This window comes from Anolis sagrei, chromosome 2 (assembly GCF_037176765.1).
Source record: "Anolis sagrei isolate rAnoSag1 chromosome 2, rAnoSag1.mat, whole genome shotgun sequence".
NCBI classification, from domain to species: Eukaryota; Metazoa; Chordata; class Lepidosauria; order Squamata; family Dactyloidae; genus Anolis; species Anolis sagrei.
In genome coordinates, this window is record NC_090022.1 from 281,002,436 (window position 1) to 281,064,172 (window position 61,737).

Sequence of the window (61,737 nt, forward strand, 5' to 3'; positions counted from 1 at the left end):
AGATATAACATTTTTGTAATGCTAACAGTATGATTCCATTTTGCCTGAAGAAGCAGATCACTCTAAACGCACACTGTTCCTTAAATAAGTCAAACAATTATCTGAACAACTGGTTAATTGCCTGCCAGTCTCTAATTATCTCATTCTTGGAAATGGTAAAATATATAGAGACAGCCTAGCTCCAAGGATTTCTGGAAATGATCACGTTACTTAAATTCATTTAAATTCATTTTCTTGTGCCTTCTGGCCTAGTCATGGGAAACACTGCTTGCTCCGCTTTGCATCTGAACTTCACTAGCACTTGCTGAAGACACTATTCTGGGCCTTATATTAGCTTGCTATTTGGCATTGCCTGGGTTTGCATTTTCTTTGTGACTCTTTCATCCTCCCTTTTCCTCATACACCTCCTCTCTTTTCTTTGTTTCTTTGCTTCTTCCGTTGTTTTCCCTCGTACAGTTTCCCCTTCTTTCTTTCTACCTTTCCCTTCTTTCTCTTTTTCCTGCCTTCTTTTCTCTTCCTTCGCTTTGTTTTCTTTCTTTCTTCCCCCTCTCTTTCCCTCATACACCTTCTTCCTGCTTTTCTCTTTCTTTTCTTTTTGTTGTTTTTGTTTCTTCCCTTCTTTTCACTCATCGTTTCCCCTTCCTCCATGTCTTCTTTCCTTTCTCTTCTCTTTCTTTCTCTTATTCCTTCCTTCCTCTGATACTTTTCCTCTTTCCTTTCTCTTCCTTCTTCTTTTTCTTTTCTTTCTTCTTCCTCCTTTCCTCTCCCTCATACAATATGTCTGTTTTCCTTTTTCTTCTTCCCCACTTTCCTTCATACACCTTCTTCCTTCTTTTTTTCTTTCTCTTCCCTTCTTTTTTTGTTTATCTCCTTCTTCCATTGTTTTCCCACATACAGATTCCCCTTCTTTCTCCCTTTTCCTTTTCTCTTTTTCTCTTTCTTTCTTCGCCCTCCCTTCCCCTCATACAATATATCCGTCTTCCCTTCCCCCCCCCCCCTTGCTTTCCCTTCACCCTTCCTTCTTTCCCTTCTCTTCCCTTCTTTTTCTTCCTTCCTTCACCTATTTAGTCCTTTTTTTCTTTTACTGGCAATATTTTTATTTATTTATTTCCATCTTGCTTTATCTCTCCATACAGAGACTCAAAGCGGCTCACAATTAAAAACATTACAGAACAACATAAAATATTCAAATATACAACAATAAAACAGTATGATCATTATATATTATATATTATCAGTAGTACTGTATTATAATTAATATATTAGTACTATGATATTACAATATTATTTTATATTATTATATTGTATTATTATTAGTATTATAAAGTTAAAGGTTTCCCCTGACTTCGCCGTTACCTTTCCACCTGAGCGGTACCTATTAATCTACTCACATTTGCATGCTTTCGAACTCCTAGGTTGGTAGAAGCTGGGGCTAACAGCGCGAGCTCACTCCGCTCCCCAGATTTGAATTGACAATCTTTTGGTCAGCAAGTTCAGCAGTTTAGTGGTTTAAACCACTGCGCCACCAGGGGGCCCATATCAATATTATATGTATATGCAATATATTATATTAGCATATTTATTTATTTAAAGCATTTATACTCAGGGTGGAGCACAACATATAAATGGCAAACATTCAATGCCGAAACATACTACAACATTAAAATCACTTATCTTGATGTTAAAATCCTCTAGTTAAAACTGTCTCAACAACCATATTGAGTTTGGTTGGCATACTAAGGGTTCCTATCGCCCCCTCATTACACAGTCCCAAAGGCTTGGTCCAACAGCCACGATTTTATAATCCTTCTGAAGAACAAGAGGGAGGGAGCTCACCTGATCTCATTAGGAAGGGTGTTCCATAGCTGAGGGGCAATCACTGAGAAGGCACTGTCGCTCATCCCCACCAAACTGTGATGGTGGCGGGACTGAAAGCAGGGCCACCCCAGAAGATCGTAATCTCCGCAGTGGTTTATACGGGGAGATGCGTTCAGGCAGGTAAATTGGGCCAGGGCCGTTAGTATTATGTATTATTATATTGTACTACATTATACTGCACTATTATTAGTAAAATATAATATATAATTATTCTATTATATATTATTATATTGTACTATATTATTATACCACAACACATATTTATTTATTTATTTATTTATCGTGTCAGGGGCAACCAGACAATTGTATTACATTTCTAACAGAACAAAACAAACAAACAAACGAAACACAAAATTTGCAAGCTTGGTAGTTGATTAAATGTCCTTTGACCAGTATCTGGCCACTTGGAGTGCCTCTGGTGTTGCTGCAAGAAGGTCCTCCATTGTGCATGTAGCAAGGCTCAGGTTGCATTGCAGCAGGTGGTCTGTGGTTTGCTCTCCTTCTCACTCGCATGTCTTGGATTCCACTCTGTGGCCCCATTTCTTGAGGTTGGCTCTGGATCTCATGGTACCAGAGTGCAGTTTGGTCAGCACCTTTCAAGTCGCCCAGTTTTCTGTGTGCCCAGGGGGGAGTCTCTCATTTGGTATCAGCCATTAATTGAGGTTCTGGGTTTGAGCCTGCCACTTTTGGACTCTCGCTTGCTGAAGTGTTCCAGCGAGTGTCTCTGTAGATCTTAGAAAACTATTTCTTGATTTAAGTCATTGATGTGCTAGCTGATACCCAAACAAGGGATGAGCTGGAGATGTCACTGCCTTGGTCCTTTCACTATTGGCTGCTACTATACCAGTATATTATACTATTAGTATTGTATAATATATTGTATTATATCATAAGTTGTAGACATAAATTAGCACTTTAGTGGAAATGGGTTGGAAAGGCGATTTACATGAGGATACGATTCTATTTGGTAACAAATGTTTTTATATTGTTTAATTAATGGCTTATTTATTTTATGTATTTCAATGGTTTGATGGTTTGTTTAATGGTTATTGTATTAATTGTTCATGTAATGGCATGTAAGCTGTTGGAGGGAAGGGTATTAGAGACAAAGTTGAAGTAGGGTTGTTGTAGGTTTTTTCGGGCTATTTGGTCTGCTACAATATGACCATGGTCTACAGGCATTATCTCCTGACGTTTCGGCTACATCTATGGCAAGCATCCTCAGAGGTAGTTGAAGTACTTTGGCCACATCATGAGGAGATAGGAAAGCTTAGAGAAGACAATTATGCTGGGGAAAGTGGAAGGAAAAAGGAAGAGGAGCCGACCAAGGGAAAAATGGATGGATGGGATCCTTGAAGTGACTTGAAGGAGCTGGGGGTGGTGATAGCCGACAGGGAGCTCTGGCGTGGACTGGTCCATGAGGTCACGAAGAGTCGGAAACGACTGAACAAATGAACAGCAACAACAAATTGTATAATATATTGTATTATATCGTAAGTTGTAGTATATACAATATATTATTATATTAAAACGTTATTAATGTTATATGTAACTAGCTGTCCCCTGCCACGCGTTGCTGTGGCCCAGTCTGTTGATCTGGAAAATAAAGGGAATGAGAAAGTTTTGGTTTCTAATATATGTAATATCTTTATGCTTGTGGGTAAACAGTATTTCTTGCTGTTTCTTTGCCAGTGTTGATGTGGAGATTGTCTGGTTTGCCTACTCTGGAACATGCAACATATAATTGTCCTTCTTTTGGGTCCCTTTCAAATCTATGATACTATATCTGTGAGTGTGTGAATCATATCTATCTATCTATCTATCTATCTATGGCTGGATGGCTCTTTGTCAGGAGGACTTTGTTTACGTTTTCTTGCCCTGATGAAGGCAGTTGGATTGGATAGCCTTAATTATTTTTTGTTGGTCATGAGGGTTCTGTGTGGGAAGTTTGCCCCGATTCTGTCATTCGTGGGGTTCAGAATGCCCTTTGATTGTATGTGAACTGTGAATCCCAGTGACTACAACTCCCAAATGTCAAGGTCTATTTCCCCCAAACTCCACCTGTGTTCATATTTGGGCGTATTGAGTGCTTGTGCCAAGTTTGGTCCAGATCCATCATTGTTTGAGTCCATAGTGCTCTCTGGATATAGGTGAACTATAACTCCCAAACTCAAGGTCAATGCCCTCCAAACCTTTCCAGTATTTTCTGTTGGTCATTGGAGTTCTGTGTGCCAAGTTTGGTTCAATTCCATCGTTGGTGGAGTTCAGAATGCTCTTTGATTGTAGGTGAGCTATAAATCCCAGGAACTACAACTCCCAAATGACAAAATAATAAATTTTTTGAGTGATGGTCACTCCTTGAGATGTTTTGTTGCCACATTTGGTGTGATTTCGTTCATTGGTTCTTTTGTTTTTAAGGAACTCATTATGCACAGAGCATTTATATATATATATAGATTAGATTGCAATTATAATATTTCATATTACAACATTATTCATCTTATATATAATATATAGATATTATTGTATTACAATATAATCGTCCAAACCCCAGAAAAGGTTCATAACAGAATCTTTCCAAGGAAGAAAAAAAAAAGAAGACAAAACAGAAGTGAGGTCTGAAAAAAAGACAAAAATACATTGCCCTGCGCATGCGCACAAGTTTGCAACGGAGGACTGCATTTCCCACCCACCCTTGCTTCGGAGGCTCAAAGCTCCTCCCCGTGGAGAGCTGCGCCTGCGCAGAAGCGAGGCCCAGGCTTCTGACTGTGGAGGCTTGTCAGTGGGTCGGCGGGTGGCGGACGGTGTGCGGGAGGGCCCAAAAAAGAGAGAAGGAGGCAGAGGCGACGGCGCGCGAGCAAGCAACGGCCGCGACTGAAGAGAAGGGAGGACGAGGGAGAAAGAGAACCAAGGAAGGAGTCTTTCAACGGCCGCCATTTCTGACCACCCGGACCCATGATTCCTATATGCCCGGTAGTCTCCTTCACCTATGGTGAGTGAGTGAGGGAAGGAGGGAAGGAGAAGGGAAGGGAAAAAGGGGGAGTCGGCTCTGACTGACTCGCAGGGCCGCCTCAGGCTGCAGGGCCGCCTCTGACTGACTAGGCCTCTCTTGCCTTGCCTTCCTGCAGTGCCCAGCCGGCTGGGGGAAGATGCCAAAATGGCCACCGGCAACTACTTCGGATTCACCCACACCGGGGCTGCAGCCGCCCAGTATAGGTAAGGCCCTCTCCCTGGAGGAGTAAACAGAGGAATCTGGGAGTCTGCGCAGAGAACAAGCAGGCCCTCCCTCCCTCCAGGTGTTTTGGTAGACAGTTAGGAATTGTGGGAGTTCTGGAGGTCATAACCTTTTGGAAAACCAGAAATCTCCTTAGGCTTTTGGAAGCCCTTTTGGAGATGGATTGGCATTCACACTATTTGGAATAATCACCACCTTTTTGTAAAGCATGATCTTCCTGAGAAAGAGTTAAATATCGTTTGAGTGATTCATCTCCTTCGTGGAAATATCCACTAGTATTCTCATGTATGTATATAACACACTAGAAAGGTTTGGTGGGCATTGTCCTTGAGTTTTGGAGTTGTAGTTCACCTACATCTAGAGCAGTGGTTTATTTTTGGCTTACAACTCCAAGAAATCCCATCCAGTTTACCAACTGTTAGGATTTCTGGGAGTTGAAGGCCAAAAACATCTGGGGACCCCAGGTTGAGAACCACTGATCTAGAGAGAACTGTGGGCTCAAACTATAATGGATCTGGACCAAACTTGGCACGAATACTCCATATGCCCAAGTATAAACATAGATGGAGTTTGGGGGAAATAGACCTTGACATTTGGGAGTTGTGGTTACTGTGATTTATAGTTCACCTATAATAAAAGAGCATTCTGAACCCCACCAGTGATGGAATTGGGCAAACATCCCATACAGAACCCCCATGACCAACAGAAAATACTGTGTTTTCTGGTGGTCTTGGGTGACCCTTCTGACATCCCCCTGGTGACCCCCCCCCCGGGTCTAGACTTACCAGGTTGAGAAATGCTGCCTTAAGGCCATCCAGTCCAGCTACCTTCACCAGGACAAGAAAACATAATCAAAACCCTCCTGACATAGGGCCATCCAGACATTCACACACACACACATATGTATATGACAGATGTAGTATCAAAGATTTGAAAGGGACCCCTAAAGAAGGACAATGATATCTTGCATGTTCCAGGGTGGACAAACCAGACTCTTCACATCAACACTGACAAATTAGAAATGTAATATATTTGACTGGCTGCCCTGACTCGAGAAATAAAACACTGACAAAGAAATAGCAAGAAATACCATTTACCCTCAAGCATAAAGAAATTATATATATTAGAAACCAACACTTTCTCATTATTTTATTTTCCAGATCAACAGACTGGGCCACAGCAATGCGTGGCAGGGGACAGCTAGTTTATCTATCTATCTATCTATCTATCTATCTATAAATGCTCTGTGCGTAATGAGTACCTTAAAAACAAAAGAACCAATGAACGAAATCACACCAAATTTGGCAACAAAACGTCTAACAACACAAGGAGTGACCATCACTCAAAAAATTATGATTTTGTCATTTGGGAGTTGTAGTTGCTGGGATTTATAGTTCACCTACAATCAAAGAGCATTCTGGACTCCATCAACGATGGAATTAAACCAAACTTGGCACACAGGACTCCCCTGATCAACATAAAACACTAGAAGGGTTTGGTAGGCATTGACCTTGGGTTTTGGGGTTGTAGTTCACCTACATCTAGAGAGCACTGTGGACTCAAACAATGATGGATCTGGACCATATTTCACTTCACTTTATTTCTTTATTAGTCGCTCTCCACCAAGGTGCTCCGAGTGACTTACAATTTAAAATAGCATTTACACTGTATAAAAACATTCAACATAAAAATATTCAACAGTGACTATTTGGCACGACAATTATATGTTGCATGTTCCAGTGTAGGCAAGCCAGACAATCTCTACATCAACACTGACAAACAACAAGAAATACTTTTAACCCACAAGCATTACATATATTAGAAACCAACACTTTCTCATTACTTTATTTTCCAGCTCGCGAGACTGGGGATAGCTAATTTACTATATTTATAAACCGCCCTACTCAGGGAGGTTAACAAAGGCAACAATTTAACGCCAACAGTAGCATAAAACATTCAAAAACATTAACATATAATGTTATAATATTCATGCAAGGCAATTTAGGCTTCTCAGCTATTAGACTGATATACCTGGTTATCTCTGAACTATTGGAACAAAGATATGCCAGTGCACAAAATATATAGCAGATGGGTTGTTGTAGTTTTTTTGGGCTGCATGGCTATGTTCTAGAAGCATTCTCTCCTGATCTCACAACCTGTGAGGATACCTGCCGTAAAAACATGAAACGTCAAGAGAGAATGCTTCTAGAATATGGCCATACAATCCGAAAACCCTACAACAGCCCAGTGGTTCCAGCCATGAAAGCCTTCGACAATATATAGCAGATCTTCAAAAAGCCTTATTTCAGTTGCTCAAAAAACATCCACCCTTCCATAAAATATATTGCTTTTAAATCATGCTTTCAAGAGACCAAAAATAGGTAGCCTTCATTAAAAGTAGCATAGATTATTTATGTATTCACCATACAGGTACATTTCTTATTGACTGTGAAGTTAAACAGTAAGTTCTCTAAAGCATTCTGTATGAGTCTCTTCTCTGTTTCACATAGACTAACACTCTCCAGTCTAATACACTGGTTCTCAACTTCTATAACAGTTGTTCTCAATCTGTGGGTCCCCAGGTGTTTTGGTCTACAACTCCCAGAAATCCCAGCCAGTTTACCATCTGTTAGGCTTTCTGGAAGTTAAAGGCCAAAACATCTGGGGACCCACAGGTTGAGAACCACTGGTCTAATACAGTACCGGACATTGACTCAATAAAGACTGACTACACCCTGTAGCATACTGACACTACTTCTAAACTGTAGTGCTTCTGATGCAAACTCCTGACATCTAAAATGGAGGCTCAGTCTGAATAGTCCCAGATCTAGTTACATGATCTGTAGTCCCTACCACAACCTCAAACAATATAGGGAAAACTGCATATCAAAATCATATACATACATAGAATCATAGAACTGGAAGAGACCTCATGGGCCATCTAGTCCAATCCCATTCTGCCAGGAAGCAGGAAAATCACATTCAAAGCACCCCTGACAGATGGCCATCCAGCCTCTGTTTAAAAGCCTCCAAAGAAGGAGCCTCCACCACACTCTGGGGTAGAGAGTTCCACTGCTGAACAGCTCTCACAGTTAGGAAGTTCTTCCTCTTGTTCAAGTGGATTCTCTTTTCCTGTAGTTTGAAGCCATTGTTTTGCATTCTAGTCTCCAGGGCAGCAGAAAACAATACAGCATAGTAAGCAATCTGAATTGCTTACTTAGTAAGTAATCTGATTTATATACATCACAACTAGTATAGGAGGCTTGTAGAAGGTTGCTATTTCCAACAGGGAGTTAAACACCTGGACGGCCCAAGTTGGCCCAGGCCTCCGTTACTTCCACATTTCACATACTGACTATATAATTACACCAATTTGTCAGAGCACACACTTCTCCCTCGTCCCCACCAGCCTTGCTTTCTATAGTGGAGGGATTGAGAGGAGGACCTCTCCTGCCGACCTGAATAGGTTCATGGGGGGTGGGGGTTGTGTAAATTGGGAGGACCTGAACTGTGCAGAGGTAATGACCTGCACTTTGAATTGGGTCTGGAAGCAAATAGGCAACCGGTAAGCTGCTTCAGGGGGTTGTGTGTGTTCTGTATAACTTGCCCCAGTCAGCGGCCTGGTTACCAGTCTTTGTTCTAATTGAAGGTTCTGAGCCATCTTCAGAGGCAGCCCCATGTAGAGTGCATTGCAGTAATCTATACGAGATGTAACTAAGGCATGGACCACCATGTCCAGAACTAGATTTAACATTTTATTAATTTCTTTTTCAATCACTCTCCAATATGCCTCCGCAAACAAATACCTTTCATCAGTCCCATGAAATAGGTAACTAGGGGATATTAAATGCTTTTGGATAACTTTCATCAGTGTAGATTTCATGAAATTTTTAATTTTGTCTAGGCAAATTTTTAGTGTGCGAATCTTCCACTTATATCACCTGTCCACTTATGGTGATTCCATTAACTTTATATGGTTTTTCTTAGTCAAGAGATATTCAGAGGTGTTTTTGCAAGCACCTGATACTCATTGGAGGTCTGCCATACTAGCCAGAGCTGATCCTGGTGTGTTAAAGACATGACAAATGCCAATGAGTGGTTTCTCTCTGTATTAGCATCTCTGTTCTTCATCCTTTTGGGAATAAGAGTGCAATGTCATGTCTTGTTATCAGTCATTATCTTTCATTGCTTATTATGTTTCATGAACGTGAGAGAAATATTTTTATATTATTGCATCATATTCTGCAGTTGATGTAACTCTACTGTGTGAAAAGTTTGGATATCAAAATATTTTAATCGTGAAAGGGTGGTGGGAAATTGTTTCTTATTAATAAAGCTTAGGTGTGAATGCTGTGTGTATGTCACTGTACCCCCTTCTGATATTATGCAGTACAGAATATTGTATGATTTTTTTGTAGGCATCATGATTAGGTGTTGTAAATATTATATTGCATGTATGTAAATCAGGCATGGAGAAATGTTAGCCCTCTGGATGTTTTGGACCTAATAGCCCCAACCATTTCCGTCCGGTAGTAATGGATTATAGAGGTCTAGAGGGGGGAAATCTACTATGAATAATTCATGATCCCAAATAGAAGTGGATATATGTATGTTGTGCATTGTTTTCTCTTACTATTCTGTGTACATCCATTGCGGTAATTCTTTAACACTCATTTCTGGTAAAGGGAAATGTGTATTTAATTGCAAATGTAGGTACGCTAAATTTACATCTGGTACATCTCTAGATTATTTATATTTTTTAAAATGTAACCTTTAATCTCCATTTTTTGGATATTCATCAGATAGTTGATGTTGCATTTACTTTGCATATAGTTCTTCAAACAGTCTTCATTTATATTTTCCACTTATGGCTATGGAAGACTTTCTGTGTTGGAATTTCACAGAAAGGTGCATCTTTTTTAAAAGAGAAAAATTAAAAACATGTTATTCATTCAGTCCCTGATTCAAAAGCTGCCTCAAGGGGAAGGAAAAGTAGGCAACTCCATTACACAAAATAAGAGTTAAGCATCAAAAAGGCACTTAAATATATCAGTGGAAACGGTAACCTAATAAGGCAACTCAGTAGAAATATTTGCCACAGGCACTGAAAGAATAACAAAATTTAAGAAACAATAATGCAGAATGCATGTAGTACACGTAGTCACTAATTAGAATCAGACTGTATTTAAAGAAAGTTATGTAATATAAAATTACTTATTCTAAACATTAGACCAAGAAATAAGCATGTTTTCAAAAGAGTAACTGTTGGTATGTCAGAGCAGAAACATCAAAGAAATACTTTCAAAAGTATATCTGTTACTCTTTAATATGCCTGTAAGGAATCAATATGCATATTGTAAAGTGCTATTATATACATGCTGTTTATTTCTTTGTTTTATATTTCCCTCATGGGAGATATAGCTAAGCATGTTCTTTTTTATTGTGTCATCAAGCAGTTCAAGTGAAATTTTTGACCTGTGCAACCTTTAAAAGTATGAGTAACTACTAAACTTATAAAGAGGACTTTAAAAAAATAGATTGTCTGGATTACATTAGGTTATCAACAAAGAAAGGAAAGTATAATAGTGAACATGCTGGCTGTACAGAAATCTCTTATTAAGTCAGGTTCTTGGCTGGCAACAATTATTCAGAGAAAGATATTTTGTATTCTTTCTTGGTCACAATATTAAAGTATTCTCATTATAGGGACAAATGGTCAACATGGCAAATTGAAGTTGCTTTGTTTTCTTATTTATTAAATGCCTTGACATTTTGTAAAACAAGCATTTTTCATATTAGAACCATGATCTTGAGAATTTGAGTAGGTTGTAATCAGCCATTCCAAATTAATGTGGAAAGACAATGCTGTTACTGTTTGTCTTGCAAATGTTTGGTCACATGCAAAATGAAATTGTTGCATTTGTAGGGCTTTAACAACTGGAACAGTATTTCACTTGAAGAATGTTCTTATTTATAGTAAACATTTGCATATTTTATGGCACAGAGACATTTTAACGCTCATAGTTCCTAGTGATGGAAGCATTGTAAACAATGTAATTCTTCTAGTGCCGATGCTTTTTTTAAAAAGGACGTTGTTAATTGCAGAGAGAAAAACTACTTATGACCAGCATTGGTATTTTATTAATTTATTTATTATTGGTATTTGAGTATGAATTTTAATCTGTGCTTCATGATTATGATTAAATGATAGTGCCTGACCAGTCTTTTATAGTTTTAAGCAAATAGGGATTCTTGAGTACATTAATAAGAAACCAGTATTTTACCATCCAAGTAGCAAAATCTGTGGGATGCTTGCTTCCTGCGTTCTATTCTGAGTGAGGCATATCAATCATGGTGCTTATTTTTTTCATCAGAATCTTCAACCTCCAGTTTTTCATGAGGAATGTCATCCTGAAGATTTTCATTAGTTTAATGTTTTCTACAGAATTTTCATTTTGAATTATGCATTTTCTCCTTGTTGTTTCTGTTACTGCAGCCTTGGCCAGCACAAAACTACAAAACACAAAGCAGACCAGCTGTTCATCTATAGTCACAGACACATTTTCAACCTGTTTTGCATTTGGAAGCAATGGGATAAAGGGAGGCTTTAGGGAGCTGTAGCCTACAGTGTTGGAATTGTTTCAACCTACCAACTTCGCACCCCCATTGAACTGCTAGTAGGGTAATGCCATAACATCCCAGATCTGATAGAAAACTCTGAAAATGTGTTGCCTTGCAGCTGTGGGCGTAAAGGAAACTGATACACATAGTTGAATTTTGCTTGTAAAGTTTGACTAGATAGAATTTTTAGTACATCAAGGTAATTTTTCCATCAGAGAATGTGTTTTTTGCTATAGTCACATCATCTCAACAGAATTTAATTATTAAACCCATAGACACACTTCTGAAAATAAAAATTCCCACCAACCAAACAAATTGAATGCTTTATTTTCCCCTTCCAAATGATGCTAAGTTGAATCCTAGTCTGCTATGGCACGGTGAAAGAACATGATGAGGTATTGTGCCTGCGGTAGATAGGCAAATGTGGCTCTCCTGGGAGAAAGGCAAGTTATAAATCCAATAAATAAATACAGTAGGATCAGCAAGATAGAATCCCATTGTTTCACAGCTCCAACTTTGTTGCATTTTTTTCTCTAACATGCCTTCAATATCCTCTCGATTCAAATGCTGCTAAATACTTTGAGTTAGACGTAGGGAAGGAGGAATGTAGGAGCTGAGTGGATGTTAAAGGTTTCGCTTATTTTCAAAAGAGTTGATTTTTCAGAGAATTTCCTCAGCTGAGGTATAGTATAATGGTTCAAAAGCAATGTGAAATATTCCTCATACTTATTTTGGAAAATGTGTTATTAAAATGAGAAACAACTAGTAACAATATATGCAAATTCCTATGTGTAACCAGAATAGAAAAGAATTTTTAAAATGTTGATTAAGGAATGAATGTTGGTTTGTGTACAGATTAGAGGAAGATGGGATTCAATAAAGATCAGTGTATGAAGGCACAGAAAAATCAGTCATCCTGAAAAAATGTTCATATCAAAGAGCTAGGAAGAACAAAGTACCAAATGAGAGTTGTCTTCAGTGGTTTCTTACTTGATATTTTACTAGTACTCTCCTTTGGTTCATCAAGTTTTTGGAATTTTATTGAAAACGACTACTTCTTGCCATTTCACTGAAGAGTTTTGCTTTCAGTACTGTGCAGAGAATTTCAGGTCCTACAGTGTGTGACATCTTGCAAACTCGATCACTGGCTCTGCATGCTGTGGCAGAAGCAAGGGGAACAGGTTTGCAAAAGTAATAAATATGGTAACAGAACCATAGCAGCCTTAGGACGGACAATACTAAGGCTGTTTCATCTGTGCCATGACAAAAACACATTTTTCTGAATTTTCAAAAATAACAAATACTATTCTGTGGATTTGCTGCTTAACATTCTAACAATGCATGTTTCTTGTACATCATTGTATAAGAAAAAGTAAGATACAGGTTCATTAAAACAGATCAATTAATGTAAATGTTTGAAGTTAGGAACTATGTATAATTTTTATTACCTGTTTTTCCTTCTCCCTTAACTTTTTGTGGGATGCAAAATAGATGGCATTCTCCAAAGAACACCCTTGTTTGGATTTTCTTTGAAAAATGTTCTTGAAATTTCTATTTGACTAAGGTATGTTCATATTGATGTGTGTCTGAAGTGAAATCTTCCACAAGTCACAATTACAGTGCTTTTGATATCACTTTAACTGTTGTGGCTTCATCCTGTGATATATATAGTTTCTTGAACTAGAGCCATTGTTATTAAAGTGGTATTATAGTGCTATAATTACATAATGTAAAAGAGACAAGGGAGCCTGATGGAGATATAATTGAATCACCCATTCTTCCAACTACAATGATAAATAGTAGAAAAGTATCAGACTCACTCCATCATAGTTCCGAGGCCACAAAACTTGTATACCTGAAACGGGCACGCATATTGAAAGGACCATTTTGGTGTGCATCATGGAGGGATAGCCTTTAAAACATATTTCTTGTAATTCTTGCAAACATCTCTGCTAGAAGTCACCAAGCTCCTTGGAAGTAAGAAGGACACCTGGCCATGTGAGGTTTTGAGCATACATACAGTGTTAAAATGAAAATTTCTACTGCCCTCCATATTAATGACTTCCAGCTTATTCAGTTAATTAGTAAACGTTCTACAGGGATTGACATTGCATTCTGGGGTACTACAGGTTTAAAATTAATCTCTGCCAAAACACCCCCCTTCCCCCATATTTTGAGATTAAAGAGGTCATATTTACACCTGTAGGGCCTCAAATGTAAATTTGTGTTGCCATGCTAAATGTTTTAAAAGCTATCCCTCTATTATTAAAGAGTTAAAATGATAGCCTCATCTTAGAATGTTGGAGCAGCCAAAATTAGTGTCCAATAACAATGGTTAAGACTGCTTTCTGTCTTTGCATTTAGATTTGATTTTACCTGCTTTGAAAGCTAGCAGACTGGGGTTAAAGTGCATGTGAAGTAATTAGAGTGGATTGACGCCTCTTTTCAGAATCACTGTCTTTTCAGAATCACTCCAGAATTCACTCATGCTGGAGTATGCTACATTGAACATGCACAGGATTACATTGTTGACTTTTTTTAAAAAAATACAATAACTAAGTTAAAGAATGGGAAGTTTTTTGCACATAATCCCAGGTAATAGAACCTCAACTCCATTCCTGGAAACAGAAAGCAGTTCTTTTCTCATTTATTTTTCTCATATTTTTTTCAACTCTTTCTTGGTTTATCTGCTTGAATATTTACTTTGTGTATGAAGCACACAAATGCTCTCTGAGTCTGGAAATTTTCCCTGCTCTTATCGGCTTGTCATTGTTCAGTTATTTGAATGGTCTCTGTGTGCCTTGATCCTGCTGCCGCTCACTTAAAAAAATAGTATTACATGTTTGCACATTCTGTATGTGCTTTGTAATGCAGTAGTTTGAGTGTTCAGCTATGACTGGAGTCCAGGCTTTGAGTGTCTGCTTGGGCACGGAAATCCACTGGGTGACCTTCAGCAAGTTTCATTCTCTTAGCCTCAGAGGAATGCAGAATTAGACCCCCCCCCTCCCTTTGAACATACCTGGCCAGGAAAACCCTATGATGGGATTACTGTAAGCTAGAAATGACTTCAAGTCAAGTAACAAACAAAAGATATGTAAAGGCCCTGGGAGAACACTAGAAAAATCATGGAAAATATGTTTTTTTCAAAAATATTGAAAACAGAATATTTTCATGTAGGATAATCATAAAAATAATTAAGGTAAGATGTTTGAAACCATTTCTAAAAACTACATAATAGAAAAACTTGTATATAATACTTTGTACAATAGCCAGTTTCCATGAGTTCTGGCCTTAATTTACTTTTTCAGCTTTAACGGAAGGATTGTCCCACTTCAGACATTTTTGAATGCATGGGGGTGGCAGCAACTGGGAGTGGCTCGCTCTGTGAGGCGGAATTGCTGTTTTCCCATCTCAGTGGAATGAGCTTCGGCTCACAGATTCATCCAAGGGGTTATGCACGAGGAGGACTTCCACATGAATATATATGGCAGCCACTTGATACCAATATATGGGTCTGTTTGAAGCATCCTATGAATTTCTCTGGGAGAAAGCCTCGTGAAACTTGCATCTGAGTAGACATGTGTGGGAGTGTGCATTAATTGTTCTAATATGAGTGAAATTGATATGCAGGGGATTTGACTCTAAGCTAGAGATCTCTTTCATGTGATCTGTGTGAACAACTAAGCCTTTTCAAGTCTAAGGAAATTCATTCTACTGGAAGTCTTTACTAAAATTCCAAAGGTTATATCCAGCATCTGTTCATACAACTTAATTTCCCTGTGCTGTTCTATCCTCTGACACTATCTAATTATTCTCGAGTATCTTTAATTCTCTGTAGCAGATTGGGGAAAGACCACAGGATACTGTTGACAGACTATGAATCTGCTATGCCAGTGAATGGCATTCTGTCAGTAAGATGTCTTCTTAAACCGACTTTATATATTGCAGGTCATTACTTCTCAAGTTTAGCTGGTATTGAAGTATAGCAATTATTTAGTTTGGTTGTGCTTCTAGTTTAGTTTAATCTTTGTTGAATCATTTGTATTCATTACTTCATAAGAATGTTCTGTCTCTTTTTCCTATTACAGCCAGCAGCCAGCTTCAGGTGTAGCTTACTCTCACCCAACTACAGTTGCCAGCTACACTGTCCATCAGGCTCCTGTAGCAGCACACACAGTTACGGCTGCCTATGCCCCTGCAGCAGCAACAGTTGCAGTAGCCAGGCCTGCTCCAGTTGCTGTTGCAGCTGCTGCAACCGCTGCAGCATATGGAGGTTACCCCACGGCACATACAGCAACAGACTATGGGTACACACAGCGACAGCAAGAAGCTCCACCCCCGCCCCCTCCGGTCACTACACAAAATTATCAGGTAAGTGCATCTTATTGGGAAACCGTCACTCATTGCAATGCTTTGTCATTATGCAGTTAAATGTTTTTTTTCTTGTAAAGAGGGGCAGGCAATAGGATATGGCTCTATATTCTTTTGAACTTACTTTGTGCATTATTTGTTCAGGTGCTTACAACTACATAAGATGTCATCTAGGGTCATCACATATTCAAATCTGTTTTAAGACCAGGATAGTTAAAAATATGATAATAATTTATAAAACTGAAACTATAGGATACGTGAGCCATGAAGAGAAGTGGCTAATACACAAAATGGTTGTTGTTTTGATGATGATGATGATGATGATGATGATGATGATGATGATGATGATAGAGCATCTTGAGAGCAGTATATTACGGATTATATGTTGGTTTTTTTTACCCATTTTACATTAGTGCCCAGCCTTATATCCTTTCTTGAATTCCTACGGGAAACATTAAGTAGGAATACCTCTGGGTATACGGTATATCTTTCCCAAATGGTTGAAAAACTAAGAAGTCTTGTTGATTTAGTAACACTGACCTAAGTTCTCAAGTTAACTAGTTTCTGCACAAAAGTATTGAGTTGTCTGTGTTTAAATGACCATGTCTAAGTTAAGTTATTTTATGTGGCAGAAAACTATTCTGTAGCCTACCACTGTTATGTGAGCAGTTCATTTTCCTATCTTACATTTTTTTGTACAAAACCACAAATCATACTTCACTTCTTTTCTGTCATCAGGTTCTTTAAAACATTCCATCAAACATCACTTTTGCATCTTTTGATACAATGTCTGTAAAGAATAGAAAGGTTGCTTTAAAAAAAATGCTATTTTTCAATTCAAAATATTAACCCCTGTATTTCTTATTTCGAGTATAAAATATTGATTGTTTGGAGAGTACATATCCCCATGTGTTGCAAATGTTGAAAGTTGTATTTTATTGTCTGTTTCGGACTGAATGGTTGTAGAGCGCCTCTTTTGTAAGAGAAATACTACTTGGAGTATATGGATGTCTGTCTCTTTAATGCTGGCTTAGATATTGCTGAATTCTATCAATTACTAATTTCAGTTCATATATGCCTGCTTTGGTCTTTCAAAAGTAGTGCATTGATTATTTTAAATGTTCTACATGTTTTAAATATTGAATGATTAGCATAGTCAAAATAATCGAGTAGCAGTCCATGACTCAGATCCTAAGACAGGTGTAAATATTACAGGCACAGCCCTCCCCCTCACTAAAAAAACCCCCTCTTTTTTGAAGTACATGCCCGATTCAGCTATGAAGATTTAAATCTGCAGGGGCAATTGGGAAGGGAAATAGCCCAAATGCAACTTCATAGCCAAATACAAATGATATATCATCCAGCGTTGTTTAGAAAAGACATTTCTGGGAAATCTACAGGAGGTGGAAGAGGGAAACAATCTGATTTTTTAAAACATAGTTTTATTGTGTTTCTTCTCAGGACTCCTATTCATATGTCAGATCCACTGCCCCAGCAGTTGCTTATGATAGCAAGCAATATTATCAACAGCCAACAGCAACCGCAGCTGCAGTGGCAGCAGCTGCTCAGCCACAGCCTTCTGTAGCTGAATCATATTATCAGACAGGTAAGTTGCATGAAAAGCTTTGTTTTTATTTCAGAGAGTTTTAGAAGTTGCATAGCAGCCTATATAGTTGGCAAACAGCCCTTGCTTGATGCAGATGTAAGAGAATGTGAAGTCTGCACAATTGTGAATTGCTTTTGTTTATGAAAGTGGCAATGAATCAATATATAGCTAGAGGGTACCATTTAAAATATGGCCCTTATTAGTATGTCTGTGGCCTGGTGCTAAGGTTAAACCTTCAAATACTAGATCTTATATTTCTACATGCTAGGATTTTCTGTGACTATTCCTCAAATCTAAATTGTGATAACGTTCCACACTAATGCTTACTATATTCTTATTATTCTTATATTACATGTGTATTGGCACTGATTTATTTCTAGTCAATCCAGAGAGGGACAAAATTCATTACTTTGTATTAAAGGCATAGACATGCAGTCCTGAAACTTTTTTATAAACCTTAAATTTGTCCCTTTTTAAACACATAGCATGCGTTATTTTTATAAACTCTTCTAACTCCATCAGGGTGTCATTTGTAACAAATATTAATATTGGTGATGGTGAAAAGCAATAGGGAGTGCAGAGTTTTTATGTGGTCTCTCTGTTTTTTAGCTCCAAAAGCTGGCTACAGCCAAGGAGCCACTCAGTATACCCAAGCCCAGCAAACCCGACAGGTGACTGCCATAAAACCAGCCACTCCAAGTCCAGCTACAACTACGTTTTCCATATATCCCGTTTCTTCCACTGTGCAACCAGTTGCAGCTGCTGCTACTGTAGTTCCATCTTATACCCAAAGTGCTACATATAGTACAACTGCAGTCACTTATTCTGGTGAGTAATCCATATAGAGAAGTTTTCGGAGTTTAGTATTGATAACAGGGGGTTACTGAGATTGAAAGTCAAAGTTATCTTACCAAATATGTATGGGTTTATTTATTGGATAAAAGAGATCCTGTACTCCATATAAATTTCATGCTTGATAATTTTTGGTTTGCTTGTCATGTCCCTTGATTCTGTTTGTGTTCACTAGGAAATCACTCAGTGTTCAGTGGAATTTACTGCAAGCTTTAGAGCAATGGTTCCCAACCTTTTTTTTTTTTTTACCAGGGACCACTTTCCAACATTAGTACCAAAAGGGTTCCGAATAAATTTTTGGTCAACTTTTTAGATTCTGTTTGGTTATTTGGGGTGCTGATTCAGAAAATTGCATTGGATAGACCACATCAGCTATAGTTTCTGATTCAGAACATATGCCATCCAGTAGTTGCCATCTGCTCGCCCACAGAAAACCATATTTAACGATTTAGAGCTGATGTGGTAGTAGCAATCTTTCATGGGTAGTCAGCCTCTCCCCTCCTGACATCCCCGTTGCCTCGGCACTATAAGAGGGTTTTGCAAGACCAGTTGCTCCCGTTGCCACATGGTTTCGAAACAGCAATGTAGTAATGGTGAGGTCACGGACCATATTTTCATTCTTGCTGACAGCAAGTTGGGAACCACTGCTTCAGAGTCTTTGCAGTTTTAAAGCCAATGGGACAGAATGCTAAATTTAGACAGGGTGTGTGAGAGCAAATTACTTTTATAACATAAAAGTTCTGCTGAAGTGGCTTACATGTTGACACTTTAGTAAACATGTTAATGTTTAATTGCTTGTCTGCAGGGTAAATTCTAGGCTATCTCCTTCATAAGCATCAAGCACTTAATTACAGTATTTGAACTTTCAAACCTTAATAGACATACTTAAACTCTTTTTCCCCCAAAGGTACATCTTACTCTGGCTATGAGGCTGCAGTATATTCAGCTGCTTCATCTTATTACCAACAGCAGCAACAGCAGCAACAAAAACAGGCGGCAGCTGCTGCTGCTGCCGCTGCCGCAACAGCTGCCTGGACAGGGACCACCTTCACAAAAAAGGCACCATTCCAAAACAAACAGTTGAAACCGAAACAGCCTCCCAAACCACCCCAGATCCACTACTGTGATGTTTGTAAGATCAGCTGTGCTGGACCACAGGTACCATTGTTTTATTAAATGATACAATTCATAAGCTGCCACTGTTCAAGAAAAATTCTGGGTACTTTTAGCTTCAGGAGCATTTTAGTTAAAAACAACACATTGCAAATAATGCTTACATTTAAAGCATTACCCTGGATCTTAATTACCACTAGTTGTCCTTTTGTGCTTATCCAAAAGTGTTTGATTCTTTAAAATGGGACATTATTGAACATTACCAAATTCTTCTTGGGATTCCTCTTAGTTTCAGAAGCCTTTTCTCATGCAGGGATAGTGCAGTGGCAGAAGCTGGCCACAGAGTTGCACTGCAGAATATAGAGATTTCTAGAGAGACTATTTTACTCAAAACAGCCAATGATCAAATCCACAAAAGTCAAGCCTGCAAATGTGGAGGGCTGGCTGTATAATAAATTATTTACTCTAGCATAATCAAGCTGTTGATAGTGATTATGTCTTCTAAATACATGATTTTTTCCACAGCATAAATAACATAAGTAATATGCTAATGTATATATGTATTTGTGGCAACGTAAATAGACTTACAAAGAACATTTGGAGGGACAGAAACATAAAAAGAAAGAAGCGGCATTGAAAGTAGCACAGAATACCACCAGCAACAGTTCATCAACTCGAGGGACTCAGAACCAGCTGCGCTGTGAGCTCTGCGACGTTTCTTGTACTGGAGCTGATGCCTACGCTGCTCATATTCGTGGAGCAAAGCATCAAAAAGTAAGCCTTTTGTTATTATGTTTACTAGATCAGGTTAGCTAGGTTTACAAAGGACCTTAGGGCTAGACGCCTTAAGAAAAAAGGAGCGAAGTGATAATTACCTCTTACATGGTTTGTCTGTTGAAAATGTTAACACATTTATGTCAAATGCAAAGATACAGAATGGGGGATTCCTGGCTCGAGAGCAGTATGTGTGAAAAAGATCTTGGGAGTCCTCATGGACATCAAGTTAAACATGAGACAAAAATGTGATGCAGCAGCTAAAGAAGCCAATGGGATTTTGGCCTGCATAAATAGGAATCTAGTGTCTAGATCCAGGAAAGTCATGCTACCCCTTTATTTTGCCTTGGTCAGACCACACCTGGAATACTGTGTCCAATTCTGGGCACGACAATTGAAGGGAGATGCTGACAAGCTGGAATGTGTCCAGAGGTGGGAGACTAAAATGATCAAGGGTCTGGAGAACAAGCCCTATGAGAAGCAACTTAAAAAGCTGGGCATGTTTAGCCTGAAGAAGAGAAGGCTGAAAGAAGACATGTATAAATATGTGAGATGAAGCCACAGGGAGGAGGGAGTAAGCGTTTTCCACTGCCCTGGAAATTAGGACACGGAACAATGGCTTCAAACTACATTAAAGGAGAATCCACCTGAACATTAGGAATAGCTTCCTAACTCTGAGAGCTGTTCAGCAGTGGAACTCTCTGCCCCAGAGTGTGGTGGAGGCTCCTTCTTTGGAAGCTTTTAAACAGAGGCTGGGTGGCCATCTGTCAGGGGTGCCTTGAATGCGATTTTCCTGCTTCTTGACAGTGGGTTGGACTGGATGGCCCATGAGGTCTCTTCCAACTCTTATGATTCTATGAAATATAACTACTGTGGATGGCCCCGTAAATCTCTTTTTATGGTATACATGATTGTAGTATTTACATGAGAAAACATTGGCGCCCTCCTATTAATATTCACTGTCAATTATTCTAAAGATTCTTTAAATGGGATTTTTATAGACCTGCTTAAGATTTTTGTTTTTCTAACTGTTCTTATTTTGGCTCCAGGTGGTTAAGCTGCATACAAAACTTGGCAAACCTATTCCTTCAACTGAACCGAATGTCGTCAGCCAGGCTTCATCTTCCGCAACAGCTTCCAAACCAGCGGCTGCCTCTTCAAATATTGCCGCTAGCAGTAACACTGTGAATTCTTCTGTTTCATCTTTGGCGGTGAAGATTCTCACTCCTTCAGCGAATGTGCTGCTTACTACAACATCCAACAACAAATCTACAGTAATTCCAACTAACATCGCTGTGAAGAAGATATCTACACCCAAAATTAACTTTGTTGGCAAGTACTGAAGTCTTTAATGGTGCAGTTGAGCCATGATGTACCTCTTAAACTATTCATATACAATCCTATAATTATACTTTAATGCTTCTGCTATGCTTTTGACAGCCCATGAAATTTTTTGAGTTTTTTTCTACTTGGTTGCTTTGTTTTAATTTGAAATCATTTAACAGGAACCATTTAATTTGTAGTTTTAACAGTGGGTTGAATGTAATAGTTTTACTACATTAGACCTTTTGAAGTAATTTAGAGCTATTAGTGTTTTCAAGTTCCATTGATTTCAGTGGATGATAAATGCTAGATTTAGTAGTGTCTCTCTCATGCCCCAGTGTTACTTGTTCAACCCAAAAGTATCTCACAGATGATACACAAAAATAATTATAAGCATCTGTTCGATTCCATCATTGCCTTCTAACAGAACACGGAAATGTTTGAACAGCCTGTTTTCAATAGTTTACATACATACAATGTTGATTAGACCTTATTTAATTGATGTGTAATATCGTTCAGCCTTGCTTGCAGTTGCATGAGGATAAAATACATAGTGTTATCTATGGCTTTATAATACTGGAAATGTTTGATTATTGATCTGTTTCCTGCAAGATATCTATGTAAGTACCTTTCACCTTCAAATTATATTTGATTTCTTTTTCATTAGGTGGCAATAAGCTGCAGACAACAGGAACTAAAGTGGATGAATTGAAAGCCGTAGAAAATATCAAGACCACTCCAATTGCTGCAGTGCAAACACAGGAAGTTAAGCCAGATTCCACCAATGACCCAGTAACTCCTACAGCTCTTGCCGCTTTGCAAAGTGATGTCCAGCCAGTGGGTCACGATTATGTTGAAGAGGTATTAATCTCAAAGCTATATTAACCAAATACAGATTTTTTTGGCATCTACTAAAGAAATCATAGTAGAGAACCAATAACAGTGTTCCTCATGGCACAGTTTTTGTATTGAGAAAACTTCAACAGACAAATATCTTTTTTTGTTGCTTTAGCTCTGACCAAACAGGCAGAAGAGTAGGGCATGTGAAATGGAATGGGCTATGCCAGGGGTGCTCAAACTAAGGCCCGAGGGCCAGATGTGGCCCTCCAAGGTCATTTACCCGGCCCTCGCTCAAGGTCAACCTAAGTCTGAAATGACTTGAAAGCACACCACAACAACAACAATCCTATCAGCCAAAAGGAGGCCCACACTTTCCATTGAAATACTAATAAGTTTATATTTGTTAAAATCGTTCTTCATTTTAAGTATTGTATTGTTTTAAAGTTGGGGTTTTTTTGCACTACAAATAAGATATGTGCAGTGTGCATAGGAATTCATTCGTGGTTTTTTTCCAAATTACAATCCGGCCCTCCAACAGTTTGAGGAACTGTGGCCTGGCCCTTTGTTTAAAAAGTTTGAGGACCCCTGCACTATGCTATATAACATTTTAGGGTGATGTGGTGACAGGCAGACTTTTTGAAGTTATGTAAATCATAGTCCCATCCTATTTAAATCCCTCACTATTGGTCCTTGAAAAGGACTGTGGTCGGTAGGGAGTGCAAGTGTAATATGAACAAAATGGCCACCGCAGCTAATGCACATATAGCCTGTTTTGATCTAGCTGTAGTTTTCAGATTGTTCTAAAAAGAAATCCCACGTACAATAAATGGTAATATTAATTTAATGCTTGAGATGAGAAGCGTTTTGTATCTTGGATTTGCTTTTCTTTTTCTTGGTGGGCCTTTATTGCAAAGTGTTGGTTAATCTGACCCACTAGTATAATTGAATTGTGTTCAGAGATAATTTTATACTGTATGATCCTTTTTCAAAGGTACGGAATGATGAGGGGAAAGTGATTCGTTTCCATTGTAAACTCTGTGAATGCAGCTTCAATGATCCTAATGCCAAGGAAATGCATCTCAAAGGAAGGCGGCATAGATTACAGTATAAGGTGAGTAATTTCATGATAGATGAGTAATTTCTGTGGGCAGTTTTTTTGGAACTGAATTCTAGCCAAGGGGCTGTATTTCATTTAGCAAGACTTGAAAATATAAATCCATGCATTTTAATAAATTGTAAACTACTGAGAGATGCTCTTCCAAGTCATCCAAGAACGAATCTTCATGGTTAGTTTCAGCCCCTCATTCTAAAGTATTGAAATAATTTGACCAATATCTAATTATGAGTTCGTAGGGAATCATCCCATATAAAAAAGCTTTTCTAGTTATTTGAGGACAGAATGATGTGGAAATCATTCTCTGTCCCCACTTGGCCCAAAGTAATATTACATCTTTTGTCAGACTCTAAATAATGTTCAGAAAATGGAGAATAACTCTTAAAAGAAGAATAAAATAAATAAAACAAAATCCTTAATCTCTGAAACAGAAAAAAGTAAACCCAGACTTGCAAGTAGAAGTGAAGCCTAGCATCCGGGCAAGGAAGATACAAGAAGAAAAGATGAGAAAGCAAATGCAGAAAGAAGAATATTGGAGAAGGCGCGAAGAAGAGGAACGATGGAGAATGGAAATGAGGTAATAGATTAACTTTTCCAGTGTTTGAAATAACTATTTAAAAAGAAAAGAGCAATGGCGAACCACAAATACTCAATGTATTGCTCAACAACAGTGGGGCAATTATTATGCAGTATTAAGTCTGGTGTTTAAGTGTTTATGGAATCCCATTGAAGAAATTTCACTCCATTACTGCAGGTCTGATTTCCCAAAAGTATTTTCTCTGCTTTTTAGAATGAACCTTACCCTCTCTGAATATATTATTATGATTATGTTATTATTGTGTTTGTTTATACCTCACTCTTTCACTCCACAAGGAGACTCAAAGGAAACTTTGTTATATAAAAGATTAAACTTTATCCACATTGCTTGAGGATGCCATCAAAGTGTACCCTTGAATTTCTTGGATTGCTTACGCAATTTCTTTACTGGGATGTGGGGGAACTTTTAGGTTATTGGGGAATGTTAAACCTTTCCCATTACAATTACATTCCTGTGAATTGACATCAGGAACATTGGTCATCTTGCTTTTTGGCACTGCTAACTTTTTACATCTAATAATTATTTTTTGAGGTGCTCCTAGTGAATTCAATAGGAAAAGGCCTTTAGTGGCTAAAGATTTGTGGAAACACTCACTCAACCCTTCCAGCATTTTGATACAGCTTTAAACAATTTATCATTCCTAAAATAATTGCTGGCAACAACATGGTGCAGATCAAAATATTTATATATAAACCGGAAATTCTAAAATGTAATTTTGTTCATGTGGGCAGACGTTATGAGGAGGACATGTACTGGAGGAGGATGGAAGAGGAACAGCATCATTGGGATGATCGCCGTCGAATACCCGATGGAGGATATCCCCATGGACCTCCAGGCCCCCTTGGGCTTCTTGGTGTCAGACCAGGAATGCCTCCACAGCCACAAGGGCCAGCAGTGAGTATTATTGAAATCCTTCTCGCTGGCCAAAATAAAACCAATGGATAATAGCTGTTGCTTGCAGTGGAGCTCCCCCCCCCCCCCAAATCTCTTTCAAACCTACTGCTGTCCCAAATCTGATCCCAGAAGGGTTTTTGGGGGGTTTTTTTGTCTCTCAGTGTGTTATTTTGCAGTGGGTAGAGGGGAACTGTCGTGGCCTGGTTCCTGCCATTCTGCCAATGTAAGGTAAAATGTATTGAAGAATCAACTGAAATACTTCAGTTATAATCTAATAGTCATTTCTTTCCTTATGTGTGGAGTGCTTTCAAGAAACAGCCGTTGCTTCTGTAGCACCTGAAGGTCCAGGTTTCTATTGTTTTGTGATTGATAAGTAGTATTGGTTTGCAGCATAGGTTTCACCTGTACACTGAGTATTTGTTTAATGAAGGGTTGTCTTCAGCTGGAAAAAATGAAACTTTTAGCTATTCATTAGAAATAAAAAATATGTGGAAATGTTTAAAATTCAGTCTGAACCGGAACTCTTTGAAGTCAAAAGAAGGAAACATACAAACTCTGCTTGCTACATTCTTACTCTCCTTTTTATATGTGGTTCATAGTAGAATTGGGCCCAAATCACTGTTAACGAAAAGATTTGTAATTTTCGAAGGACCATTTTCATGTAAAAGTTCCTCCCCTTTGATTTCATTAACCATCATCGACATCAGCCACGTTGCCACCTGGATTGACTTCTTGAATAATACCTTGATACAAGCAGTTTTAAATTACTTACTTGGTACTTCTATTGCAAGCAGCACCCATATTGTCCTTTTGGCCCCAGTTATGTACAAGATGGGATAAAGTTTGTTCTCCCCACATCCTCATCTACCTCTGTCACTTAGGTGATTTTCAGGACATGCGGTTTCTTCTGTTTCGGCTAACTATATCCAGAAAGGCAAGGCTGGGGATTGATAGAGAGGGACCCATCTTGTGAATAACATTCCCACTCTCCCTCATGAGATTACTTTGCCTGTCATCTTCTCAATAGTTCTGGCTGTGTTGGTGTATGTGGATTGGACATTTTCTGTTTTGAGAAAAGGCATCAGACATCTGAGTTGCTCCAGGGCCATTATAATAATCTTAATGAACTGAGAAGAAATTCACTGAAGGTTCATGGATTCATGCAATGGGGCTGAGCTCTAGAATCTTTCCAAACAAGATTCTATAGGTTTCTAAAAATTTAGATCAGCATTTCCCAAACTGGGAGTCACGAACCCTGGGTGGACACGAGGGGTTGTCAGAGAGATTGCCAAAGACCATCAGAAAACTCAGTATTTTCTGTTGGCCATGAAGGTTCTGTGTGGGAAATTTGGCCCAATTCTATTGTTAGTAGAGTTCAGAATGCTCTTTGATTGTAGGTATACTATAAACCCCAGCAACTACAACTCCCAAGTGTCAAGGTCTATTTCCCCCAAACTCCCCCAGCATTCACATTTGGGCATATTGAGTATTCGTGCCAAGTTTAGTCCAGATCCATCATTGTTTAAGTCCACAGTGCTCTCTGAATGTAGGTGAACTACATCCAAAACTCAATACTCACCCAACCCTTCCAGCATTTTCTGTTGGTCATGGAAGTTCTGTGTGCCAAGTTTGGTTCAATTCCATAGTTGCTGGAGTTCAGGATGTCCTTTGATTGTAGCTTAACAATAAATCCCAGAAACTATAACTCCCAAATGACAAAATCAACACACACACCCCAACCTCACCAGTATTCAAATTTGGACATATTGGGTATTTGTGTCAAATTTGGTCCAGTGAATGAAAATACACCCTGCATATCAGATATTTACAATACGATTCCTAACTGTAGCAAAATGACAGTTATGAAGTAGCAACAAAAATAATTTTATGGTTGGGGGTCACCACAACATGAGGAACTGTATTAGGAGGTTGCGGCATTAGAAAGGTTGAGAACCACTGATTCAGACTATCATTTAAGCAGCCAGTTAGTTACAAAGTAAGCAGTCTGTTCTGTTGAACTTCAATTGAACCATGAAAGCTTCCTAAAAGCTAGTCTATAGTATTCATCCACTAGAGCAATACCTAACTTTTTAAATTTTAGGAGCTCTGATACTGTGTCTGAATGTAAATGTAGCAAGCAAGAAAAAGTAGTGAAATACAAAATCTACTTAGGAATATAGCTGAATTTTTAAAATGTTAATGTTTTTGTAGCCTCTGCGTCGACCAGATTCATCAGATGACCGTTATGTAATGACCAAGCATGCCGCTATCTATCCAACTGAAGAGGAACTACAGGCAGTCCAAAAGATAGTTTCTATCACTGAGCGTGCACTGAAACTTGTGTCTGATAGTATGACTGACAATGAAAAAAACAAGAAGGAAGGAGATGATAAAAAAGAAGGCAATAAAGACAGGTATATTTTGTTGTCATTGTGTTGTATCATTCACCAACACGCTTTTTCCTAAAAACTGTGCTTTCAGAATGAAAGCTGTATTTGGTAAAAAAAAAAATCAGGACTGAAAAAGTGCATTATTACATTTTTCACAATTCAAGTAATTGAACCAAGAGTCATCCAGTTAATTTGGATTCATGAGATTCATGATTATAAAAAGAGCTGTTCAGCAGTTGAATAGGCTGACTCGAAGCATGTTGGTGGTTTTTAAACAGGTTCTGGAGGTTTTTAAGCAGGCTGGATGGCCATCTGTCAGAGAAGCTTTGATTGTGTGTTGCTACATGGCAGAATGGGGTTGGACTGGATGGCCCTTGTGAACTGTTGCTTATGTTTTATTGTTTAATATGGTTTTATAGTTTCGTTCATAGTTATATGTTATTGTTGTTTTTATATTCTGGTTTTTCACATGTATGTTTGGCATTAAATTTTGCCATGACTATGTTAGAAACCGCTTTGTGTTCCCGCAGGGGTGAGAAAAGCATTGTTGAGATTAACTTCACAATTCAGCAGCAGATCAATTGCACAACTTCAGCGCTTTCCAGTAGCTTCTTCCTGCACAGTACATTTTCAGTCAACTGCTTCCACAGCCTGCAGTCACTCTGGAACCTTTTACAGACACTTGAGCACATGCCCGACCATTGTCAGTTTTACCATTGTCTTTCCCCCAGTCTAGATGATATTACAAACTTACCACAGCATACAGTTATATCTTGTCTTAGCAGACAGGTTCTTTAATTACATATAGTTTTTGACGAACAACATCACAGCACAAGGAGAAATATACACTGTACATGACTTCCTTATATACAATTCACTTACACTTAGCAATCTCTGATTGGTTCCCAACTCATTAACTTAACTCAGACCCAGGATTGCATCATTCACAATCACCTGGACCAGGCCAGAACACATTCCCCAAATGATTCCCTATATACAGTTAATGCATGACTCAGCATTTCCAATAGAAGCCTATTAGCAGCGCATGACTCAGCTATATTACATTACAATACATTGTAAATCCTGACAAGCATCATATAAATACAGCAAATAAATAAATAAACTCTTCCAATGTTATCATCATTTTATGGTTCTAAAAAAAGTAATTTCAATCATGCTTTATTAAACTATGGAATATGCTACCTTAAAATGTAGTGATGGCCATTAATGTGAACATCTTTCAAAGGAAAATTAAGATGACAATATACTCCATGCATCTCGGAGGTAGTTTGTCAGTTATTGGGAAACAAAAGCTAGGTAATATGGCGATCCTTATCCCTGGCTTTTGGGCCGCCCTTCAGCTTCTGTTTTTTTTTTCCACTATGAATTGGAATGAGAATGAGATGGACCCTTGGTTTGATCCAGTAGGCCTCTTATATTCATAACGGTGCCAGACTAAGTACTGAAGTCTATGGAGAGATATTTTTCTTAGAATAACGATTGTTTGAATTGCCTGTTCCTTACATAGATGCATTTCCTTCCACAGAGCTTTAAAAGGTGTCTTACGAGTTGGAGTGTTGGCTAAGGGATTGCTTCTCCGAGGTGACCGAAATGTCAACCTTGTCTTGCTATGTGCTGAGAAGCCTACTAAGACATTACTGAGTCGCATTGCTGAAAGTCTTCCCAAGCAACTTTCTGTATGTATGACCTTGAACTTTGGTCTTTATTTTGTAAAGATTAAATTGGGTTCTGCCAAACTTTGAGTATCCTAATTTAATTTCAAAGTATAAGGATTACAGGGGAACTACTTTGTAAATACAAGCAGTAATTTGTAATTACTTTAGGATCTCTGAACTGGAGTGCTGTTGTTCAGAACTTCAAGCAGCATGGGAATGGAGAGATGCACTGCTTGTTGTGGCAGCATGAAGAATTGAGGACACTTTTTCTGTTCGGATTTTCTGAAATTTCCTTCCATAGCACTGCATGATGCTGAAGCTGTATTTTATTCAAAATCTAAATATTTTTCCGTTGTGTAACATGCTGGGGGGAGTGCCAGGTTCTGGAGCTTAAGGACCTGTTTTCCTTAATCCACTTCTGAGCACCTGCTCTGCATCACATGGGAAGGAGAAGGTTTTGACCTCATAATGCTTATTTGCTTAATCTTTCCTTCTCTCATAATGATATATATCAGTGTAGTACCTATCATCCGCGGGGGTGGAGGGTGCTCTGTCATTTGATTTCCTCTAAGACCTTAAGATTTGGAAACATTGAGCATCAGAGGCTACTCATTGGCCATAAGCTAGGCCGCTGTCACTATGCTGTCTAGCTCCTTTCTCTCTATTATTTTTATTAAATAGTTTTTATTGTATTAAACCTTGGGAAAAAAGGGAACTAGTTTTCATTTCTCTCTATTATTAACATCTCTGTTTTCTTGAGTTGGATCCAATTATACAAGAGACAAGGAGTAAAAGAATAAGTTCAGGGTTTTTTGAGGAAGTAGGCTAATAGATTCTTGTGACAAAAAAAGAATAGCCGAGAATACATCATACAAGTACCCGTGAGAAGAGGGGCAGAAGAGGAAGGTTGCAACGTGTTTGAAATAGGGCTAAAAACAACTGCCATCTTTTCTATCTGCTGAAGGGGGAAAGGAAAGGAGCTGAGGTTGTTAGGAATTGTGGGAGTTGAAGTCCAAAACACCTGGAGAGTCAAAGTTTGCTCATGCCTGGTCTATATATATTCAAGAATTAGGAATGTGTCCCATTCTGCTTAAATAAAGAGTTCATAAGATACTACTGAATTTCCAGCTACTAGTGTTAATTCTACTTATAGTTAACCATTTTTCTCTTCTGTTTGCGAAACATCCAATGGCTGCTTATATTTTCTCCTGTTTAGGTAATAAGTCCTGAAAAATATGACATAAAGTGTGCTATACAAGAAGCATCCATCATCTTGAATTCATGTGTGGAACCAAAAATGCAAGTGACTATCACGTTGACGTCACCAGTGATTCGAGAAGAGAACATGAGGGATGGAGGTTTGAAATCTGTTAAATAATGTTCTGTTTCACTTGACCTGAGCGTTCCTTCTGTTCAAAGATGGCATAAAGTCCTGGAAGGCAACATGCTGGCATATCATATAGGTTTAATGGAAATTCAGTCATCAACCAGTATTACAAGAGTGTATTGTCCCACAACATTTTGTTCTTATTTTAGATTCCTATTACTACAACCAACAACCTCAGATTTCTGGAAAAGATTTAAGTTTTAAAAATCCTAGTAAATGAAATGTAGATGTGTATTGGCAAGTGCCTATGTGGTGATCATATTTTGCATCAGGAAATCATATTGTATGTCTGAAACTGAATCCGGTTTTTGTTTTCTGTTTGGCTTCAATTGATATAATCTATAGTTATGCGCCCGATTTTCAGATTCCAAGTGATTTTGTCTGCTTGGAACAAAATGCACATTTCTCCCAGTTTTTTGAGGTTGAATTCTGGTATGGTGCACAACATGCACAGCTCCTAGTACTGATCGAAGTGTCATTGAGCAGTACGCAGGCAGTGTGTGTTATTGCAAAGAGGTAGCTGAGGGCAGTTGAAGTAGATGTTGGAGCTTTAAAACCAACATGTAGTTCTGACCTGTGCAATCCTACTGATGCCAGCAGTGTTGCTTTAGGATCTCTTTTGAAATACTTTGGAAAGCTGCACACCTTTTAAGCCAGCAAGCATGATACTTTAATGTTTGCAATATGTTGGCTCCACTTATGGGTCAGATAAAATGAACTTTGTTTTCTTTCATGTGTTTGCAAGATGTTTATTTTTACATACATGCTCTGGTGTTGCTGGGCTCACATTCTCAGGGCATGAAATGAGACTTTTGTTGAAGTTGTTGATAATGAGAAGAAGAAGAGAAAGTATTACGTGTGTGTCTGTACATGTACATACAGCCACATAATGGAATTCTCTGAATTATGCCTTTGGTAGCTGAGCAATTGCTTGAATTTTGTTTACCATTAGTGTAATTAACTTTCTAAAAAGTTTATGTTTAAAGAAAACAAAGCTTTTTGGTGAGGTTAAATAAATAAGATATTATCTGGGATTTATTTCTCTGTGTGCACTAAATGTTTGGTTTTGCAATAGGCTTAACATCTGATATGAAATACTTACTTTTCCTTTCGTTGCAAATAATTTAATGTCTTAATGTAGCTTCACTGAAGAGAAGACTTGCATTTGGTTATGCACATATTTTAAAAGATTTGGTAGACAAAAAGAATAAAAATGGCACATTAGTTATGTTAGAAATCAGGCTTGGTGTTGTTTTCATTATGGCAAAACAAATTAATTTTGTCATCAGTGGAGTATTTGAATTATGAAAAAAATTGGTCCTCTATCTTCAAAAGAAAACAAAGCTCTGTTTTTGTCTGACCCAGACTTGATTAGAGTTACTGCTCTAAGTTGATTCACTTGCTGTTACATTGAGGGAAGCAAAGCTTTTATTTCAAATAATTTCTCAAAGACACTGAGCAGATTAAAGTAATATGCCAAAATGTTTGCCTATGAAATGTGTGGTGTTGGAACTGCAAATTTGCAGTTAACTATGCTGTCTAATTATTTATTGCCAAAATGGTGAAATGGGTCTTAATTTTAAAAATCAACATCAGTGGCTCTTATTACAACTCTCTGTGCTCGGTGTCTTAATTTGGTTGATGGAATCTTAGCTGGCTTTTGGGAACTCAGGTGGCAAGGAAGGCTTTGCTGGATAAACTCAATTATAAGTAAACGTATGTTCATTTGTCAGTAGAGTTAAATGACACTATAGTCTCCATAATCCTGTTCACTTACCTGCTGTGTAACAGTGTTTGCAAACTGAAGGGATGGGGAAACAAGAAGGTAAACACAAAACTGTCAACAGTGTTGAACGTCTGCCTTGCAGTTTTGTGTGCTGAGCAATAATTTTTCTGAATTTGCTCTGGCAATAATAGTAAAGATGTTCTAACTGGTGCTGTGGAATGTATTTCTTCAGCAAAGTGTGTCTGTCTATGTTTTTTTATCCTTAGCTTATAAGTCCCGGTCCAAAGCCTTCTAACAGAAACAATTGAATCCTGTCAGGGATTGCTGCCAAGACCTCGGAAGGATTTTTGACCAAGGTTTTCTAAAGCTCAGTGTCACACCTGCCATATTTGAACAAAGAGGGGGTTTGGTTGCATAGTCCTAGCATTTACTGTTACTTTTGTGTTTTGTCTTTTATCTTCTTGTCTTTGTCTCTCTCCTTCTCTGGAATTAAGCAGTGTTCACACTAGCTTTGAAATAGTTGACTGGTAAAACGGAATTTGCACCTGAAATTTAAAGAGCATGGCATAGTCATGAAATAGTGTGGACACAGCATGTCTCATTGAAGATTAACCCCTTATTTTTAAAGTGAAGGGAAATAATCTGTTGCTTTAAAAAAGCCCTTATGGTACAGCTAACAAGCCACTGGGATGTGATTTCTTTATTTAGGATTAGTTTTAAGGGGTTAATCAATTTGGAGTCTTAAAAATAGATGCAAAAATCCACATATACTTGAGCTCTAATGAATATCCAGCCCAGATGTCTTTCCAGTTTCTATAGCTGCTTTGGCATGATGGCTTTAGGTTTCAAGGTTGATAATAGATATGATTTATCTACTGAGGTCAATGGCAACCCATCCATTAATTTTAATGAAGTTGACTCACATATGTAATTTTGTGAATTATATATGGGTCACTCTTGATCATTGCTTCTAGAGAAAAGTAACATTTATTTTAAAAATAAAACTAAGTGATAGAGAATCCGGAGTCATTTAAACTATTGGTTTGCATGTATTTTATGGGAGTATTAAATAGTTGGTGTGAAATAGAGTACTTGCCTCCTATAAGATATATTCAATAAACTAAAACCTCCCTATTTTATTACTGCTATTAATTTTACATGAATCAATTATCAAATCATATTGCTGACTTTGGCCTCGGTTGAACCCCTTTCCCCTTAAACTTTATTCACTTTTCACTTGATATAGCTATAATCTGATTGTCTTCTTCCGTTTGCTTTTAAAACTCTTACCAGTGTGACTCATTCTTCATTTTGCTGTATCGGTATGAGCGCATGGAAGTCACCATGTGAAAAATTACATAAATCCCATTGGCAAAACATTTTTATGAGATTCACAAACCCCAGTGATGAAATATCCATAAACATGAATTTCCTATGATAAGTGAACAAGATAGACATAGCAGTTCAAGTGTGCATTCGTTTTTCTTAACCTGTTTCTCCTCATTGGTAGATAACCTTCCAGCCTGATTTGATGATTCTTTGGCTTATATTCTTTTCTGAATTGGTGTGTTTCATGAGTCTTTGACTGGCTTTTCCTAGTATGTTTCTTTACATTAGAATACATTTTCATGCTCACTCCCATCTATTGATTAAGCCAGACCAAATTTGCTTACTTCATTCCTCATGGAATTTAGTTATTGTAACAGCAAATTAACTTGAGCAGAAAATAAAAACGAACTAAAAGTATATTCATAGTTATACAATAAAAGCTAGTTACATTCAACTGCAAATGTAATATTTGGATGCAGTCACAAAATATTTGTCAGAAAATATGAATTTACCAGATACAGTAGATTTTCTTTCTTTCACACTGCTATTCATTCTGTTGTCTGTGGATCTAGATTTTCCTTATTTCTTTTCTTACTGAGACCAATTTCTCTAGTTTTTCCTTCTATCCTTCTGACTGAAATTGGGATGGATATACATATGGCATGCACATAGATGATGTAATAGTAGTCTAGGGAATAATATGAAAATATACAGACATCCCTCACTTGAAATTTATATATTGCTTCACATTCCTTAGGAATTTATGAAAACAAAGAATCTGGTTTGTTTTTATAAATATATATTTAATATTTATCTTACATTATTGTGAGGTACACCAGTTCTGAATGCCCAGGAAGAATTTCGACCCATTAGTTAGGATTCTGATCTAAGGTCGCATGTGGCCATTTTCAGTTGTTCCAACAAACACAGGGCACAATCCACTGGGAAATTCTCCTGCACAAGTTTCATTAAAATGAATGGGAGTGGAATTTTAAAAAACCTATTTATTTTAGTGGGGCTTGCAGAGGAGAACTTCACAATAGTTTTTGCTCATAGTTTGTTGTAACTTTTGCTTCATTCAAGTGGATTTTTGTGTTCCTTCTGTCTTGTGTTTTCTGTGCTGGTGCACTGTGCCCAACCATTCTTCCTTAAACTTCTTAATTTTAGGGGAAGTTCATTTTTCCAGAGCATGTTTTTGATAAAGAGTTAAGCATAAAAATAAGATTAAGAGCTAATTGTACTATGCTCTTGATTATCTTTCATATTGAATTCAGAGACTTTACACGTATTAAGGGATATTGTTCCATATTAATTCTTGGGAGACAGGGACTGCAATATAAATGGCATGTGTGACATGGAAGCTATTTTAAGGAAGTGTCTTGCTCACCTGGTCAAACACCCATTCCTCACTGCATTTTGCCAATTCAATCCATTTTAGATGTAACCTCGGGTATGGTGAAAGACCCACCGGACGTCTTGGACAGGCAAAAATGCCTTGACGCTCTGGCTGCTCTACGCCACGCTAAGTGGTTCCAGGTTCGGAACATCATTTTACTTTCTTCTTGTAGCCTTATGAGAGAGAGTAGTTTCAGTTGTTCAGTTGGATGTTGAACTACATGGCGGGTGGGATCAAGGTTGCCCATCGTAATATATATATGTGCACATATATAAATTAAATAACTAGGGGAAACTCAATTCATCTTGGAAGACCTCTACAGAAGAACTGCTTTATGCAATTCTTGCCAATTTGACATCTTTTTTTCTGTCCATTGAGATAGCAAAATTAACATTCTTTGGGGGAATCTTATGTTTTTGTATTTGTAATATGTTCCATAAGGCTGCAGGGTAACTTTGCTTTAAATAACAGAATGCGTGTTTAAAGCTTTGTGTTCTAGTCGTAAGACTTTTACCCTTTATTTCTTTAAGCTCATTAAGTGTAGGGAATGAAAGGTGAGAAACTGTTTGGTTTAGTGACTTTGCATTTCAGCAAAGGCACAAGAAAGCAACCAAACAGATTCCCATAACCTTTCAGTCTCTCTACTTGTTAGCTCTTTACTTTTGTATTTCTATTATAGGAAGATCATTGTATTTGTTGTTACAAGTAAACTGTATGTCAAAGTGTGCAGGACTTCAAGGAATATTAGTCTTGTATAACCTGTGCACCTTGACTTAAGTTACTAACCTTGGCATAAAATGCTTCTGTAAATGGCAGCTCCTGGAATGTTATCAAGTGGTTTGTTTCTTTTCTTTGACTGAGCTTCCATTGAACAGTGGTGTTTTAGCTTTTCTCAGAGGCCTCTTCTTTGATTGTGCCAGGATTGATTAACTTGATTTTGTATTGCTCTCAAGGCTAGAGCTAATGGTCTGCAGTCCTGTGTCATTATCATACGTATTCTTCGTGATCTCTGTCAGCGAGTTCCCACTTGGTCTGACTTTCCAAGCTGGGTAAGTATAGCCTTTGAAACTATGAGCTGATTGTTAAAAGTGAAACGTCAAATGCGTCCCACCTGAACTCATTTTCTGAATCTGTTCATTTGTCTTTGGAAGTGACATCACCCATAACATCAAGGCAAAGGAAAACATGTTTCATGTGTGCATGTGTGTGAGAGAAAAAGACAGCTTCCAAAAATTATGTATTAAATATCTCAAAATGCCACTGCACCCTTTGGAAATGCATGACTTCACATAAATATTTGTCAGGTTGCTGTTCTGTGGTACTTTATACTGCCAAACAAATTGGAATTGGGGGTGTTAAAGAAAGGACAGCACATTTTTCCACAACTTTTTTCCAAAAATTATCTGTGACACACATTTTTCTCTTACCAGTATTCCCACATTTGTCATAAAAGAAGAGTCTAGACTTCAGACACTAGAACTCTCTTCACGTCTGTAATTATATGCATCAGGATATAGTGCAAAAAAGGTACCTCGCGTGAGCCTGAACATAGGTAGCCATAGTGTTCAGACACCCTTTCATACAGCAGCCTTCTTCTCCCCTTCAAGCTGATCCCAAAAGAGTATTGCTTTATTTTTTAAAATAAAACAAAACAAAACAAAAACACAATGGGCAAGCTCCACAGAATTGCCACCATCTGCATTTTATCTTTACTATAAAATGCATATACAGTTGCAGCTGGAACACATGCTATCTCTGTACCTATCCCCTGCCCCCTCTAGTGATTTTTACAAAAGTGCAGGTAGACTGCAAGCCGTTCCTTTGTTTTTAAGGATGTTGCAACCCACAGTGGGTTTAGACTAGACCAGGGTAATTTACCCAGCCCACATCCTAAACTGTAGGCTTAGGCTCACCCTAAGTCTGAAAAGACTTGAAGGGACACAACAAGAACAATCCTAATTAACTTGACTATCTCATCAGTCAAAAGCAGGCCCACACTTTCCATTGAAATGCTGGTAAGTTTATGTTGTTATTCTTTTTAAATATTGTATTGTTCTTCCATGTTTTTTTTTTTTTAATTCTAGTCCGCCCCCCCCCCCCCCCCCCCAGCAACAGTCTGAGGGAACATAAACTGGCCCTGAGGGAACATAAACTGTTTGACCTTTAGTTTCCTAAAACTTGCTCACTCATGATTTATAGGTTTAATACCTGATGTGGCATGAAATACTACAAGACCCTTTCATGATGTGCACTATAGAAAATATGGTGGTATGAATGTATACAGGAATTTGAATACTACTGATGGGATAGGACTTGAAAAAGTTGAATGTATTCATTATTTATTTCCAGAAGCATTGAGGTTATTAGACAACCACATTGTTTGATATTACTTTGTTACCTATCAGCTCTTGATGAATTTCTACACCTCACATCTTAAATGTGTAAACAGAGATATATCTTAATTGTGTATTGTTTTGTTTAGGCAATGGAATTACTGGTAGAGAAGGCAATTAGCAGTGCTACTGGACCACAAAGCCCAGGCGATGCCTTAAGAAGAGTATTTGAGTGTATATCTTCAGGAATTATCCTTAAAGGCAAGTTGAAGTATTGAACTTCATGTGAAAATAATACTTTTTTAGTTGTAGTGTTAATAGACTTCATTTATTATTTTGTTGTATTATAAAATATTAAAATTACAATCTGCACATTAAATTAGTAAAAATAATTGTTACAGGAGGTCCTGGACTTCTGGATCCTTGTGAAAAAGATCCTTTTGATACACTTGCATTAATGACAGATCAGCAACGAGAAGATATTACTTCAAGTGCACAGGTGACTAAAAGTTCTTCTTAAAAAGCTAAATATCATGTATTACTTATACAGAAATAGTTAAGATACTCAAGATTCAAGGGTGAAAACCGAACTGAAAAGTGAGTGTTGTATAGGAATATTTAATGCTCTTTTCCGGAGTATAACGAATGCAATTTGGCCAATTCTCAGTTTCTTTTTCTGAGATTCCCCAACTTTTTTCCCCTCACCTCTTTCCTTTTTGCATCTTTTTGCATTTTGAGGTTGTTGTTGTTTTATTGCTCTGGATAGGGGTAACTGGAAGACCAAGGTGATACTGAAAGCACCCTCAAGACCTAAGCGTGTCCCTTTAGAAAGGAAATAATAAGAATCATCATAATCATAGAATAGCAGCAGTTTTAATAAAGCCAGATGCTAAATCTATAGAAATACCACTGCCAGAATTAGTAGAGCTGGAATGAGAAACTCCTTTAATTACAGAAAGATTGCTAAGATGTTCTCAAGTTATATTCACTTAATAAAATTGAGTTCATCTTACAGGGCCACTGGTGGATGAGCAAATTTTGGCACTTGTTTTGAGAAACATAATTGCTAAGGAGGGAGACATTCTTCTCATGGAAGTGGATAAAAAGAAAGGCAGAAAGATTGCTTTAAAACTCACATGAAGTTTCTGCCATAATGATTAGAAGCTCAGTATTTGCTAGGGAGATTGTACTTTGGGTATAGGATATTTTAGATTCTCAATTAATTTAAACAGAGCATTATATAAGATCCAAGGAGCACTATAGTATATTGCTGCTGACAAAATATTGCAGAGGCATTTGTAGCAAGAAGTATTATGGCTGTGCATTGGGTATAGATCAGAACTTTGAAAATAATCTGTGATACCTGCCGTTCAGAAAAAAGTGGCTCTTTGGGGAGTGGGAAGCTTTAGAAAATGTCTTAATAGAAATAAAGGATAAGAAGCAGGTGCTTCCCATAAAGAGGTTTGATCAAAGCCCTTTCACAATAGCAACTCTTCCTTTCAAGGATGAAGAAATTTCAAAATGATTTCTAGTTACAGTGGAACAGAGAAAGAAACCAGGGTAAGAGACAGGATTTTCAGCAATGAAGATGAGGGTCGGACTGCTGGAGATAGCAGACAACAATAGTGACATAAATGAATCTTTGATTGGGGGAAGATTGCTGTGTTTAAGGGGGATTTGGGAGGAGGTTATCACAGACCATTGGGTAATTTAAGTAGTTATCCAGGATTGCAAGATTGTCTTCTTTCAAAAAACAAACAGCAGATACCTGCCCCTTACCAATTTCAAACACAGGAGATTATACAGACAGAGATACATATTAAATATAGTATAATATTATTTAGAGTTAAAAGCAGTTTGCCTTGCTGTAGTGGTACTTGTGCCCAGAGGGCAACACGTGTGTGTTGACAACATAACAGTGAAGTCTTTCTACATATAAAGGCAGGGCAGAATATGATCCGTGCCTTTAATAGAGAGTAGAAGATTTCTCTGTCTGCTCTGACAGAGAAATTGGATCTTCTTAATCTGTGAGTCCCTTGGTCTTTCTAAGCCACTACACGTCACTGCTCTCTCTACCAGGTTAGCAGCTACTTCTGTGGCCTTAACAACAAATGCCCCATGAAGGGAATTTGTAGAACCACTTATGTTTAATTATCTGCTCTTGCCACCATCCCTCCTAGGATTTGGTTAGGCTAGGGAAATTCCTTGCCCAAGACGGTTCCTTCTCAAGCTGAAAATGGCACATTGGAGAACTTACCATGAAGGACCATTCCAGGCAAGGAGAAGGAATCATACAACCCCCACCTTCTGTATTTTTGGGGATCTTCTCCAATGTTCTGCTTTTCTTGGCTTCGTTAAGAACTGAATAGGAGGAGCTATGGCTCAGGAGACTGAATCACTCAAATTAACATATGATTGTCTGGGCAATGCCAGGAATTAACCTTTCCCTGGACTAGAATGGACCTACAAGGTCAAGTCTTCTAATGTTCATTTTATGTTAGCTATTTTATAAACTACTGCTTTTCAACTAAGAAAGAAGACATTAAAGCTTATAGTAAGTTAATAAGAAAATAGTGTGTTGTTTAAAAATGTTGCAATCTGTGTGCCAATATGTTTTAATATGAAACCATTGGGAATATTCAGAAGCTACATGGTTAACTGAAATATTGTCACAATATATGTATAAATGATCTGAGCTCTGAACAGTGTAAATATTGTCTAGACTTTTGAAAGCATTGTACTAAAATTAACTGGTACATGTTCTTGGAAGTTAAATGTCCTTATTCTAACATTATTTATTCTCCCTTCCTGCTACCAGTTCGCTCTGAGACTTCTTGCATTCCGTCAAATACACAAAGTTCTAGGCATGGATCCTTTGCCCCAGATGAACCAGCGTTTCAATATCCACAATAATCGTAAAAGGAGACGGGACAGTGATGGAGTTGATGGATTTGAAGCAGAAGGGAAAAAAGACAAAAAAGACTATGATAACTTTTAAAAACTGTGTGTGTATGTATCCAGTGATAACATAGAAAGGAGATAATGGAAGCTATTTGTCATATTTCTTTTCATAAGGTCTTCTATATGCATCCCAGAACATTAGAAAAATTACTTTCGTGTGGCAATCACACCATTTTTAAAGGATGTGCAGACTAATTATGGTGGAAAGAGTTCACAAATGGAAGCTGTGTTCTGATTTTTTTAGCCTGGCCCTCATTGCTTAGATTCTGACACATAACTATTGTTTTCTGTTTATTTTTGTTAAGTGGTACACTGTACTTAAATTGTACTGTATTTAATACAGAGTTATGTGCTTCCGATTGTGTATTTTGCTCTTCATTTTAGAATATTAGTTATCTTTTTACACTAGCTGTAAGTTGCTTTGTATTTGAAATGGTAATACAGCTCTTCCTTTGCTTACTTTTTTGAAGGAGAACACTTTTTTCTAAAGTGGAGCTGCATATTTCTCCTAAACGTGAAGCATTAGCACATTCTTAACCTGCTGTTTAAGTGCTTTCGGTTCAATGTTACTGCCAATTCCATGGCATTTGTCTATCTCTAGTGATACAATGGTGTAATTAAGACGAGATTTGTGATATTCTAATCAGGTTTGTTGTTGCGCAATATAAATGCTTAATGTGTATACAGTATGGACTTGCAGCAATTTTAGCAATTGCATAATTAATCAAAATTGCATGACTTTGTTTTTAATAGATGGCCTTTAAAAAAGTTTTGTTTTAGGTTTCCTACCTAGATCTTTGATTTTGACATAGCAAGGCCAAGAAATAACTTTCTGAAATTTTGCTGAAAATGTAAGCAAAAGGGCATTTTCCCCATTTAGACAGAGTTTGCTAATTGTTTTCAGAGAGCTTTATCATTATGATATTAAAATCATCAGCTCATAATTAATAGTTCACCATACCAGTGCCTGTGAGATAGCTCCTTTCGCTGTTGCTGTACCAAATTATTCAGTGATGTTAATTTAACCCTAAAATTTGAAGGTAGATAACAGTGTTTCTAATAAATAGAAGGCTTTAAAAGAAAATCACAGAAAATTATTTGTGGCCATGATGTATGCTTATGTCGCCTTCAAACTACTAAATATTATAATAGTGGTGTAATTCAGGTCTACATCTGGCTGTCGATCTATGCTCTGATACACAGGTGTGATTTGTTACAGCACTATAGGTGAATAAAGACTAAAATCTATCAAACCACGTATTGATCATTGTATACTGACGTGCAGATCTCACTTGATCTGAGTGAGTTGATGCTAGTTTTCAGTTGAATCAGTTCAAATTTCCCTTGCCCACTTTCCTAAAATTGGAAGACTCAATACTATGCTATTGCTGCTAGTCCTTCAGGCTGTACTTGTTTTCTCAGACTGCAGAAAGGAACCATTTAGGATTGCATTCGTCTCAATTATTACCCATGTCAAATAATTTTCACCTTTTTATCCCTGGAAGCTCATCAATGCCTCACAATCCAGCACTGGCCCATGGACCACCACTTTGAGTAACAGGGATTTAGTTCCTATGAACCATGTCCCAGAACTAATGCCTTAAAAACTTGGTCTTTTTCAACAAAAGCCCATTTTTCCTCTTTTGTACTATTGATTAGAAACCTGTAAGAATTCCTTGCTTGGTACAGTAATACTGAATGTCATGTGAAACTCTAGGGAACCCTGCTGCCTCTCCTTCCCTGGTCCGTTTGTTTTTTCAGCTCCTTATATTTCTGTTACTCACACCTGCTGCATCCCACAATTATGCACATAGATTTGTATTTATCTATTAGTCCTCTATTGTTTATATGCTCACCAATGGTAAAAGGTAAGGTAAGGGTTTCCCCTGACATTAAGTCTAGTCATATCTGACTTTTGGAGGGGAGGGGTGCTCATCTCCATTTCTAAGCCGAAGAGTCGGCGTTGTTCGTGGATGCCTCCAAAGTCATGTGGCTGGCATGACTACATGGAACGCTGTTACCTTCCCACTGAGGCGATACCTATTGATTTACTCACATTTGCATGTTTTCAAATGCTAGGTTGGCAGAAGCTGGGGCCAACAGTGGAAGCTCACCCTGCTTCCCAGATTCGAACCACTGACCTTTCAGTCAGCAAATTCAGCAGCTCAGTAGTTTAACCCACTGTGCCACCAGGAGCTCCTCACCACTGGTGGCCATCCTTGAATATCTTTACTATACTGCAATCAATATTGATGGGAAGGGGCAAGAAGCAACCCTATTAAACATTTCACATACTATAATTCACTCCTCCAAACTGCAGCTTTTGACAAGTTCTGAAGTTCACTGACTTCAACTTCAAAATGAAGAGAAACCTTCTTTTTTTGTGCCTCGCCTCTAGACTCTCCCTGGCAGCCCTTTTTACTAAGTGAAAATGTCAGACTGTGATCTCATGTTCTTGGAAACTGCCAAGGTGGCATGTAGAGAGCCTTGTGGCACCACCAGCAAGTGCAGACATTTAGAACATTTTGTAGTTTTCAAAAAAAGACAAGAAATGTATCTCAGTCACTCATAGCTACAACTATCCTTCACACTTCACTTCCTCTCAATTCTTCTGAAGTCCCTGTGAAACGTGAAACATGAAACAGCTTGTAGCTTGCTCCTGGTTTTTCTCAGAGGGTTTGCCTTCGCCTTCGCCTTCCTCTGAGTGTAACTTGCCCAGGACTACACAGTGTGTTTCCAAGGTTGAGTAGGGATGACATCCATTTAGAAACTGAATGTACTATCTTTTGTACTTCGGCTTAGTATAATATGAAATGGGAACTAAGGATTTATTTATTTGCCACATTTATACCCCGCCCTTCTCATCCCAAAGGGGACTTGGAGCAGCCTCACAATAGGCAACAATTTGATGCCACACAAATACATACAAATGAAATAAACAAATACATTAAAATTCAAACCTAAAAAATCCAAACATTAAAATCAATCATTAAAATCACACAGTCCAAAATCATAATCCAGAGCTGTTCCATTCATCATTGCACTATTTTGTATTTAGTGCAAGTTGAAAGTTACTGACCAAAAGTTTGGTCCCATAGCCATGTTTTTAGTTTTTCCTGAAGATCGGGGGGAACTGATCTAATTTCGCTGGGGAGGGAGTTCTATAGATAAGGGGCTTCTACTGAGAAGGCACTGTCTCTTGCCCCCACCAACCGTGCTTGAGAAGGAGATGGGACCAAGAGCCGGGCCTACCCCAATGATGTTAACCTCTGAAAAGTAAGGTTGTCTCCCATCCAATAATAATAATAAAACTTTATTTGTACCCTGTTACCATCTCCCCATGGGACTCGGTGTGGCTTACATGAGGCCAAGCCCAAAATACATCAAACAACATCAATAACACATTAATAAAACTATCATTAAAATACAAATCATATAAATCACATAAAACAAATATCAATAGTGACATATAAACAGTTTTAAAATGGCTGGGCCAAATGTAATAGATTAAAATTGAAAATATGCTGATGTGAACAGGTAAAAATGTAACGATAGGATTTTTCAGAGAGAAACAAGGGAACAACAGTCCATCCTAAGTCAGTGTTAAAGTGCATTATGAGGGCATATTGCTGAAAGTTTTCCTATTCTGGGAAGGCACACTGGAACAACCACGTTTTCAGGCTCCTCCTAAAGACTGCCAACGTTTGAGCATGTCTAATGTCCCTGGGAAGTGAGTTCCAGAGTTGAGGGGCCACTACCGAGAAGGCCCTCTCTCTCGTCCCCACTAATCGAGTCTGCGAGGGAGGTGGGAGCGTGAGCAGGGCCTCTCCAGATGAACGAAGAGATTGTGTGGGTTCATACACAGAAATGTGGTCACGTAGGTAGGCGGGTCCCAAACCGTTCAGGGCTTTGTGGGTCAGAACCTGCACCTTGAATTGGGACCGGAAAATGAACGGCAGCCAGTGGAGCTCCTTAAACAGGAGGGTTGACCGCTCCCTGTAAGAAGCACCGGTTAGTAGCCTGGCCGCCGCCCATTGAACCAATTGAAATTTCCGGGCCATTTTCAAGGGCAGCCCTACATAGAGTGCATTACAGTAGTTCAATCTGGAGGTGACTAAGGCATGGACCACCCTGGCCAGATCCGCCTTCACGAGGTACGGTCGCAGGTGGCATACAAGTCTAAATTGTGCGAAGGCCCTCCCGGCCACCACCGATGCCTGAGTTTCAAGCATAAGTGATGAGTCCAGGAGGACACCGAGACTGCGGACCTATGACTTCAGGGGGAGTGCAACCCCATCCAGCACAGGTTGCCACCCTATACCCCGATCCGACTTATGATCGACCAGGAGGACCTCTGTCAAATCGGGATTAATCTTCAGCTTGTTCCTCCTCATCCAGACAGACACAGCGGCCAGGCACTCCTCCAGCACCTGAGGGGCTTCCTTGAAGTTAGGTGGAAAAAAGTAGTAGAGTTGCGTATCATCTGCATAGAGATGGCACCCAACTCCAAAACTCCAGATGACCTCACCCAGCGGTTTCATGTATTTGACAAATATAAAAAATGTATTTTTGAAGGTAGATGTTCCCAGTTTTAGCTATTTCTCCATATTTTAACTTTGGACTGCTCCCTTGAAATATCAATAACATCGCAGAATATTTCTTATAAATGCCTGGAGCCTCTTTATGACCTCATAGAATATCTCCATGTCAGATTGGCTGATGAGGTTGCCTAGATTGAAGGCTCCGCAGCGCAATTATTTATGGGGAGACATTTCTGGGCAGCACCATGATTCTTCAAGGTTCTTCGTCTGTGCTCCTCTTGGGAAAAATCTCCTTGTCTTCAGTCTTCCTGCAGGATGTTCTCAGTTGTCAAAAATCAGCCTAGACGTAGATTGCCTTTGATATGACACAACATGAAGCACAGCAACTTTTGATCTAAGAGCCATCTAATAGTCTTTATGGCTCAACCTGTCCAACATACCATCATATTTCTTGCTGAGACTTTTCCAAAAGGTGTCTAAAGAAGTTCTATGCTAGCGTTAAAGTGCTACTCATTTCAGTCATTGGTTTGTCTATACTCTGCCTTTTATCAAATCTCGTGAAAAACATCAAGGTAAGATTTGTAGATATGATTTGTTAAATGAAGGGGATGGTCCACCATTTGCAATTAAGAGTGTCTCACATTTTTTTATTTCTTTCCATTGATACAGAGTTTGAAACACAACTTTCGTTAAGTTAGATCTGACACTTGTTTTTGACTAACTTTTGGCATCTTTTTTTTTTTTTTTTTTTACATTTTTTGACATGATAGAAGAAAACTAACTGGGAGCAGAAAGGCACCAGCAATTGTTGCTTTTTGGCCCCAGGTCAAGACATGACTCTTTATTAAAGCATTTGGTTATTTATTTATTTGTCGTGTCAGGGCAACCAGTCAATTATATTACATTTCTAACAGAACAAAGCAAACAAACAGACAAAACACAAAATTTGTATTAAATTTGATTAAATTAATCAAATTTAATCAAAATTTGATTAAATGTCCTTTGACCAGTATCTGGCCACTTGGAGTGCTTCTGGTGTTGCTGCAAGAAGGTCCTCCATTGTGCATTGGGCTCAGGTTGCATTGCAGCAGGGCACCACAATTCAAGAGAGATATTGACAAGCTGGAATGTGTCCAGAGGACGGCAACTAAAATGATCAAGGGTCTGGAGAACAAGCCCTATGAGGAGCGGCTTAGGGAACTGGGCATGTTTAGCCTGAAGAAGAGAAGGCTGAGAGGAGATATGATAGCCATGTATAAATATGTGAGAGGAAGCCACAGGGAGGAGGGAGCAAGCTTGTTTTCTGCTTCCTTGGAGACTAGGACGCGGAACAATGGCTTCAAACTACAAGAGAGGAGATTCCATCTGAACACGAGGAAGAACTTCCTGACTGTGAGAGCCGTTCAGCAGTGGAACTCTCTGCCCCGGAGTGTGGTGGAGGCTCCTTCTTTGGAAGCTTTTAAGCAGAGGCTGGATGGCCATTTGTCAGGGGTGATTTGAATGCAATATTCCTGCTTCTTGGCAGGGGGTTGGACTGGATGGCCCATGAGGTCTCTTCCAACTCTTTGATTCTATGATTCTATGATTCTAGGTGGTCAGTGGTTTGCTCCTCTCCACATTCGCATGTCGAGGATTCCACTTTGTAGCCCCATTTCTGAAGGTTCTGCATCTCATGGTGCCAGAGCGCAATCTGTTCAGTGCCTTCCAAGTCGCCCAGTCCTCTGTGTGTCCAGGAGGGAGTCTCTCATTTGGTATCAACCATTGATTGAGGTTCTGGGTTTGAGCCTGCCACTTTTGGACTCTCGCTTGCTGAGGTGTTCCAGCGAGTGTCTGTAGATCTTAGAAAACTATGTCTAGATTTAATTCGTTGATGTGCTGGCTGATACCCAAACAGGGGATGATCTGGAGATGTCTCTGCCTTGGTCCTTTCACTATTGGCTGCTACTTCCCGGAGGATATCAGGTGGTGCAATACCAGCTAAGCAGTGTAATTTCTCCAGTAGTGTAGGGTGCAGACACCCCGTGTTAATGCGGCATGTCTCATTAAGAGCCACATCCACTGTTTTAGTGTGGTGAGATGTGTTCCACACTGGGCATGCATACTCAGCAGCAGAGTAGCACAGCGCAAGGGCAGATGTCTTCACTGTATCTGGTTGTGATCCCCAGGTTGTGCCGGTCAGCCTTCGTATGATATTGTTTCTAGCACCCACTTTTTGCTTGATGTTCAGGCAGTGCTTCTTGTAGGTAAGAGCATGGTCCAGAGTGACTACCAGGTATTTGGGTGCGCTGCAATGCTCCAGTGGAGTTCCTTCCCAGGTGATCTTCAGAGCTCGGGATGCTTCTCTGTTCTTGAGATGAAAGGCACATGTCTGTGTTTTAGATGGGTTAGGGATCAGCATGCAAGCAAAGCATTTGGTGCCTAATTGCCTATTAAACAGGCACATGGCTTCTTCTCTTTCACCTAATTAGTTCTTTCAATGATTGACTTGATTAACATGTCATATTGTCTTGATTCTTTATTGATTGATTGATTGGAATTTGGAATTGTTTGAATTCCTTATATTGTCTTCTTGGTTGGCCAACCCTGAGCTCTTATGATTTATTTATTTATTTGTCATGTCAGGAGCGAATCAAACAGTTGTATTGTATTTTCAACAACACACACACAAAGTTTGCAAACTTGGCATTCTATTAAATGTCCTTTGACAAGAAGCTGGCCACTGGGGGTGCCTCTCGTGTTGCTATAAGAAGGTCCTCCATTGTGCACATGGCAGAGTTCTGGTTGCATTGTAGTAGGTGGCCTGTGGTTTGCTCTTCACGCTCACATGCCATGGGCTCCACTTTGTTGCCCTATTTCTTGAGATTGGCTCTGCATCTCCTGGTGCCAGAGCGCAGTCTGTTCAGCGCCTTCCAGGTCTCCCAGTCTTCTGTGTGCCCATGTGGGAGTTTCTCATTTGGTATCAGCCATTGGTTTAGGTTCCGGGTTTTAGCCTGCCACTTTTGAACTCTCGCTTGCTGAGGTGTTCCTGCAAGTATCCCTGTAGATCTTAGAAAACTATTTCTGGATTTAAGTTGTTGCCATGCTGGCTGATATCCAAACAGAGGATGAGCCGGAGATGTCACTGCCTTGGTCCTAACTCTTATGATATAAGGGAAGGATAAAAATATTTAAGTACATACGTGCATGTCTCTTTTTTGGACCTCCACTTTCAGGCAAATCTTTTTCTGGATTGCTATAGAATCCTATAGAAGGGGAACCTGTTCACCACAAGGTGGCATTGTGGGCCCTGAGTTATTATTTCATGAGTCTTCTTTTTTGTGCTGCTGTTAGCAAACATATGCAAATCTATTAAATGCATTTAGTAAGGAATGAACTTCTGATGGATCTGTATTCCATCTTTGCCGAAGTAGAGAGTCTAAATAGATTCAGCCCCACCTTTACCCCCAATTTTTTAAAGAAACAAAAGCAGTGTCCCATTAGACATTAGGCTTCCTTGGCAGCTTATAATGAAACAAGCAGCTGCCTTCATTCGACGGTTTACTTCCACAGTCCCATATTGGTCAGGATTTGATAGCATCCTGACCAGTATGGGATGCTTTGAATGCGATTTTCCTGCTTCTTGGCAGGGGGTTGGACTGGATAGCCCGCCAGGTCTCTTCCAACGCAATGATTTTATGATTCTATTTTACTCAGATTGTACAAGGGGAGTAAGATAAAATAATAGCTCAAGACTAACAATGGAAGGAACAGCTTAAAACGGATCTGCTTTCAGTTCACAAAATACTTTTTCACATATAACAAATACAGAGAGGCCTTGATATCTTCTGGCATTTGATTCCAGACCCCTCCTCCCTCCACAGATATCAAAATCTGTGGATGCTCATGTCATATTATATACAGTTGTATTGTAAAATAGTGCCCCCTGTCCCTTATTTGTTGTTTATTCATTCAGTCGCTTCCAGCTCTTTGGGATCTTATGGACCAACCCAGGCCAGAGCTCCCTATCTTGCTTCACTCAGCCATCCAGCTCTCACACCCAGAGGTTACTACAGGGAATACCATTGCTTTAACTATGCGGATCTTTGTTGCCTGTGTGATGTCTCTACTTAAATATTTATAGCTCAGGGTTGGCCCACCAAGAAGACAATATAAGGAATTCAAACAATTCCAAATTCCAATCAATCGATAAATAATCAAGACAATATGACACGTTAATCAAGTCAATCATTGAAAGGTCTAATTAGGCAAAAGAGATGAAGTCATGTGCCTGTTTAATAGGCAATTAGGCACCAAATGCTTTAATAAAGAGCCATATCTTGACTTGGGGCCAAAAAGCAACAATTGCTGGTGTTATTCTGCTCCCAGTTAGTTTTCTTCTATCACGTCAAGTTTTTTCTGTACAGCTTATCTTAATGTAACCACTCCAGGCTGGAGCAACAACTTTCCATTCTTCGCATTTCACTTAGTTCATGGTACTAAGCAAAGTCCTTGGATAGTCTGCTAGCTATATAGAGGCAGATTGGAGGCAACAGCAGCACTTTTGAATACTCCATGCAATCATGCAAGCCAGGTGACCTTGGAGGCATCTATGGACAATGCCAGCTCTTCATCTTAGAAATGGAGATGAGCACTAACCCCCAGAGTCAGACATAACTAGACAATGTTTATCCTTTTCTTTACCTTGGGCTGCTCCCTTGAGGAATCTGTGACATCATAGACTACTTCTTATAAACATCAGGAGCCCCTTTATGACCTCATAGAATTCTCCATGCCTGATTGGCTGATGATGTTGCCTCCCTAGCACAGTTACGTCTGGTTGACCACCATACAGTAGGGATGATTCTTCCAGGCTGTTATATGCTTTTCGTCGTCTTGTCTTCAGTCTTTCTGCAGAACGTTCTCAGTTATGAAAAACCAACCTGGGCAACAGTTGGCTTTGATATGTTAGCACAGGAAGGAGAGCTACAGTTTAAGAGAGAGCCATCTAATAGTCTTTATGGCCCAGCCTGTCAAATATTACATAGTATTTTTAGCCCAGACATTTTCAAAAGAAGCCTAGAGAAGTTGTATGTTAGTGGTGCAGTGCTAATCTTTATATTTATTACTTTTTCTATGCACTGCATTTTATTGAAACTCATGAACAATGTTAAGGTAAGATTTATATTTTTTTATTTATATTATATTTATATGGACTGGGGTTTAGCACAGCTGCAGAAAATCTTACAGATAAAAAGGTCGATAGTTCAAGCCCGGGTTGGGGTGAGCTCCCAATTGTTAGCCCAGCTTCTGTTCACCTAGCAGTTCAAAAACAGTAATGTGAGTAGATAAATAGGTACTGCTTTGGCGGGGAGGTAAGAAAAGGTGCCCATGCAGACATACCGATAATTCAATCGGGGACATCTAAAGACAACAAAGCTCCTCAGCATCGAAGATGGAGCGACAGCACCCTCCTTGGCCGGAGACGAGCACAGTCTCCAGATGCCAGATATGGAAAAAGATGGGAAGCCTTTACCTGTTTATGTACCTGCGTGACCGCATCTCCGTATATGAACCCACACAATCCCTTCGATCATCTGGAGAGGCCCTGCTCACGATTCCACCTGCGTCGCAAATGCGTTTGGTGGGGACGAGGGACAGGGCCTTCTCTGTGGTAGCCCCCTGACTCTGGAACTCTCTCCCCAAGGACATCAGACAAGCCCCAACGTTGACAGTCTTTAGGAAGAGCTTGAAGACCTGGCTGTTCCAGTGTGCCTTTCCAGATTAGGAAACTCCCAGCATCATGTCCCAAATGCACTTTATTAGAGATTTAAGCACCTACCTGTAAAAACCTATACATGTCACCTGTCATGTCCAGCACTTTTAAATTTTATTCATTACATTTGGCCAGGCCTTTAGTTTTAAATGCATCATGGTGTTATTGTTTTAATGTTTATTGTTATTGCTTTAATGTTTATTGCTTTGCTTTATGAGTTTTATTGTTGTATTTGTTATGCTGTTGTTTTATTGAGGGCCTTGGCCTTTGTAAGCCGTACCGAGTCCTTCGGGAGATGTTAGCGGGGTATAAAGTTAATAATAATAATAATAATAATAATAATAATAATAATATGTACTGTCTATCTTTGCACTTAATGTTTGCTGTATACGTGTACTGTAATCCTCCCTGAGTCCCCTTGGGGAGGTCAGAATATAAATAAAGTATATTATTATTATTGTTATTGTTATTATTATTATTATTATTATTATTATACGTGTGAATTATACAATGAAATATACTTGCAGGAACACCTCACATATTTTATTTTATTTGCATATTTCTAGTGATAATGTATTTACATTGTTCTCCAAGGCTGCAAGAAGAACCTTACAAAAACATTTCAGCACTTTTTCCAGGTCTCCTCCCTGTGTTTCATGACAGACTGACACTCTGAGAAAATGTCACTTTAGTTTGCTTTCTATGCTTGCTATCTTCACATCAAGCTTCTATTAAGAGACACAAAGATAGGGAGAGTAAAACAAAATGGCCATTTTGATAAATTTCTATTTATTTTTTTTCCCTTAAGTTGATTCAATGATCTTGTTTTGTCATTTTTCTCAGCCCAGTCAAACCATGACCGAGACACCAGCCACTTCAGAAGTGAAAAACAAATCAACCCAGAATAATACAGAAATGCTTGAATTGATGTTGAAAAACATCTATACGATGAATAAATACATAGAGTGTGTCATGCGCCATGAGAGGAAAGAACTGAAATCTAAATTAAGAACAAGTAAAAAGATCTATGAAACGGAGAGCGACGCTTCCCTCCCAGTGGGTGTCTGCCACGATCCTGGTCAAGACAGTGCATGAACCTCAAGAATGGAAAGCCTTCCTCTTCCCATGCGCCAACCATCCTTCATGTTACAAGCAGTCTATAAATGACAACATAAATGACAAGTCAAGCCTCAACGTGGAGATCAACACATGTTGTGATGAATATTAAAGATTGTACTTGGTAAACAATGCTGTGGTTTTTCATATGATCCTGTTATCCTAGTCCACATTACTCATACTAAAGTGTGATTGAAATATATATAGTAGACCCTCAGTTAACCAGAATCCAAGCAACCAGAATGCTCAAGCAACCAGCAAGAAATGAATAAATAATATTTTACATTTTTAAAGCTGCTTTTATAATACAGAAAAATAGTAACACCATATTACCTTGTTCAGTTTGTCCTTCTTTGCTTTTAATTGAGCATTCCAGTATTAATATCAAATCAATACACAGCTGATGAGATGGTATAGAATAGGGTATACTATTAGGCCTATTTTTAATAGTAAATCTCAAGCAACCAGAAACTACATTTAGTCAGCATCTACCAATCCTCATGAGTGCCGGTTAAATGAATCTATTGAAAGACTTCCTTTTCATATGCAACAATATGATTATTTATTTACAGTATTTATCTTCCACCCTTCTCACCTCGAAGGGGACTCTGGGTGGATCACAGAACACATATATGGCAAATATTCAATGCCAATTATACAATAACAAGACAGACAACAGACAGAGGTATATATATAGGCTTTCCCATCTTCTGGTATCGTTGGAGGCTGTGCTCGATTCCAACCACAAGGGGTGCTGTTGCACTGTCTCCTTGCTGAATGACTTTTCTTTGTTTGTAAATGCCTTCCTCTTTCTTATCAAAATGCCTGTACATCAATACTTCAAACTAGAATTCTGAAGCAGGATACACCATACTAATAATAATGCTAATAATTTACCTAGCTTCCTCCTCTTCCTCTCCTAGTTGATGAGACACTATGGTCTCATTCTCTGCATCCTTTTGGCTAGAAGTAGTTTATGTGCCTTCAACTCTCCTATCAACTTACAGTAATCCCATACATTTCAGAGGCTTTTCCTAGGCAAGGAATATTTAGAGGTGGCAAGCTTTGACATGTAACCTACGGCTTCTGGTATTTGTTGGGGATCTCCCACCCAAGCAAGTAGGCTAGATTAAATGTTCCTGATTGCATCTCCCTATGGAAACAACCCCTTTATGGTTTCTGTCATCATCACCTCAAAAGAAATATGTGTTCTCTGTGTGTATAATGCTTTATGACATCACTGGGTCTGTCCCACATTTTAGTCTAGAAACGTATTTATTTTTATTTATTTAGTATATTTATACCCTGCTCTTCTCACCCGAAAGGGACCCAGAGCGGTTTACAGATTATGGCAAAATGCAATGCTGCATTATACAAACAGATAAACAAAAATACCTCAAACTATAAAACAGTTAAAGCATATAAATACAATAAATCAAGATAAAATCATAACGCCTAGTCCCATAGTAGTAATTCCAGCTGCTTCAGTCTAGTCAGATTCCATACTGCATTACTCAAACTCCTCCGTGCAAAGCCAGGCCTTTAACTTTTCCCTGACTACCAGGAGGGAGGGGGCTAGTCTGACGTCATTGGGTAGGAATTTTCATAGCTGAGGGGCCACCACTGAGAAGGCCCTGTCTCTCGTTCCCACCAATTGCACTTGCAATGGGAGTGGGACTGAGAGCAGGGCCTCCCCAGAAGATCTTTACACTCTAGCTGGCTCATAGAGTGAGATCCATTCAGACAGGTAAGTTGGGCTTTATAGGCTAAAGCCAGGACTTTGAACTGAGCCTGGTTGCAAAGTGGAGCTGGCGTAACAGGGGCGTTGTGTGCTCCCAGTATGCTGCTCCAGTAAGAAATCTGGCTGCCACCCATTGGACTATTTGGGTCTTCCGGACAGTTCCAAAGGCAGCCCCACATAGATCATAGAGAATATCAAGGATGTTCCTGTCCTGGAAACCCTAGTGTAAACCCATCTCTCAGGCTATATGTATTTCATTGTTGTTGGTGGTGTTTTAGCCCACCTTTTTCTCAGAAGGGAATCAAAGCCCATGACAACAAACGACACACAAAATAAATTAAAACAATGCTATTGTTCTCAAACATTAAAAGACATTTTTAAATGACAGCCAATTGCATCCCCCTAAAACCTCATTTTCAAATAAACTTCAACTATGTACTTGTTAATCTAATGTCATCTATTTACAAACTGCATATACTCTTTTATGTACTTTTGCCTAGTTCAGTATGGAATGGGAACTGAAGAAATGAAAGCTTGTCTCCCATCTCACTTGACAAGTGTAAAAATGTGTTTTTAGAAGAAGGTTATAGCTGTCTCTCCATGTTTAAACCTTGGTCTGGCTGCTCTGTTCGGGTATCAATGACATCATAGACTAGTTTTATAAAGACCCCTTTGTGACCTCAAAGAATTTCTCCACGCCTGATTGGCTGATGCACCTATATTAAAGGCTTCCTATCCTAATTATTTCTGGGGGAGAAATTATTTCTGGGGCAGCAGCATGAACATTCCAGGCCCTTTATATGTGTTTCTTTTGGGAGCCATCTACTTCTCATCAGTTGTCTTCTTGCAGGATGCTTTCAGTTGTTGTGAGAAACCAGCCTGGGCAAATGTTGCTTTCGATACATCAGAACAGGAAGCAGAGCAACTTTTGAGGAGAGCATCATCTAACAGTCTTTATGGCTCAGCCTCTCAAATATGCCACAGTAGTTTTGGCCTAGACTTTTCCAAAAAGGGCCTTGCGAAGTTGTATTCTGATGGTACAGTGCTACTCGTTACAATTATTGGTTTGGTTATAGTCTGCCTTTTTCTGAGACACATTAAAAACATCAAGGTAAAATTTGTATGTATGAATTATATATTGAAGGGGATCATATACGCATTTGTGATTAGAGCTTCCTACATATTTTATTGTGTTTTTGCATTGCCACACATTTCAAGGATCAGTGAAAATATTAGTCTGACATGAATTTAACACTCATGGCTCAATGCTATGGAATCCTGACTGTTGTAGTATGGTAAGACACCAGAACTCTAAAGTCCTTGTGAAACTACAACTCCCAGGATCCCATAGCATTGAGTCATAACAGGTAATGTGGTATCAAACTGCAGTAATTCTACAGTGTAGATGCAACCTCAGAGAATGGAGACATAAGAAACCGAAACTTTGCGATTAAGCTGGGGGCAGGAGTTGGGAAAGGGATGATATATAGGCTGTGAGTCTACAACTAGTAAAAACAAAGTGGCAATTTTGATAAACCTCTATGTATGTTTTCCCTTCCCCTTATGTTTGATAACAATTATCTTGTTCTGTCATTTTTCTCAGGCCAGTCAGGACACGATCGAGATTGCACCCGCTTCAGGAGCGAATAACGAATCGAACCAGAACAATCAAGAAATGCTTGAACAATTGGTGAAAAACACCCATAAGATCAACAAATACATGAAATTGTATGTTTTAGGACAGTACAGGAAAGAAATGAAATCTAAATTAAGCACAAGAAGAAAGAACTATGAAATGGAGAGTGAATGTTTCCTCCCAGTGTGTTCCTGCCGTGCTTCCTGTCAAGACAGCGCATGAACCTCAAGCCCAGAAAGCTTCCCTCTTCCCATCTTCCAACATACTTCCCATCTTCCAACATTACAAGCAGTTTTGTCAAGGACACCATAAGTGACAAAAACCTCAACGTGGAGCTCAACATACGTTGAGATGAAAATTAAAGATTGTGCTTGGTAGCCTACCGCTTCCAGTGTTCGTTGATGGACTTCCGTCCAAGCAAGTAGGCTAGGTTATGTTTCTGGTCCCATCTCCCTATACAGATGAGAAGGAATGATCTAGTCATTTCAACTTGATCTGGGAGAACAGCCCCTTTGTGGTTTCTATCATAATCTCTAAAAAAGAAAACGTGTTCTGGGTGTATATAATACTTTATGACATCACCAGGCACCATCTCATGTTTGGGTCTCTAAATCTCAAGGATGGATGGATGGAGGAGGAGGAGAAGCTGGGACATTTTAACGCAGCTGAAACAGTGGGTTAATAAATTATTAATCAAGTCTTTCTCTGCCAAAACAAGACAGTTGGAAGTATGAAATGATTAGGTGGAGGACATGGAAGAGGGCCTTCTTGGATGTGGCCACCTACTTGTAGAGTGGCTTCCCCTGGGAGCTGAATGGCACCAACATTTGTTGCTTTTTGGCCCCAGGTCAAGACAAGGCTCTTCGGAGCTTAATTTGCTTTTAAACATGCACATGCTTTAATCTCTTTTAGCTTGTTAGCTCTTTCAACTTGATTTAATTGATTAATATGTGGTCCTGTTTTGATTATTGATTGATTGGATTTAGGAATTGTTTCAATTTCTGAGATCTTATAAGGGCAGGATTCAGACCTTTACTTTCAGGCAAATCTTTTTTTCTGGATTACTATAGAAGGCGAATGAGGTGACCCTGAGCTATATTTCATGAGTCACATTTTGTGCTGCTCTTAAAAAGCATACACATATCTATTAAATGCACTTAATAAGGAATGAATTGATGAATCTGTGCTCCATCTTTGCCAAAGTAAAGAGCCTGAACAGATTCAGTCCCACCTCTACCCTCAGTTTCTTAGAAGAAACAAAAGCAGTGCTCCCAATTTATTTGACATTTGATACTTCCTCAACCCTTTTACAATGAGTACCCGTCTTTATTCTGCTGTTTATTTCCTCTGAAGATGCCAGCCACAGGTGCAATGTCAGGAGAAAGTGCTGCTATAACACAGCCATACAATCTGTAAATCATACAACACCCCAGTTTATTTTCCCATTCTCATACTTTCTACTATTGGTTGTGTTTTTAGTCATGCCAGGCGTGCAGATCCATGGATGGCCTGTTGCTGGTACCTGTATCCACTTCTTGGAACTTGGTATCCACACTTCAGATTTCGCTACCCACAGCCCAGATCTCACTGTCCGCAGCTGGTTTAAATTATCTATTTCAATGTCTCTGTAAGAAGGTCCTCCATTGTGCATGTGGCATTCTGGCTGATATCCAAACTGAGTGTGGGTTGGAGATGTCAATGCCTTTGTCCTTTCATTGCTGAATTAGATGGTGCAATATTGGCTAAGAAGTATGATTTTCCAGTGGCAAAAGGCGTAGACGTCCTGTGATAATGTGCCATGTCTCATTAAGAACCACATCCACTGTTTTAATGTGGTGAGATGTATTCCACACTGGAACATACATATTCAAGCAGCAGAGTAGCAAAGAACAAGGGCAGATGTCTTCACTGTGTCTGGTTGTGATCCCCAGGTTGTGCCAGCTTTCATATATTATTTTTAGCACCCACTTTTTACTTGATATCCCAGGTATTTTGGTGTGCTACAATGGGATTCCTTCCCAGGTAATCCTCAGAGCTCGAGATGCTTGCCTGTACTTAAGATGTCCACTAAGGGACAGAACAAAGAGGACCATCAGGTCCCATGCATTTCATGAAAGTTCTTTTGTTTGAACGAGTGACCATCAAGTCTGGCACCCGCGGTGCCCGTGTCCATGCAGAGTGTTGTCTAAAATGATGGGATTAGCAAGCCAGTTCATGCCAGGTGATGATATTCTTTGTGTGTTCAAGTAGCTGTACAAAGGACAGGTGGCCCGAACACAAGATTCCTGTTGTCCTCTGCACAGCTGGAATTATGGGGCCAGAAGAGATGGATTGGCCTGAAGATGTTGGGTGATTGAATCCTTTATGATGGCTGGAATGGATTTCCTGGGTCATGAGGTGCTGACAAAAGGTCACCAAAAGGCCTTGAACAGTGGCATACTTCTTCAAAGATGTGTGTGTGTCTAAAATATACACATTACATGGGTAAAATAGAGACTCGTGGATATCGGAGGCTCCCACCAAGGAAGTCAGGGCACCCACGGAGGTGGGGGTTGGAAAAAGGGTTCAGGGAGACAAAGGGATAGTTAGTGTGGGGGAGAGGAACAGAAAAAAACCCCCAATTCTGAGGGCCATGGGGGGGCTGTGGGGTCATGAGGACCATGTGGCCCGATGGCTACCAAGCTGGCTGTGAGAGGCAAAAATGGAAGAAAGAGACTAAGGGAGACAAAGAGAATACAAAGATGCAGATATAGTGGATAATGCACCAGGGTGCACATTTATTTAGGTTTAGAAACAATATAACTATTAAAAGGAGAAAGACACTTGCAAAAAGTATCCTGGGTGCCAGAGCGTTGATCGTCCATAAAATGGGAGATTTAAACATAAAAGGTTCTAGCTGGCTGCTGCTTGTCCCCACCGCAGTTCCAGCAAGAGAATTAATTATATGTATTGTCAAAGGCTTTTTCCCAACAAGGGATCCCCCAGGCAGCAACCAGCCAGGCACTGAAGCTACAAGACCATTAAATGCTAATCAAGGTAGCCAACAGCAACATTCATACTTGCCTCAAGCAGACAAGATTTCTTTCTCCCACCCTGGACATTATTCCACAGATATATAAACCTCACTTTCCTAGTTTCCAAAAGACCTCACAACCTCTGAGGATGCCTGCCAAAAATGCAGGTGAAACATCAGGAGAGAATGCTTCTAGAACATGGCCATACAGCCTGAAAAAGTCACAGAAACCCAGAATTAAATATAATTTGGTGGAGGAGGAGAGCACACGCTAAGACACTCTAAGTGGCCAGCTTCTGATCAATGGAAATTTAGTCCACGATATGAGAGTGTGGAGGAGAGCAAACCACAGACCACTTAATACAATGCAGTCTGAGCCCTGCCACGTGCACAATGGAGGACCTTCTTACAGTGACACCAGAGCCACTCCAAGTGGCCAGCTTCTGGTCAAAGAGAGGAAGAACTGTTTAACGCTACAGACCATGTAGTCAATGTTGTCCATTTTTGGTCTATAATTATTTAGCTGCTTGTGCTCCCTTTAATTTATCAGTTTGATATTTATTTATGCAATGCTTTTGACAGGAAGTAATAACAGTTTGCCATGGAATTCATCTCACCTTTAAGTGATCAGCAATCAATGTATTGTCAAAGACTTTCATGGAATCACTGGGTTGCTGTAAGTTTTTTGGGCTGTATGGCCATGTTCCAGAAGCATTCTCTCCTGATGTTTCACCTGCATTTATGTCAGGCATCTTAAGAGGTTGTGAGGTCTGTTAGAAACTAGGAAAATTGGGTTTATATATCTCTGAAATGTCCAGGGTGGGAGAAAGAACTCTTGTCTGTTGGAGGTAGGTATGAATGTTTCAATTGGCCATGATACCATGCAGCTGTGGACAACTCTACATAGGGACCACCAAACGCAGCATTGCCCGAACATGAATGGTACTGCAGACTAGCTCAACCACAGAAGTCAGCCATAGCAGAGCACCTGATGAACCATCCTGGTCACAGCATATTATTTGAGAACACATAAATGCTGGACCACTCCAACAACCACCATGTCAGGCTACACAGAGAAGCCACTGAAATCCACAAGCATGTGGACAATTTCAACAGACAGGAGGAAACCATGAAAATGAACAAAATCTTGCTACTACTATTTAAAAAAAAACCTCTAAAATCATAACAGCAAATAAAGAACAACATTCAAAAACAGGGGAACTCCAGACAAGAAACTACCAGGGACAGTTAATCACCTCTCAACAAAGGATTCCCCCAGGCAGTAAGAAGCCAGACCTTGAAAACTGCTCGGCTATTAAATGCTAATCAAGGTGGCCAATTGAAACATTCACACCTACCTCAACAGACAAGAGTTCTTTCTCCCACCCTGGACATGATACCACAGATATGTGGAATTTATGTGAATGTCCTCCAATAGTTGTAGTCTTCTAACCACCAACCCAATACAAAAAAAGGGGAAAAAAGAAAAAAAAGAGGATGCCTGCCATAGATGTAGGCGAAACGTCAAGAGAGAATGCTTCTAGAGGATAATAGTATTAATATTAATAATTAATACTTTATTTATACCCCACCACCAACTCCTCAACGGAGACTCAGGGCGGCTAACATGAGGCCAAGCCCAACAATTACAACAAATCGAAATAAAATACATACAACAAATAATAACCCCAAATGAAATATAAACAAAACAAATTAATACAAAATCAAATAAAGGAAATGAAATAAAATAATAAAAATGTGCACACTGGGCTGGGCCGAGTTAAAGGGGTAGAATTAAAATATACAAACCCTGGGTGAGATGGATGAGTAGGGTAGTGTGCGTGATGGGGGGATTTCAGGTGGGAACAGCAATGGGGAGAATATCATTGAAGGATGAGATAAAGTGCATCAATGGGCATATTGTGCTGAGCTGGTCATGGTACGGGGATTGTATTCATTCCTCAAAGGTACACCAAAACAGCCAGGTTTTTAGGCTCTTCCTGAAGGCTGCCAGGGTGATAGTATGATAGCTGGGTCCAGAAGCTCCAAGTGTTACGGAGATGCCGCAAAGGCGGCTGTGAATAAGGAAAGAGAGGCTGCGGGGGGAGAGCGGGGAGAGAGAAGGAAGGATTAAAAAGAGGGGACGCTTAGGGTAAGGGTTAGGACAAGGTTTAGGGTTTGGGTTATGGTTAGGGTAAGGGTAAGGGTTAGGAGTTACGGTTAGGGTACAGTTTAGGATAAGGGTTAGGGCAAGCTTTAGGGTTTGGGTTAGGGTTAGGGTAAGAGTTAGGGGTTACGGTTAGGGTATAGTTTAAGGTTAGGTTAAGGGCTAGGGCAAGGTTTAGGGTTTGAGTTAGAGTTAGGGTAAGAGTTAGGGGTTACGGTTAGGGTACGGTTTAGGGTTAGGGTAAGGGTTAGGGCAAGGTTTAGGATTTGGGTTAGGGCTACGATTAGGGTACGGTTAAGGGCTAGGGCAAGGTTTAGGGTTTGAGTTAGGGTTATGGTTAGGGGTTACAGTTAGTGTACGGTTTAGGGTTAGGGTAAGGGATAGGGCAAGATTTAGGGTTTGGGTTATGGTTAGGGTAAGGGTTGGGGTTACGGTTAGGGTACAGTTTAGGGTTAGGGTCAGGGTTAGGGCAAGGTTTAGGGTTTGGGTTATGGTTAGGGTAAGGGTTAGGGGTTATGGTTAGGGTACAGTTTAGGGTTAGGGTTAGGACAAGGTTTAGGGTTTGGGTTATGGTTAGGGTAAGGGGTTACGGTTAGGGTACGGTTTAGAGTTAGGTTAAGGGTTAGGGCAAGGTTTAGGGTTTGGGTTATGGTTAGGGTAAGGGTTAGGGGTTACGGTTGGGGTACAGTTTAGGTTTAGGGCAAGGTTTAGGGTTTAGGTTAGAGTAAGGTTAGGGGTTATGGTTAAGGTACAGTTTAGGGTTAGGTTAAGGATTAGGTTAAGGTTTAGGGTTTTGGTTAGGGTTATGGTAAGGGGTTATGGTTAGGGTACAGTTTAGGGTTAGGGTAAAGGTTAGGGCAAGGTTATCATACTATTACCGCTGCCAGGGTGGGCTCTTGGCTAATCTCTCCGGGTACCCAATTCCAAAGCCGAGGGGCCACCATGGAGAAGGATCTCTCCCTTGTCCCCACAAGTCGTGCTTGAGAAGGAGGGGGAAGCGAGAGGAGGGCCTCCCCTGGGGATGGGAAATAATAATAATAACACTTTATTTCTACCCCGCTACCATCTCCCCAAGGGACTTGGTGCGGCTTACATGAGGCCGAGCCCAAACACAACAATACAAGCAATCGCAGCGCCCAAACACGAATCAAGGAACATGTAAGGCACTGCAGACTACTTCAACCAGAGAAGTCAGCCATAGCAGAGCACCTGATGAACCAGCCTGGACACAGCATATTATTTGAGAACACAGAAATGCTGGACCACACCAACAACCACCATGTCAGACTACACAGAGAAGCCATTGAAATCCACAAGCATGTGGACAATTTCAACAGAAAGGAAGAAACCATGA

At 39.3% G+C, this 61,737-nt stretch overlaps 1 protein-coding gene and 1 non-coding gene across 3 annotated transcripts; both read left to right on the plus strand.

The window, feature by feature from the left end:
* The first annotated feature begins 4,604 nt into the window (after positions 1-4,604).
* Positions 4,605-41,670, plus strand: ZFR (zinc finger RNA binding protein). Of its 2 annotated transcripts, XM_060761353.2 has the most exons (20): positions 4,606-4,870; positions 5,007-5,094; positions 15,823-16,105; positions 17,567-17,711; positions 18,321-18,539; positions 19,471-19,721; positions 20,259-20,450; positions 21,500-21,782; positions 22,441-22,634; positions 23,605-23,724; positions 24,159-24,304; positions 25,057-25,219; positions 27,431-27,633; positions 29,156-29,306; positions 30,502-30,643; positions 35,166-35,263; positions 36,077-36,172; positions 37,606-37,717; positions 37,858-37,955; positions 40,275-41,670. In XM_060761353.2, the coding sequence occupies exons 1-20, from the start codon at positions 4,834-4,836 to the stop codon at positions 40,452-40,454; spliced, it is 3,201 nt and encodes a 1,066-aa protein (XP_060617336.2). In that variant the 5' UTR covers positions 4,606-4,833; the 3' UTR covers positions 40,455-41,670. The 2 variants fall into 2 exon arrangements, with proteins under 2 accessions (XP_067320742.1, XP_060617336.2); XM_067464641.1 differs by lacking the exons at positions 35,166-35,263; positions 37,606-37,717; positions 37,858-37,955; positions 40,275-41,670 and having other exon boundaries at positions 4,605-4,870; positions 36,077-36,163.
* On the plus strand, positions 12,864-13,003 carry LOC132769549 (small nucleolar RNA SNORA66). Its single transcript, XR_009630874.2, has one exon. It is a non-coding gene; the product is annotated as a small nucleolar RNA SNORA66 (small nucleolar RNA).
* Positions 41,671-61,737: the final 20,067 nt, after the last annotated feature.

What these genes read in the sequence shown, in the direction of transcription:
- ZFR (XM_060761353.2), top strand. Translation starts at nt 4,834, where the DNA reads ATGATTCCTATATGCCCGGTAGTCTCCTTCACCTATG. An exon ending in GGCATAGATTACAGTATAAG is followed by an intron (nt 23,725 to 24,158) that starts GTGAGTAATTTC and finishes TCTCTGAAACAG; the next exon opens with AAAAAAGTAAACCCAGACTT. An exon ending in CGATGGAGAATGGAAATGAG is followed by an intron (nt 24,305 to 25,056) that starts GTAATAGATTAA and finishes TCATGTGGGCAG; the next exon opens with ACGTTATGAGGAGGACATGT.